The 72089-nt window shown below is 35.9% G+C and overlaps 2 pseudogenes; one reads left to right on the top strand and one right to left on the bottom strand.

Moving 5' to 3' along the window:
• Positions 1-8291: 8291 nt before the first annotated feature.
• Positions 8292-8638, bottom strand: LOC119512625 (annotated as a pseudogene).
• A 32112-nt stretch (positions 8639-40750) lies between these two features.
• LOC119512093 lies at positions 40751-65890 on the top strand (annotated as a pseudogene).
• Positions 65891-72089: the final 6199 nt, after the last annotated feature.

Here is a 72089-nt window from a genome sequence, read left to right as displayed (position 1 = left end):
TTATTTTCAGTGAAGTTTAATAATGCACCTAAAGTAGCAATATTATTGGGACTAAAGTTAAAATGGAAATTAGACTGTCTTGTATTTGATGATCATATGTAAAAAATTATGGCATGGGAAAATGCTTTAGTCTAAATTAGCAGATTGTAGGCAAGCTAATTTTTGAAACTAACTTATGATTTGTTTTTGCTCTGTTTTGCTTTGTTTTTAACAAAATTTCTATAAATTGAATCATATTCTGACAAAATTTCAGAGAAGAAAATTAAAATAAAGTTCACTTTAAGTCATTTCAAATTTATTAGGAGATAAATTTTTTCAAGCTTAACCTTAAAAGTTGGATTGTAGAAGATCTAAATGGAATGTTTTGGCCTCAGCCATCAAAAAAATCATGAGCTAAATGGATAGTGATACAGTTTGACTTTTTAAAAAATGCAGATGTATAGTCATTATTTATGATTCAACAACCTAGGTAATTCAACTATAAAATCCCATCATACTTCACATTTATTGACAGCTAGTTAAATGTGATCTTAATAGAGGAGACTTGGTATTTATTCTACTTAAAATGAATAATAGGGAAAATACTTGAGGGAAAATATTAAAAATTTCAATGGCAGTCATCTTGTCTCCTTGGATTCATTAATTTAAAGCCTCAGCATATTTAAGGCTAATAAGATGCTCAACAGAAGTTTTCCACCCAGATCCTACCATTTCACATGCTCAATTGAAAATGAAAATTTCTAATTTTTTTGCTTAGTATTTTAATAATAACAAAGATTATAAAAGTTTCAATAAATTTCATGTTATTCAGAACATAACAAACACTTGTTGTTGTTTTTTCCCATACAAAAAAAGTTAGAGACCGTGATTAAAACTCCAATTGATTTTACTGCAAAAGGAATTCAGAACTGTGGTAGTTTCCAACTCCAAGTGACTCAAAGTGCTACTAGTTCCATATGGACATCCTACTGTAATAGTGATGGTTGTGTGAGTTATTCAGAACTCCCAAACTGATAGATTCTATCCCACTTTGAGATTCATTTATCTCAACTGAGTTTAAGGAGCTTGTGGAGCACTGTAAAAAAAGAATGAAATATTTGTGAAGCATCAGAGATACTCAAAGAGTAGCACCTTATAATAAACTGAGGGCTATGTTGGAGGAAATGGGCTAATAAGACTCTTCAGATGACTTGCATCATCTTTATCCAGACCAAGGAGAGGCATTAAAGGGAAAACAAGGCTCTTTTGTAATGACATAAAAGAAATATTTTGTGCCCTGTCATTTTTGCTCAGTCATAAATTCCCCTTGGAGTGACCACTCCAGTTAGCCCTGCCAAGGGTGTAAGCATAACTAGCAAGGCATGCACCTCTACACGATTTGGATGGTAAGAGCCACCCTTAGCTTCTACCAATGGCCCCTGCTGCTTCTGCTATTTCACACCACATAATTTGCTAGCAATGCATGTATCTTCACATGGCTTGGATGATAAGAACTGCCCTCAACTTCTCCAATTGGCCCTTGCCACTTATGCTTTTTGCACTGTGTAGTTTAAAACTGCCAATCCCCAGTATCTCTGGGAAAGCCCTGCCCCTCCTCTCTGGGTCACAATAAAGGCAACAGCCTGGAACCCACATGTATTCTCTTCTTCCTTCCTCTGCCGACCCTCACAGGATCCCTCTGCCACCACTCATTTTCCGCTCTTATCCTCCAGGTCTCTGATCTAATAAAACTCTCAATTTATGCATTGTTAATCTGTGTTTGTGCTGCATCACTTGAAGAACTTCCATGTAATATCCAAAACAGCTCTCTGCTAGGAACCGTGATATATCATCAAGGTAAGATTCTTGTCAAAATCATTAGAATCTTGTAAAATCCAGGACATAAAGGAGCCAATGTAAAATTACCAATTTGATCAATTGTACCTATATGCCTTCAGGGACAACAAGAGAGTAAAAAACAAAACAAAACAAAAAAAAACAAAAACCTGTTAGGCCTAATCCCTTGAGATTTAGTTGTATATTATTAATGTTACAATGATTTTTAGCTAGATAAGGCAGTGAAGGGTGTCATGTAAAACACACAAGCCATGCAATACTTTTGGCTTTGTTGCTTTACAGTTGTAAAATTTACCACAGTGACTTTATTCAGAAGCATTTTTACATCAAAAATAATTTGTGTAAAGGCTGTCATGTCATATTCATTATAAATTCAATGTGATACCTACATCTGTGGTTCTCAAAGTATAGTGTGTGTCAGAATCACTTTCTGATTCATTAGGTCTAGAATAGGGCCAAGAATTTGCATTTATAAGAAGTTTGCAAGTGATTATGATGCAGCTTCCATACCACTCTAAGAATCACTAACAAAGTTTATCAATAAGCAAAAAATAGCCCATTTAATTTTACTTATTAAGATAAACCTTACAATTGATTTTATTTCTGAGTGTGGATCAACTAGGGTCTTAAAAATCGGATTTAATCTTGATTCTGCGAGACTGAACATACAGATGAACAATAGTCCAATGAAATATGAAAACAGAACTCTGATCCACAAACTCTGCAACAACCAGACCAGGTTTCTAAACCACAATCTCTTCAGAATTGACCCAGAATGGTCCGGATTTGGTCAATGACTGCCACCTTTCCTATTTTTTGACTCCACCTCCAACTTGGGACTGACCGGAGAAAGCCAGATATGTTCCCAAACCAATCCTATAAGGAGACCTACTTCTAGTTATTCCTCCTCCAGCTTCCCCATGCCAGCAATGTCCAATCAAAACTAACCCAAAGCCTCCCTTTCTTTCTACTATAAAACTTTCCCACTTTTCTGTGTGGTTTTGAGTCTCTGCCACATGCAAGTGATGGTGGCTGACACCCTTGTTATAAAAAGCTCTGAATAAACAACCTCTATTTATTCTCCATTTATTTCCAAAGACCCACCAGTTACTAGCTGTTAGTTCTTGGGTAACTGGTTATATTCTCTTTGCCTCAGTTTCTTCATGTGTAAAATTAAGGTAATAATATAATTCATAGCTGATTGCACTTTTATTATTATTTTTAATTGTATTAAATTTGTCAGCTTTGGAGAGGATCACTAAAAACAATTATATGATATAGTAATTATCTGTATATTTGCAAGTTTGTATTGAAAATAGAAAATCTATGCAGAAACATTGAACCTGCACGTAAATTCTCCCTCAAAATCTATTCCAGAAAAAGCATTTAATGAACTTGTATGCATTCTTTAACAAAATAAATATAACACATCAGAGTTATTTCTATTTTTGTAATAGCTACTGAGAAACTCAGCACTACTACTATTTCTATGAATCCTTCCAGCAGATGTTTTTCTTTCAGTTGTTTGTCAGGATCATTATTTACTAAGCTACCTCAAATTAAAAGCATGGATATATACATATGCACACATACACACATACACAAATGTTTTTAAGAAGAGTTTCAATTATACAAGAAATGCATGTTAAAAAAAGCAAACCACATAGATAAGAATAAAACCACTTTTGCACACCATCTCAAATATCCATTACTTTCCAGAAGTGCCCACCAGTATTGGTTTGGCATAAAAACTTCCTACAACTTTTCCATAAATTTACAAGTATACTTGTAGTGTTGATGTCTTCTTACCAAAACATCTCATTTGCTCATTGGAAATATATGCTTGCCTTGATATTTTGTTCTATTCTGTTTACTATTGTTAGTGTCTTAGTTTGCCAGTGCTGCTATGACAATACCACACAATGGGTTGGTTTAAGCAACAGGAATTTACTGGCTCATGGGTTTCGGAGGCTAAAAGTCCAAAATCAAGGCACTGGTGAAGCTATACTTTCTCCCTGTAGGCTGTGGCATTTTGTGCTGGCTTGCTGCAATCCTTGAGATTCCTTGGCTTGTATCTCTGCCTCCAGTCACATGGCAATCTCTCTCCTTAAGTCCATTCTTCCGTTCTCTGCCGAATTCTGGTTTCTTCCTGCAGCCTTCTCTGATTCAATGTATCTGATTTTCTTCTGCTTCTAATGGATTCTAGGAATAGGGATTAAGACCCACCCTGATTCAGTTGGGTCACACCTTAACTATTAATCAGTTTTCAAAGAGTACTATTTGCAAATAGGTTCACACCCACAAGAATGTGAATTAAGATTAAGAACACGTCTTTTGTTGGGGTACATAATTCAATCTACAACAATCAGTAAGTACATTACTCACTGTAATTTTTAACTTGGATGTGTGAATTATTTAGATCTGTGCTACTTTAATTATTACAAAATTATTTGAAAAGTCTGGGTAGGAAATATCACTGATCTAGACTGCTGTGAAATTTCTCTTCCACAGAGAAGTTTAGGCCCAATCTGAATGATTTTTTTTTTCTAAGGGAATAAAAGACGTTATAAGGATCGACTCTTTGCTCTATAGGGATACTAGATAAATCACTTTGAAAGGAGGATCCACTACTAGGGAAATATAGGAGACCACAAATGGTCTTTAGTACAAATTGTCTTGACTCAATCACTCAGTGAATTATAGGCATAACATATATAAAAATAAGAGCTAGCATTTACAAGAGGTTATTACTTCCTTTCTAGGTGTGGGTGTTTGGAATGGTATGTACTCCAGAAAGTCATATTCTTAAAGCTAATCCCTTCCTGTCAGTGTAAATCTATTGTAAGTAGGACCTTTTGATGAGGTTGCTCCATTCAATTAAGGCATGGCCCAGGGTGGGTCTTAGTTTTCTTACAGGAGTCCTTTATAAGAGCATGTAATTCAGAACGAGAGAGAGGTGGCCACAGAAGCAAGAAGCTGAAATCAATGAAACCCAGAAGAGAAAGGAGAGACGGCAGCCAGTCTTCGGAAAGAAAGCATTGCCTTGCTTTGGACATTTTTCTCAGCCTCAAAACTGTAAGCTTTGTAAGCTAATAAACTGTCATTGCTAAATTCAATGCATCTCATGGTATCTGCTTTGAGTAGCCTAGGAAACTAAAATTAGATATTTATTAACTTAATTTTTATCAACTTCATCTTATGGAGGAAGGAACTGAAATCCAGAGAAACTGAGTAAACTCCCCCAGCTTACACAGCTAGGCAGGATGGGAACACACACAGCTAGGTGGGATGGGAACACACGTATCCAAACACTACACTCTACTTCTTCTCAAGGTGAATATAGATTCTTCCCAAAAATGAGTACCAGCAAGAAAAATTGAAAGCCATATATAAATAATGCAACCTTGAGAAAAGCAGTGAGACATTTCCCCCTGTCCCCAAGAAACCACCATTCTTATGTGGCTAGGCAATGATATACCCTTGGTTCTCAGTAGCTTTGCAATGGATTTTAGGTCATATTTCCATACTTAGCAGGACAGCAGTTTCCTCCTTTTCTCTCCTGAATGTATTATACAGACTGGCAGCTGTAGGGTTTCATAAAAAGCATTCTTTAAAAAATTTGATTCATAAAATACATGTTAATCTGCATGAAAATGAGCAGGGCTGAATATGGAATGCTCTCAGGCAAAAGATGGTAGGCATAAATTTTAAAAAAGCCCTCTCAATGCAGTCTGAATTTAACATTTAATTTTCTTATTAGCTCCAAAAAGGCAGGCTGCTTTCCACAGGTGTAAGCAAAACATATAATTAATGCCACACCTCAGGCCTCCCAAAAAGATCACTGGCCAGCATTAACTGAATACACACTAGGCTGAAATCAGATCATACCTGATGTCAGTTTTGAAGTTATAATTATGAATGATGTAATTCATATATGCATTTGAAAGATGTTATCATTTTCTTTCGCTTTTACATACAGCTTTAGAAAGCCAACAAAACATTCTCTTGGGGAAAAATCAAAAGCTCTCATTAATCCATGAACAGAAATTGTGTAGAATGTTAAAGCTGAAGTGAATATGCATAAAATCAGACTAAGTAATGACATTTAAAGTAAAACAGAAAGATCTACAATTTATATGCAGTTGCTGAGCATTGAATGCACAGTTAAATTGCAGTTATTTGGACACGGGATGTTTTCAAAAACAATTGGTTGGCATCAAAACCATTTCCAGACTTGAATTACATGCATCAAAGATATTTTCTAACAATTTCTTGGCACCAAGAATGGATTTAAGCCACAGTTTTTCTGAAGGCAAAAGGGCTCCTAAGTACCAAGTTCAATTTCCAACATCATGATAAATGGAATAAAAGAGACCTAACTTGAATTTTACCTGGGTTTTAGTGACCTTACATCAGACCTTTCCAGCTTTGAACATTATATGATCTCTCTCTCCTTATTACTTTCCTCATATTATTTCATTAACCCCTGACTTCTGCAGGCAGCTGATAAACCAAAATTCAGTTGAAAGAAACTTGACTGACTCGAGTGGTTAATCTGAAATCAGAAGAGACTCAAGTGGTTTCTCTCTGCGTTGTCTTCAAGGAGATAACCCTTGCTTAAATGGGATTCTAAAAGTAGCCATTGTGATTGACTAGGTCAATGCTAATGGGAAACCTTCTCCCTTGGAATCTTTCTTATTCTTGATAACTGTATTTTACAGGCAAGGATTTGATGATGCTATTACTTCCCAACCAATAGAATATAGTTTTCTATTACTGGGTTAGATTAGTATTGTTCCAACTAAATTGTGAACTAGCAAAAATAATTACAAAATGGCTGAAAGGGACAAGATAAATTCTGTGACTACAAAACTAGGTAAAAGCTAATTGAACTGCAGAAAGATCAAAGCTATGCCTTTGATCTCATGCAGGTCACTCTCTAAGTTATCTGGATTATAAATAATCACTAATAATGATAATTTACATTTATCTAAGGCCTTTATTTCAATAATGTTATTTATACAGTCTCTATTTTTTTCCACTTACTTGTAATAATTACCACATGGTGTTACTCCTATTTTATTAGTGAAATTCTTTCTTTATTGTGGTACCATATATATACAATAAGAAATTTCCCATTTTAATGACTTTCAAGTATACAGAGGTATTAATTACATTCATAATATTGTGCTACGATCACCAGCATCCATTATGAAAACTTTTCCCATCACCCCAAACAGAAACTCTGTACCTATTAAATATTAATTCCCCGTTCTACCTACCCCTACCCTTGGTAACGTGGTAGTCTATTTTCTATCTCTATGAATCTTCATATTACAGTTATTTCATGTAAGTGAAATCATACAATATCTGTCCAATTGTAGCTGACTTATTTCACTCAAAATGATGTTTTCATGGCTTATCCATGTTGTAGCATATATCAGAACCTCATTCCTTTTTACAGCTGAATAATATTCCATTGTACGTATATACCACCTTGAGTTTATACATTCATCTGCTGATGGACACATTGGTATATACTTATGTGTATACCTATGTTTACATGTGTGTAAACCTAGAAGAGGGATTGCTAGGTCATACAGTATTGCTATAGTTAACTTTCTGAGGAACTGCTAAACTGTTTTCCACAGTGGCTGCACCATTTTGTCATCCCACCAATAATGTACAAGGGTTCCTTCCATTTTTCATCCTTGCCAACACTTGTTATTTTCCATTTTTAAATAATATCCATTCAAGTGGGTGTGAGGTGGTATCTCATTGTGGTTTTGAATTGCATTTCCCTAACGGCTAATGATGTTGAATATCTTTTCATCTTTGTGGTGTCTTGGAGCTATGTACCCCAGAAAAGCATATTCTTAAACATGATCCTTTCCTGAGAGTGTGAACTCATTGTAAATAGGACCTTTTGATGAAGTTATTTCCGTTAGGTGTGGCCCTGAATCAGAATGGGTCTTAATCCTATAACCAAAGGCTTTATAGGGAAGACCACAAACAGTTAGATAGAGAAAGTCAAGGGAAGCAACCACAAGCTGAAAGTCAACAGAACCTGGAAGAGAAGGGAGAAGCTGGAAGAAGCCACCTAGTGCCTTGCCACATGGCAGAAAAGCCAAGGACCGGGGCTTGCCAGCAACCAGCCCCAGAACGCCACAGTTGCAATGCCTTGATGATACCTTGATTTTGGACTTCTCCTAGCCTCAAAACCATGAGCCAACAAATTCCTGTTGTTTAAGCCAACCCATTGCATGGTATTTTCTTTAGCGGTCAGGAAACGAAAACATGTGCTTATTGGCTATTTGTACGTTTTCTTTGGAAAATGTATATTGAAGTCCTTGGCCTGTTTTTTTTTTTTTTTTTTTTTTTTTAATAAAGTTGAATCTCCATTTTATTTTTTTTCCAGGGACTCATTTATCTTCAGTCTTTATGGACACAGCTCCTTACATGGGCTTTGGTGGAGGTCGTGGGGCAGCACCCATAGGTCTAAATTGGGGAGGGGGAGTCCTATCCTTTCAGGCCTCACAAGATTGGTTTCTGACCACCTTACTGTGAATGGCACAACTTACACAGTAATGTAGTTTCACATACAGCTTAGGAAGCACATAGGTGTCAAAGACGCTTGCTTTGGAAATGTCCTGACGGCTGGGGCCCCCACTGTGTTTCGAATGGTGAATTTCTTAACGGTCTTATCCTTGGGCATACAGAGGGTGCAGTTCGTGCAGTGAATAGGCTGCACATGGCTGCAGCTGTTTTTGGCATGACAATTGTTCCTTCTTTTATTTGTCATCTTAGAAGAGAACAGCCAACAGAGGTTCCAGCGAAAATTCCCCTTGGCCTATTTTTAATTGGGTTGTTTGTCATTTTGGTGTTGAGTTTTAGAATTTCTTTATATACTGTTTCTATTAAACCCTTATCAGATATATGGCTTCCAAATATTTTATACCATTCTGTAGGTTGTCTTTCACTTTCTTAATAATGTCTTTTAATATAAAGTTTTTTTTATTTAGGTGAAGTGCAATTTATTTTTTCTTTCATTGTTTGTGATTTTGGTTTAAAATCTAAGAATATATTAGTTAATTCAAGGTCCTAAAGATATTTCCCTATGTTTTCTTCTAAATTTTTTGGAGCTTTAGCGCTTATATTTAGATCACTGATCCACTTTAATTTTGTATATTGTGTGAGGTAGTTAATCCTATTTTAAGAGATTCATTCGTTCATGTGTTCATTTGAAATATTAAGACAATTCCTGTGTTCCAGGAACTGTTGTACATACTGGCAATAGAGAGATAAGCATGATATTAATAAGTGTTGAAAAGATAATGAACAAAGTAGTGGAAGTAAAGAGCAATGGGGGCAGGGCTATTTTAGGTTAGTGGCAGAGAAGTCTTCTCTGAAGAGGTGACATGGATAATATGACCCTTCAAAAGGAAAAATATTCCAGAGAGGATTAAAAGTGAATTTGAAGACCCTGGCCTATATACAAGCATGTGTGCTTCAGGGAATTAAAAGGACAAAGTGCCAAGGACGCAGTGGCAAGGGCTAGATAGAGGGGCAGGAGTTGAGGTAATATAGGTTTTCCAGGGCAAGATCTTGTGTGGTCTTGTAAATCTTAGGGAAAAGTATGTGCAATGGGAAGGCACTTAGCAGAGTGCCGTGATCTGATTTATATGTTTAAAAATCACTTTGGTTGGTGTTTGTAGAATAGACTTTGAGTGGGGAGAGGCAAGGGTAAAAGCAGGGATAACAGGAAGCAAATAAAGACATTCACAAGTTCTCTTCTGATTGCTTCTATTTTTCCATGAAATAAAAGCAACATATTGGGTACTAGTGGGAAGAGAGGGGATTGTTGTGTGTGTGAGGAGAGAGGAGGAATGAAATAGTCATTTTGGAGAGTGGGAGTGAGTTGAAGGAGGTGTTGTAGATCTACTATCCATGCTGCTGGGACTGAAGAACAGAGGTTATAGATTTAAAGGGATTGGAATCATTTCTTTGAAAACATTATGTAGGGAAAAAAACTGAGGAAAACAAACAAATGACAGCAATAGAAGAGTGGGTCTAAGTTAATAAACTAGCTTGTTTCAATAATTTAAATAGTTATTTAAAAAAATCTCTTTTAAATCACTAACCCTTTCATATTTTCACTCTTCTCCTCTATTCCTTTCTAAAGAGGCATCAGAGTGTGGATTTGAGGCTTACCTGACCAGGTGGAGGAAGGAAAAGGTGTATGCTCAGATTTATTTGCTTTATTTGTGGCCACTGATATCCCATCAGTTCCTTCAGTATTTTGATGGTACTCACTTTCAAAAGTGTAGACCCCACCAGCGGGCCTTGGTAACAAGAATCCTCATTCTCAGTGGTCTATTTGCCTCCATGCTTGGCATCTACTGGTCCACCAATCTCAGCAACTAGGAGCCTCTCACTAGGGTACATGGGAACCCAGGGAGAACCTATCCACTAGTTTCAGGCTGTAGTAAGCTAAAAATACTGCCTCAAGCTCAAATATGGAGGTGCCTCACACAACAACTTCAATTCCATTGCTTCTGAGATTTTTTTTTTTTTTTTCTTTTTCTATCATGGTGAATGTCCAAAATCTGGAGTGTCCAAGAAGGTAGTCTTCCCCATGCTATGCCTGAAAAATCAGGCAACTACCACACTAACTTTGTCTCTCCTAAATATATGTATATATTTCTAAGCACCTCTCTCCTAAGGTGCAGTCTGATGGAAGGGCCATGTGGAGATAGGTTAGTAATGGTGGCAAGGACACTGGCATTTATCTCATAACTCCTTTCTTCTTCTCCTTCTCCATTTTCCTCCTCCCCCCTCCCTTGCTGCTGCTGATTCTTCTCTTTCCCCTTCCCTCCTCTTCCTCCTAATCCCACACAATTTAAGGATGTAAGAAGTAGGCTTTACACTTAGATGGCAAGCTCTTTATACAAACCCAAAGTAACCCTCAATTACTTAGTCTGCTAGATTAGTCTCTTGAAATGTTAATGGAGATAAAAGAATTAGCAACCTTTTTTTTTTTCTCTTTAAATAAATAAACAGTGGATTTCAAGACCACTGTCTTATTAAAGATATTTAGAAAATCTGCTTTGAACTCTGAGCTGGACAGTGACCTTTGTTCCATGGTGCATAAGCTTTGGATATGGAACTATCCAAAGAATCATGATTGCATGTGAAATGAAAATGTCTTTGTTTTTTTAATCACAAAAATGTTATTCCCTTTACAAGGATATAAAAATGAGAATTCTTTTCCACCTAAGTGGTGAAATGAGAAGGAAACTGGGAAAGAACTCTTGTTTGTCACACTAGTATTTACTTGTTTAGTTAATTTGTTGGGCAAAGAAAGTTTATATAATTATTTCCAGGTGCTGAATGAGAAAGTATTTTAAATTTGTATGCTTGTAACCAAAAAAGAAAAAAGGGAAGAATTGGGTCTTTTGTGAATCAGACACACAGTTTTAAAATATGAAAAGAAGTATATTGCAGTATTAATAAAAGAGACCATCTAGCACAGCAGCCCATGCCTTGGAATCAGTCAACTTCTTTTCAAACTCCAGCCCTATCAAATGTTAATTCTGTAAATTTGAGCAACTTGCTTTGCTTTATTAGACATCAGTTTGTACAGCTCTGAGAATTCATAGTGGTGTTGTGAAGATTAAACGAAATAACAGAAGCTGCTGCTGCTGTTATTATGCTATTATTAACTTATTTTAATTTAAGGAATCCAATCTGCTATCTAAGAATTTGCAGTTTAATAATGTAAACAAGAAAAACATTTAATTGACACATTAGTGTTGAGTGAAATATCTACTCTATGAAAAATTAAGAGAATAATACATGGGGAAGAGTTTAACAATGTATCATAGATATGTTAAGATACATTCTGAACAAAAACACAAACATGATAAGCAATCTTCAACACAGAGCTAGTGAAAACCTTTCACAGGAGCCTATGCTAATTTCAAACCCATAAAGTTGTCAAGACATATGCTTCCTGAAACCTAGAAGAATAGAGAAGGCAGAAGCTTTTCTTCCCTGAAAACGTCTAGACTCTGTGTTTCACAGGCAGTCTATTCTTTCCTTGAAATAGAAAGTTAGGGAGATATTATCCTCAGGGAACTGCTCCTTGACCAGGATTTTTTCAGCATAATTGTCATTGTTGTGTGGGATAATTTTATGGGTCAACTTGCTTAAGTTATGGTGTCCAGCTGTTTGGTCAAGTAAGCTCTGGCTTAATGTTACTGTGGGGGGTATTTCATAGATGGATACAGAGCATTAGTCAGTTGATTGTGTCTATGGCTGGCTTATCACATCTACAATCAACAATTAGAGAAGTTTTCTCATCCAATAAGTTGGAGATCTTAAAGTACAACTGAGGATTTCAGCAGTCAGAAAGAAGAATTTCTATCTTGACTTCAGTCTGCCTGATTCTCCTGGGGAATTCAACATCAAAGAAGTTTCCAACTTGTGGTATGCTCTACAGAATTCAAATTTGCCAATCCCTACGGTCAAGTGAATCAATTCTTACAATAAATCTCTTAACATTTATTGATATATGATTGATAGATTCATATAAAATTAGTTCTGTTTCTCTGGGAGACCCTGGTTAACATGATTGTCTATCAGGGCTGCAATTATGAGGCATACCCTTAATGACCCTTTTTCCTCATTACTACTGATCCCAATCCTCTGTAACTTGGACCTTCATCAACAAGTCCCACCTGTATCAGAAAGCCTTTCTAACAAAATTCCCCTTAATGAATTACATGGCATCCAATTTGATATTCAGCCATATATCAGAACATATTTTCTGTTCCATGGATGTGTGCTGTTATTCCACTTACAAAATAAATGTTCTTTTAGTGATCTCTGTCTTTCAGAGTATATGAATGTCGAAGAGCTGAGTACCTGAAATAATTTAAGTATATTTTATTGAATAGCCCTTATTGAAACATTAATTTCTTTACAACCCACATATGATCTAATTATTCTCTGAATTAGTATTTTACTTCTGATTTTTCACTGAAGAAGACGGCATGCTGCAGAGTGACTCAGTTTTGTTCTGTTTTGGTTAAGTTCCTTCTTTGCCTTCTATAAGAGTTCCAAAGATAATTAATTTATGAGCACTTGGCTTGGGGGTTGATTATTTTGAAGCAGATCAGCAATATGTCTGTACTGAATCCACAGCTGCTGTAGCTGTGCATTTGCATCTGGACTCATCTCATCCAAACCGAATTTGCTACACCATAAGGCTCATTTGAAATCTCAGTTCTGTGGGTGGTTGTACTCATATACAAGCCACTTGAATAATCTAAACATAAGTAAAAAAAACAAAAACAAAAAAATAAAAAATAAAATTCTTTACATATCTCTATGTGTATCCCACAATAATGAAAATACATAATTTAAACATAGCATTCTATGATAAGTTTAAATATGCTATCGTTCATTTCTTCAAGTTAAATACCCAGTTACCAATATGATTAATTCTCTTTTCCATGGTATCACTATGATATTATGTTTCAAAGAACACTAGGTTTCAGTTGCTTACATTTTGATTGGGCTACTTTATTTTTATATTTACATTTAACATATTGAGTTAAAACTCTAAAAATCAAATTTTCAGATTGTGAAGTTTCAATGCCCTAGCAGGTGATCTTTAACTATATGGGATAAAGTGATATGGATTAAAGAAAAGTCACACACACATACATAAAAAGACACACACACACATGTGCACTATACATATTCTCCCATTATTAAATGGCTGAAGTGAATAAATTTTGATATCTCTTAAATATGCCCAAGGTTATCCATCCCACTCTTCAACTTAACAGCAAAAAGCAAAGTAAGACTATCCTTTTTCAACCAAAAAATCAGGTAGTAATATTGGCTTTCTATCTGCATACCACATTTTAATAGAAAGATTGACATGGGGACAATAGTGACACATTGGGGCACAAGAAGAGACCAGGAAGAGATGGAACTGATGGAACCCACCAAGACCTGAGCACTATTTTCTAGGAAAGAGAAGACTCAAATATAGAAGTCTTCCTATATTTGAAAGGTTGTCAAGTGAAAAAGTAATTCATCTTGTTTTATGTGAACTCTAAATAAAATATAGAACAAAGAGGTAAGTGCTAGAATAAGACAGGTTTGGGGTAAAAATAATCACTTTCATAAATATTTAGAGCTCTCTAATAATGCAATGTATGGAAAGGTGATTTGCATTTGTAAAATTTAAGAGTTTAGGAGATGTTATGGAGTATAACCAAACATCTAAAAGAGGAATAAGCCAAGATGATCTTTAATGTCTCATGTGACTCTGAAATGTGTTTATGTAGAACAGAGCCAATGAGCCTGTTTTGTAATAGTCTATGATGCACTGAATCTGGAACTAAAATCAATATTTTAATCCAAACATTGTATTTACATACAAATTATCCCATTTTGACTGGAATGGATGAAGTTTACATGTATTCATCTGGCATAATTTTTGATAGCACTTCTTTCTTCAGTTTAAATATTGTCATAGTTTGAACAAAAAAACCACCTGGTTACACAAAATATACTGGTCATTCTTCCAAAGGGTTTAAAACACTAGGAACATGGTAGATACTTCATTTATATCCCCTAGGGAATAACATGTTTGTAAACTTCTAGATATACTGAGCAAAAGAAACTAATTAATAATTAAATTATTATAAAATAATACACCTGTTTTAGTTTGCTAGAGTTGCTAGAATGCCATATACCAGAAATGGGCTGGCTTTTAACAATGGGAATTAATTAGTGTACAAGCTTACAGTCTTGAGGCCATGAAATGTCCAAATCAAGGTATCATCAAGATGATACCTGGACTCCTCTGTGAGATGGCAAGGCACGTGGTGGCACCTGCTGGTCTCTCTGTTCTCTTCCAGGATTCGCTGCTTCCGGCTTCTGGCTTCAGTGGCTTCCTCCATGTTTCTGGAGCTTTCTCTCTCAGCTTCTGTGTCTCTCTCTCTTTTTTTTTCTCTGAATTTCATCCTCTTATTAAGGACTCCAGTAAGAGGATTAAGATCCACCAGGGGCATTTCTTAACTGAAATAACCTAATCAAAAATTCCCACCTGCAATAGATTTACCCCCACAGAATGGATTAGCTTTAAAAACATGACTTTTGGGGTCATAAAGCCTCAAAACCATCACAATAGCCTATATTTTCATCCTACTACTTATAGAAAATGATAATATTGAAGAAGGTTATTTTAAAATCTCAAGGTATCCCTCTTATTTCTTCAAAAAAAAAAAAAACTAATGTACATAAACTTCTCTGGAAAATGTTCAAGAAAAGAAAGGAAAAAATGGGCAATATTTTTACTTTAAAAATGTGAAAATTTAGAGAACATGTTGGGGGATGCAATGTAAAACATTCTATTTATAAACAGATTTTGGAAGGATGTACAGAGTTGTTCAAGAGTTTCCATTTTTATCATACTGCTCTAGGGTTTAAGATTTACTTGTGTTTTTTTAAATGCCACTTTTAAATAGCTGACTAAACAATCTTTACTTCTACTGTAAGATCTTTATTTTCCATTGATACAATTTCAGCATTAATAATACAGAGGAAAGCTGAAGCTAAATTTGCAAAGCATGCCTGATTCAAGTATCAGTTGCCCAAAGACTTAAAAGCTAAGGGAACTGTGGGATCATCTGAAGATATTAAAAGTAGAACTGGCTTAATTAACTGGTTGAATGAAATTTATAGAGGCATTCTTTTAACAAAAGTAAATAATGATTTTTTTCTATACAGGATTTCTAATAACAAAAAGTAATTGAAGTTTTTTTTTTTTTTTTTTACAATATCTGTGATAAACACTTTCAAATATTATATTTCTCTTTACCAAAATCAATAGAGTAAAGACAAACAAGAGAGACCTATCTTCTTTAAGGAGACTCTGTAGAATCATCACCATCATTTCTGCCCACTCTTTGATTTATTCATTCAGCAATGTTTAGTGAGTATCCATATATGTCTGGTGGTGCTCTAGATGCTGGAGTAATAGCTGAATATTCTGTGTCATGCAATGTCATAAGTAATTTTACATACATTAACTCTTCTAATCTGCATAACAACTCTGTTGAATAAATTCAGAGTTGCCTCTAGATCCTATACTCTTAACCACTTCTTCATATACATAGGTTCTTAGAGATTAAGCACATTTTGAGCACTTGCTTAGGTCCTCTTACTGTTTCATATATGTCTACATCTCTTCCTCAAATATTATTTTATCTTTCTGAAGGGCAACAGCTAAGGTTGTTTTGTGGTTCTTATTGCTTGTTTTTGGTTTTCCTATATAACTTGGTGATATTTGATTTTACTTCATAATGGAAAAATAGAAATGCTATGTTGAAATATCTGTAGGTTTAATATAATGGGAAAAATATTGTGAGTACAAAATAGATAAGGAGGAACTCTCTTTCAAAGGGAAGAGAAATCAAGCATTAGCATGGGCCACAGAACTCATGAAAGAGGGAAAAAAAATCAACTGGAATTATAAGCACAGCTGATTCTTATTCATGGTAGTTATGTCCTATAAAATCACCACAAACACTGATCTAGTGAATACAGAGCCATTGTTCTTGAGGAAGTTCAGGGTTAGATTCATACTAGAATCGAACATAAGACTTTGAACTGATCAATACATAACCTTGTATTTTGCATGTCTCCATTTAAAGACACCTTATTATATATATATATATAATTCATTGACATTGAACTATGGCCAACAGTGCTATAGCGCATGCCTGAATGAAGCTTATCTAGCATGTGCATTTTCTCCATAAGGCACATCACACTCGTCTTACACTTGGGAACACTAGACAGCATTTCAGCACTATGCTTAGAGCCCATTTTAAGCAACAGTGCTATCCATAAGGAGCCCCAAACTGTGAACAATGTGGAAGTAAATTTACAATGAGAAGGATACATTTACAGTATGAGAGCTGAAACAAATGGCAGAGCATGATTCTCGACCTCAGCTGGGAATGTACACATTGGATTACTCAGATTTTTTGCCATGCTGCACATATCTGTCCAAATGATCATGGAAATTCCATTAGTATTGATTTAGAGGTTATAAATACATTCTAGTGAGTAGGCAAATTCACAAATAAGGACTCTGTAAATAATAAGGATCGACTCTATTATGATGGGTTATGTAAACAAAACATTAGCATGTACTTGTCGTACAATACTTTTTTTTTTACCACGCCCAATTATGATAAAATCTTGCTGAGTAACCATATCTAATTATAATCCACTTGCTGGAGAACACGAGTCAGATTATGGTGAAATTAGCTTTAAAAGAGAATATGTTAGCCATAGAATCTATTTTATTTAAGATTATTCTACTGCATATGGAAGAACTGACTGAACTCTTAATAAAAATGTGACCAACTGAACACTCAGGGAAAGAACAAATCACAGTCTGAGATATTCAATGGAGAACCTTTCTTGACTGTGATAACTGGAATTTCTAGTGATGTTCTAGGTAGCAGAAGTATAACCAGACAGTCCCAACCTGGATTATTAAATTCCATTACAGTTATCCCATTTTAAGAGGAACAGATAGAAAGCTAAATGTGTTCAAAGGCAAAGGACCAGGGCAGGGAGAAAATATAAACCACAGCATAGAAGGATTGGTTAAAATACCATTATTTAAAAATATCCAGAGGCATTATAATTGCATTCATATGTTGTGATGGTACATACATATAAAAATTACAAGGAGAAGGATTTTAATGCCACTCAAAAAACTTCTTAATCGTTCAAAGTGTCTGAAATTGTGATTGTTCGCTTCAAAATTTAGTGGATTCCCAATCCAAAAGATATCTAAACTTAGTTTAATGACCACTTCTTTGGATGCTGTGAAGATGATTCAAGCATTAAATGAATGGCTGAACCATATGAACAGGAGGTTCTCTTCTATCAATTAAATTCCATGGTGGTTAAGGCCTTAAAAATGGAGGAGTTCTCAAGTAGGAGGTGATTGGTAGAGAAAAGGAGAGCCCAGCGCTATCCTTAAACAACAACCACCACCACCTCAGTTTAAAGGCATAAATGAGGAAAAGAAACCTGTTAGGGAGATTAAGAGAAATAAATACATAGAAACAAAATCAGGAAAATATAGCTCTTCAGAAGTCAAGGTACAAGAGAATTTTGAGAAGGGTATCATCAAAAGCCTTAAGTTCTGAAATTAAATAATTTAATCCTATAGTTCATTCAACAAAGAAGTATAAAACTCTTACTGTCTGCAAGAAACTACAAATCATTGAACATTTAGCATTAAACAAGACAGACACAGTGGCTGCTCTTTTGGACCTTTTGTTTTGCCAGGAAGGTAAACATTATAGAACTAATTATACAATTTACTTTTTAACCACAATAGTAATAAATAATAAAATGGATTAATTGAAGCTGTTTGGAAAAATGCACGGTATTATGAAATAACGGGAGAGTATCTAACCAATATGGTTTATCATTTTAGGCTTCTTTCAACATTTAACAATTAAACCAAACATTGAGGCATGACAGGGAACCAGTTAAGAAAATAAAAGAGAGGAGAAAGTTGTTAAAGAAAATGAAATGAACCAGTGTGGTTGCAGTGCAAAGAAGGAGAAGTGAAGTATGCAATGAGTTGGTAAAATGGGATTTTAGCTTTAATCTAACGAAAAGTTATGTTTAAACAGGAGGGTAAAGAACTTACATCTCATCATGGGATTGAGGACATCTTCTTGACCAAAAGGGGGATGCAAAATGAAACGGAATAAAGTTTCAATGGCTGAGAGATTCCAAATGGAGCCAAGAGGTCACTCTGGTGGGCATTCCTATGCACTATATAGAACACCCTTTTTAGGTTTTAATGCATTTGAATAGCTAGAAGTAAACCTGAAACTATCAAACTGCAGTCCAGTAGCCTGGACTCTTGAAGACGATTGTATAACAATGCAGCTTACAAGGGGTGACAGTGTGAATGTCAAAGCCTTCTGGACCACACTCTCTTTATCCAGTGTATGGATGGATGAGTAGAAAAATGGGGACAAAAAAATAAATGAAAAATAGAGTGGGGGGGTTGGGGTGTTCTTTTTTTATTTTAATTTTTTATTCTTATTTTTACTTTTTCTGGTACAAGGAAAATGTTCAAAAAATAGATTGGGGTGATGAATTCACAACTATATGATGATACTGTAAACGACTGTACACTTTGGATGACTGTATGGTATGTGAATATATCTCAATAAAATTGAATAAGAAAAAAGTACTTACATTTGCATTTATAATAATCATTCTGATGGCATGCAATTTGGGAAATAGATGCAGGTGAGAGAGAAGATGAGGGAATGAGTGGATGCAGAAAGACCAGCTAAGAAATCATTGTAGTATCACAGGTAAGGGATTGTGGTAATTTTGCCAAAGAAAGTAGCACCGGAAATGGAGTGAATCTATCAGATTTTAGAGATATATAAGAAGGAGTTTCAAGAGAAAAAAAAAAGAGAAGAGAAGAAATTATAATTGCTGGAAAGAAAAGTGATAGGACTGGAAATGAGGTTTCTGGAAAGGAAGCGAGAGATGGGATGTAGAGCTCACAAATTTACAAGCAAGAAAAATAGGTGGGTAGTTAAATGTTTTATAAAATAATTGCTCACTTCACAAAGTGGATTACAATATGCTTTCTTTTCTAGATGCTGCTTTTTTATTATGCTCCCAAGAGGACAGAGTTTACAAACATTCTCTCTGTGCACAATGAAGGCCAAGCGAGGAACACAAGCTGCCTTATTCTGTGTTTTCACTCTGGGTTGCCCGAGATGTGGAGGGCAGGGTATGACCTATTGAAAGCCTGGCACTATTTCTTGTAACAAGAATTATCACTGTAGGGCTCCTACTCAAATGCTGACCTGGAATTGCTCTGGCTTTTGAGTCCCAACTCGATTATATCTTTAAATGATATGATTCTAGGACCAGTACTTAGAAAAGGAAATTGAACACATATTTGAAAGAAGGTAGTGCAGAGAGGGAGTGAAACATGCTTTATGGGAGAAATATAAATAACAGGGATAATAACAAATAAAGACATCATCAGTTACACAAACTACAATTTAAGGAGTAGCTTTTCCATCCCCAAGTCTAATAGAGAAAGTTTAAAGGGAAATATAAAAAGCTTGCCTCAACTCTAGCTGTTGAAATTGACCAAGTATTAAGAAATAAAATAGATCCAAACAAACAAAAAATCCTAATAAAAATATAATTACAGATATCTTACACTGCCATTTCATTCATGTCCTAACGATATCTACAATTATTTATCTTGGAAAAGGGAAAATTGACCTTAAATTAAAGACAATGAATATTCCTTGTTTAAATGATTCAGTTTCAGATAAAACAGCAGAAATAGAGTATTTAAAAATTTCCAGTCATCATATAGCCAGTGCTGTCCATGACAAGCTGAGTTCTATCAGACCTATCAAGTCATAAGCTTGGTCAGCCTCAGTAAGAACAACTCCTCATTAGATGGAAAAGGTACATTTAGGGTCAGATATGAAGGCAAACTGAACTGCACAAGCAGATAGCCTACTAGTCTATCATGTTTTCTACCACAGTTACCTCCTTTTCCTCAGCTCACAGCTACTGCTATGTGGGTGATACCTCATGATTAGTAAAAGAGAAGGACAAAGGACACATTTGGATTATGGATGGAACATCTCGATATGGTAGTCTGAGCTGTAAAGGGACTACTGTTACATTAGCGTCTGTGCTGGTTTGGATATATTATGTCTCCCAAAAAGAGCCAAGCTCTTTTAACCCAAACTTGTTGTTTGGAAGCTTTTGATTGAGAGTTTCCATGGAGATGTGACTCATCCAACTGTGGGTAATAGCTTTGATTAGATTATTTCTATGGAAATGTTACCCTGGCCATTCATTGTGGGTCTTATTTAAATCACTGGAGTCCTATAAGAGTTCACAGGCAAAAGGAGCTCAGTGCCACAGTTGAGAGAGACTTTTGGAGAGCTGCTTGGGAGCTGACGCTTAGAGATGCCTGGAGACATTTGGAGATGTTAGCCCAGTGTTTGCTCTGGAGAAGCTAAGAGCTAAGAAGCTAATACAAACCAAGAGATGTTTTGGAGAAAGCCATTTTGAAACCAGAACCCAGGAGCAAGGGAAAGCAGACACCAGCCATGTGCCTTCCCAGCTGACAGAGGTGTTCCGGCACCACTTGCCGTTCTTCGTTGAAGGTATCATCTTGTTGATGCCTTAGTTTGGACACTTTTATGGCTGGTAGAACTCTAAAATTGTAATTTAATAAATCCCCTTTATAAAAGCCATTTCTGGTCTTTTGCATAACGTCAGCATTAGCAAACCAGAACAGTGTCCTCAAAAGGAATTGCCCTAAAGGTCAACAGTGAGGGAATAATTTCTCAATGGGCAGAGTTATGTAATCCACTTTGTGGTAAAAGAGAAATGGCCTGAGGTAAGACTTAACATAGAATAGTAAGACGGGGTCAACTGTAGGTGTGACGGACACACCCTGGGATCATCCCCAATAAGATAGTCCTCATATAATCCCCTGCCCTTGAATGTGGGCAAGACCATACTTGTAAATATACAGGATGTTACCATGAAGTACTCTGATCAGTTGACTTTAACTTACTCAAAGGAGAGCTTATCCTGGCTGTGCCTAACTAAATCAGGTAAGTAATTTAAATGAGGATATAGATGTTATAGACGCTCTCTCTTTGTATTAGTGACTGCAAAAAAGCAAGCTGCCATGAATTTTATAGCTGCTGAAAGGACATAAACCCTGCCAACAACCTGAGGGAATTTGGAAGGAGATCTTCCTTTGTGAAGCCTCTAGATGATAAGGCAGTATGGCCAACATCTTGATTTCAGCCTTGTAAGAACCTGAAGAAAATAAATGTAAATCAGTGCCCAGATTTCTGACCTATACAAACTGTGAGAGAATCGATAGGCGCTGTTTTGCTGTACTTGGACTGTCCCCTACCATAATAAATAATACAAAGGGGCTGGTTGGTCAGAAGCTCTGAAGGAGAAAGATCAGAAGACAACCAGGTATTTTGAGGAGAGGCATGCAAACTGTAGGTGTGACAGACACACCCTGGGGTCATCCCCGATAAGACAGTCCTCGTATAATCCCCTGCCCTTGAGTGTGGGCAAGACCACACTCATGAATATACAGGATGTTACCATGAAGTACTGTGATCAGTTGACTTTAACTTACTCAAAGAAGAGCTTATCCTGGCTGTGCCTAACTAAATCAGGTAAGTAATCTAAATGAGAATATAGAAGAAGGACTTATTGAAATGGGCTGGGAATAAAATGTAAATGTCTTGTATCACCTGTTAATGCCCACCAGAGTGCACTTAACCGAACAGAAAACAAAATTACTTGGCCCACTGCCATGAGACAGTCACTACTGTTGACCACTTCAGTTCTGATACAACGTGCAAATGAATTAAGCAGCCATGTTATCAGAGATGGAGACATGGAATCTCTCTCACCAAGGCTGATCTAGCTATTGATAAAACCTCATATCTATCTTGCCAGTGACAGGGGCAAGTACAAATCCCCTATGTGGTCTCCAGGAGACCAACCAGACACTTGGTGGCAAGTTAAATACAGTAGACCCATTCTATCCTAGAAGGGGTGGCAGTTCATCTAATGAATCAACACATATTCCAGATATGGGTTTACTTTTCTGCCATCATGCTTCAGATCTGAGGGTTTAAAACATATCTGAGCCACCAACGTGAAATTCTGTACAAACCACGTTGGAATAAGGGACTCCTTTAAAGCAAGGGATGTGGCAGTGGTGAGCTAGAGCAGTTGAATGAACTCGCCTTTAGTGCCACCTTGGAGATGATTCCCTAAAAGGAAGAGAGTCCATCTTCCTGGATATAGAATACAACTTATATCAATAACCAGCATATGGTTCTGTGTTCCCAATAAATAGAAAAATTTGTCTGGAAAAGCATAGAATAGATGTAGCATGGCTTCCTTTACCATTTCGTAAAATGTGTGCTTCCTATCACTGCAACTTTAGGCTCTGAAAGTCTTAAGTTCTGTTTCCCCAGAGGTATTACTTCTCCTGAGAACACAGTGTAAAAGCCACATTGAACTATAAGCTATGTCTGCTGTCTAGTCACTTCAGATCCTTGTGCTTAGAGAACAATCAGGGAAATAAAGGAGTCACCATATTGTCAGGGGTAATTGACCCTGATGCTAAGGGTTAAGCAGAGTTCCTACATAATAGGAGCAGTGAAGGATATATACATCATGCTCAGGTGATCCATTGGGGCATCAGTTGTGCTCCTATATCCAGTTTTAATAGTGAATTGATTAACAAATTTGTCGCTGCATTAGAGGACCTGGTAACCAGGAGCTGGGTCACCAAACCAGGTAAACTATTCAATCCAGTAGAGATTCTAGCTGAGGATAAAGGAATCTCAAATGAGTAGTAGAAAAGGTGGATGACAAGTATCAGTTACAAGTTCAAAATCAATTATAACATGGGGGGGGGTTGCATTTTATTGCACTATTCTCTCTTTTTTTAAGTTCCCCAGGAAAACAGATGAGCCATATCCTATAGAGCTGTTTCCTGGTTGGGTGAATTCAATATAAAAGGCCGTGGATCCGAATGGTTCAAGAGGTGGACTGTAGTATATTATCACGTGTTCGACTCGGATGCTCCCATGGTAAGCAGAACACCCCCCCCCCCCAAAAAAAAAATCCACATCCTGTAAATATATCAGGTTTTATAGAAAGGAGAAATAAAAGTTGAAAATGGAATTAAGATTGCTTAATTAAGCCTGACTTTGAGATAGAGAAAATGGAATTGAGGTTGCTTAATTAAGCCTGATTTGAGATAGAGAAATTATCCTGGATTACCTGGATGGGCCCAATTTAATCACAAGAGTCCTTATGAGTAGAAGAAACAGGCAGAAGGCTCCATTCCAGAGTAACGCAGTATGAGAAACACTCTACTGGTCATTGATGACTTTGAAGCTAGAAGGGGGCCATAAATCAAGGAAGGCAGATGACCTCTAGAAGCTGGAAAAGAAAGAAAATACATTCTCCCTTAGAGTCTCCCGAAAGGAACACAGCCCTAATGGCATCTTTATTTTAGTTCAGGGAGACTCGTTTGCAACTTTGGAACTCCAGAAGTGTAAGATAATACTTTTGGGTTGTTTCAAACCACTATCTGTTGTAATTTGTACAGCAGCAATAGAAAACTAATATAGCACCCTTCCCCCAGCTGTTAGGAAGGTTGGCTACCGGTAATTCATGTATATGTGCCTCAGAAGGAGTTGCTATCAACTGCAGAGAATTGTTGAGCTAAAGGTTTTACTTCCTTTGGCTTAGTGTGGGGTTACAAAGACTTTAGCTGCAGACACATTGCAGTTCAGCTTCTCACTCCTCTCAATTCTATCTTCATTTTCTTAAAGTTGTATATCCTGAAATAATTTCCCAATAAACTTTCTGCATGAAACTCTTCATCTTAGAGTCTATTTCCTGGAATGTAACCCCATTTACATGGACACAGCATAAAGAATCTGAACTCTTTCTTCATCAACAGCTTGATAGAAATCAGTGTGTCTCAAATTTCAGGATTTTTAGAAACTAACTCATTAAGGTTTTTTCCATAATCTTTCTATTTTCAGTTTTTACTCAAGATTACACACTTTGAGTTATACCTACATTCCCAATGACTACAATGTTTGAAACACACGCTGATTTTGCTATATTAGGCTTTAAAAAAAGAAAATGTTTGATTTGTCTATTCAAGACAGTATTTTAGGTAGGTGAGGTTGCAAATCAACATGTGTGTAGGAAAACAATTTAAAGCAAAACACTCCATTGACAATTGAATGTCCTTGCTACAACACATTATAAAAAGCCTGTGCTTTAAAAATTAACTCCATGGTTACTTAGACTACATAGAGCCATGCTTAATGGAGGCATAACTTTTTTTGCTTTAAAAACATTATTGCATATTGACAGTTGAATATTAAGGCTATGCGGGAGGTTTCTATAGAATTGACTAATCATTGTTATGCATTAGGTCCTACTCCTTTTTGATTGACACCAGACTAATTGCTGTTCATGACTCATAGCTAGCAGATACCGGGTTTTATATGAGTCAACAGTTAATAAAATTTATAAGTCTTGCACAGAGGTTAGGAATCTGAGAAGCTATATTATTTTTGCTTAATTTTCTGCCTTTGTGAAATATGGATGACTTGAAAGTTGCTTATATTCATCTTTCTACTTTTTTTCATTTAATGAACTTTTATTGAGAGTAATCAGAGGTTCTTGTTATTTATTTGGTAAAAAGTACATATTACTGAACACCTTATTAAGATGATTCAAAATTAAAATTTAAAGAGACCCTAGAGTGATTCCCGTGTGTCAGGAATCTGTTGAGAGAAAAAAATTTGATTTCAGTGTGCTCATTCTACACCAAAGGAAATGTAGTCTTGAAAGTATATGTGATTCTCAAGGTTACACAGCTAGTGATTACAAAGGTAGGGTGAGAATTCAAGTCTGATTTCCACCAAAAGAACCCTTACCAGCACAGAGGAAGGCAGAAGTCAGAGAGATATAGCAGAGCAGGCAGGCAGGGAGATTATAATTTATTTAATGTAGGTTGGATTGATGACTTTGCTACAACGGATGCTGTACATCTATACTGTTTCTATATTTTGTTTCAATAAAAATGACAGTAGAGAAACCAGTCCCAAGGAGGTTTGTGGATGGGAATGGAGTAAGAGATTTTAAAACTATTTCAGCAAGCTCAAGTTTTCATTTCCAACATTTACTCAAAATACAAGGGTTGCCGTATTCACAAAAATATATTCAATTCTACATCAGTAGCCAGTTCCAAAACTTTAAATTGTCAAAGAAATGGATTCCCAGTTAATATACTTTTAGGTTAAAGCTGATAAACAAATCATTAACTGCCATGCTGTTATGTGTGTGCATGACTAGTACCTAGTTTGCTTGAAGTACAATTCGAATGATCTAGTTCCTGTTCAGTGAGGTGAGTCCAATGATCACAATGGATGAATAGCAATGTCAAATTTCTATACACGTTTCTAAATAATCAGAATTTGTCCTTATTTCATTGTTGACTGGTAACAATCACTGCATGGACTGGCCCCAAACTAGGGTCCACATCTTTTACTCCAGCACTGCTTTCTTCCATGGTTTTGCAAGATGCTTTTGTTGTAGATGGTAAAGATTACAAGCAGTATAACCATAAATTCTTATCTATTCTTGTATTAATACTTCCAGGAATTTCCTAGGTTTTAGTTAGCACATTTGCTTCCCAAGAGGGTATGTCACTGGTTTAATGTCCCGGGTTTTTCTGGAAGAGTATATTATATCACCAGTCTGTGACTTGTTGAATATCTGATTAATCTGTGCTATACTGAGGGACTCCTTAAAATTATGTAAAATCAAGGAACATAAGATGACCTGGTATCATTATTAGATGTTTCAAGTTTTGGTAACATTTTTTTCATGTCACTTTTAGATTTAAATTAAATCAAAGCTGCATATTAAATTGATTTCTTTTTTTTTGTCCACATACAATACTTATTTAATTCCTATTGCCAGGTTCTCAGCAAAATGTATTAGGTGACATGAAAACTAAAATTACCAGATACTGGTTTATGTGAAGAATCTAAGGCCTGTGCTATTTGAATCCTGAATAATGAATAATTGAGGACTTGAAATGACTTCAAATTTACATATGCTAAAGATAGGATATTTAAACATTAAATTTGAAGTGGATGATACCCATTACAAAAATCTCAATCACACTATATTTAGGAGAGGGTATGGTAGATAGTATTATTGACCCCAATTCTTTTTCTCACCCTGTATGCACACACCCTTTGCCATGCGATTTTGCACAAAACAGTGGAATATATTTACCTGCCCTTTGACTTTGGGGTTGGCCACCTAATTTTAGGCTAATAGAATGAGACAGACATGAACCAGTTCTGAATCTAGGCCTGCACTATAATCTGCAAGGTTTCAGAGCCTTGTATATTTCTGTTTGTTCTTCTATGTTTCAGTCAGACCAATGAGAAGAATGTGTCTGGGCCCAAAGGAGAATCATGTGGAGGTGAGCTGCCTGGTGGGGCCTGGCCTCGGTCAGCAAGCTCCCAGCCAACAGGGAGACTAAGAGCAATGACAAACAGCCATTGTTTTAAGCCAAGGCATTTCAGTGTATGTTTTTACAGAGCAACCATTTACCAATACAATGAGGGAATATTTCTCTTTTCAATAATGAAATATTGGTTAGGCATTCTTTCAAGTTAATAATTTATATCTAATTTCCTATTAAAAGGAGTTTTCTAACTGGATAGAAGAAAACTGACAAAAAGAAGTGTAAGCTGCTCTCTATGCAGCAGGTCTCTGGGTGTAGGACCATGCTATTCTTTTCAAATTAAAATGAATTGGGTTGTGACATTTTTAGTACATATCTCATATATGTTTATGTAAATACATAGCAATGTCTCATGCCCCCCAAAAATGTACATCTGGTCACATCACTCCCTTCCTCTAAATATTTCAGTGAGTAAAGGTAAATGGGTAAATTCTAAGCTCCCTAACAGGGTACAAGGCCCTTCCTAGTCTGATATCTGCTTACTTACCTACAGCAGAAATCTCTGTCCTCCACATCAGATCCACTTATCTCATCTCTGATTTCAGATGCAGCTGCTGGGGGGCAGTTTTATACAAATTTCAATTCATCTTGTCATGACAGCATCCCTTCTCAAGGGTATGCAGCAAGTCTTTCACATGCCTTCCAGCCCAGTACATTCTCCTCCTGGGGTAGAAGGTGCTGCCAGGTTGGCAGTACTTCTAAGTGCATCCAGGATATGAGGAAAATTTAAAGCCCTAGTGACTGCTTCTGTTCATGGATGTTGAGTGTATATGAATAAACGCTGCAGCTTCCCTTACTTTAGGAGGAAAATTCTTGGAAATATTATTTTCCCCCCTTGGAGGCCATTATACAAAGGAGTGACTTTGATAATTTACTTTTAAATTAGCTTTCCTTCTTGTATGAATTACCCTTTTTGTCCTTTCATTCCTGCATCTTAGGATCATCTCCTAAATAACATATATACATCTAAGCCCTTATCTCAGTCTTTGCTTTTGAGAGAATCTAAACAAGACCAATATCCAATATCATCTCTCACTTTTTGCCTTCCCCCCACCCCTGACACACATTTTTAGCCATACTGAGCATAGCACTTATAGTTTCCAGCAAGCTCTCTCAGAAATACATTTCAGTTTGCATATCCTACCTGGAACACTCTACCCCAAGACCTCATTTTCTACCCATCTCTTCGTTTCACTAAGTTTTACTTGCTTTTCAAGTAATAGCTTAGACACTGCCTCTTCTTGATGTTCCTCTAAAGAAAACAAGTATTCTTCCTTAAGTGCTACCACATATAAATTCATATATCATTGTACTATCACCCTAAATGATAAGAAATTACTTACTTGCCTCTCCCACTCCTTTAGTCCCTACCAGCTGTTATACCTTGCTTTATTGTAAGAAAGGGTAGGGAAATTTTTTCCCAAGTGCATCAATATGTACGAACACCATATGTGTGATGTTAACAAGCTCCTCCTGTTGAACAAACACTCCCAGATATTTACCATCACTGTCTTCAGATACTACATTTGTTACACAAAACCATGTCTACTGACAGGTTTGTTTTTAACTGCATTTTCTATAAAAGTTACTTAGGTGTAAGGTTATGTTTCTGGGTCAAACATATCAACATTGGAAAAGTCATCATTTCTTTCTTTCTTTCTTTCTTCCTTTCATTCATTCAATCATTCTTCGTTCAAAAAGTAACGTTCCTTTTGTGTGCCAGGAACTAAATAAGCATTGGAGATATGCAATCACATAGGATGATGGCTATGTCCTCAGAAACACAGGAGGGCAGTTCAGATGATACAGTAAGCCCAAGGATCTGTCTGAATAAATGTTCTTTCTAAGATAAAGGTGGGGCCTTTTAGTCTCAATATCTCAAATGCTCACATGAACCCTTTGAGTTAAATACAATTATTATCCCAAATGTACTGAACAGAAATGTGCAGCAAAGCAAAATTAAGCAAAGTATCCTAAGTAAAGCAAAAAATAAAAATTGAAGAATTTAACCCACGATTTCTAGAACTGAAGTGTATGTGCTTGGACACCACACTTCTGGTATCTTATATTCTATACAAAATCACCAAAGTGTTCAGAGGAATGAGTTTAATTAAGGGAATATTTTTAAGGGGGTTTTAATTGTTGATAATTGATAATATTGTGCCCATATTTAACTGCCAAAGCTAAACTAGAACTATTATTTTTGCTTTTAAAGTGGATTTTTTTCAAAATAAGTGAAAAAACTTACAGTACCAATTTTCTTTGAGTTTATTCACACATGCAGTCTACAATTTTAATAATAGTGTTTGACCTCAGAAGAGTATTTTTTTAATTTCACAAATGCCATTGAATGACACTAAAGAAATATAAGTATTTCCTAAGGAAATTCACGGTTTGGTCGGAAGCCAGTCATTTGATATTTCTGATTTGTAGTTGTCATTGATGCTGACATGCACTGCCAGATTACCCCTCTGCTACCCCCAACTGTATTTGCTTTCAGACAGAGTTCCACCTTACCCAAGACCATGTTTCTTTCCTGGGAGCTGCCCATGTGCAAAGATCTGTGATAGGGGGATACAGAGGCCAAGATTGATTGCCTCAATCTGGAGCATCCTTTTCAGAGGCATCTCAGATCTCATTTTCTTTGCCCAGGCTGAGGCTGTTGTGACTGCATCACAGCTCAACTTCTCTCTCTACCTATTTTTTTTTCTCTTATAATTCCCCACAAAGAGCACTCCTCAACAAATTTTTTTTTGCATATAAATCTCTGTATCAAGATCTAGGATTTGATTTTACCCTATTAACAAGCTACCAAGTTAGCCTGCTACAGTTTCATGGATGCAGGCAAAAGATACAAGACTCCTGGTTCAAGCACAAAGGGTGTTATTTCATGGTTCAGCAGTAGCATGACGATGAAAATTGAATCACTTCTCCCATGTCTCCCACGTCCAACAGGGGCAATGTGAAGGACCTGCACACACAGTGTATTGCTCTGCAGAAAAGGAAGACTGAGCCTGGGAAACTCTCCATTTAGAACAGGCGATGAGCTAATTACCTGTCCTTCATGGAAAGATTCTGTGTTATCACTCAAGCTTACTTGCGGCACACACAACCCTGAGAAATGGCTTGTTTATTGAGTCACAAGGGCCTCACATTCTTGGCACATCCACCAGGAACCTACAGTTTGCTCAGGGTCCATGATGGATTTCCTTTCCCAACACAGTGTCAGGATTTGCTTCTCAGGGAAACCAAGCTATGATACCAAAATTCACTGTAAAATGGACACTTCCATGTATCTGTAAATAGTTCTTCAGCTCAAACTTTATTTGATATTCTCATCATCTTCTAATGTATAGCTTGTATAATAGATCAGATGTCTTAATATTTGTATTATGGACTGTTGAGAAGTGTCTTAATGTTCATTCCATGCATTAATTTTATATATTACATATATAATTTTTATATATAATTAGTATATATATAATTTTAATGTGTGGCATTGTACTATATATTTTCTAATCTAATTTAATCTAATATATATTATCTGGAAAAGAGAAGTAACAACAAATTGCAACTAATTATCAAGAATGACTGAGAAAATATTGTATAAGATACTGTTATGAATACTGTAGGATTTTAAAAAAATTTGGATGTAAAAGGAAAAGAATATCAATTTTTCCTTTGCTGTACCAATTGATTTCTCAAACTTTAGGTATAAACTTTGATTCTTGTGACAATGTGTTTGTTATGGAACTTTTTAAAATATAATTTGAGGTAGGAAGAAAATATAAAATATATTGTAAAGGGAATATAAGAAGAATGAGAGAAGGGTACAAGGTGAATAAAGAAAAAAGGTAATGCTTTATGAATTATTTTAAAACATTCTGAAGAGGTGAAAAGTCATTAAGGTCATTGAAGTTACTTTGTATCTTCTTAATAATAAATGCTTTCTCTAAGTCCTAAATACTTTCTATAAATTAAAGAAATTCTGTTTTTTTAGTCTTGAAAAGGCATTATCACCTATGATAATTTCTGTGGTGAAAAAGGAGAAGAAAAAATTGCAAACTTTGTTTTTGTCTGGAAATATTAATTCCTATCCCCCAAAACACATACAAAAATGAACACGTCCTGGATGATACCTAGATACTATCTTTATAAATAATGCAAAAAGTTTCCTTGAAAATTTATGTCTCAAAATTTAAAAAAAGTTTTTGTAGGAGAATGATTGTTTATACTAAATACATATTTTCCGGTGTAAGGAAGAAGCAGTCTGTGATATTATAAAGGAGTCAAAGAATTAAGAGAAAATATTTTTTGTAGTAGACCAGTGGTTAGGATTTCTCAGTGGAAGAAAAAGTGTTCATGAAAAAATACCTTGATTTGACAGAGAGAATGAAGAATAGAGGTAATGCAGCTGTATTACATATATATCTCCACATTTATTATTGGTTAATTTTCTTTTTATCTAAACAGTCAGACCAGCTACTCAATAAATCCTTTGTAGGAAAAAAAAAGACACCATAATTTTACACTTTGGTTTTAATACAATTTAAGTTTACAAAAAATAATTTGGGTTGAGAAAACGCCTTCTAATTGTTAACGACTTAGAATTGAGACCAGGATTCATTCATGTTATTGTGAATTTACAATGTTAAATATCAGGGTCAGATTTAGGTACAGCTAGAAGAAAATGAACTCCAGTTGCTGTGATCAAATTCCTGCCATTATTCCTAGAATTACATTGCAGTGCAATAAACATTTTCTGTTGCCAGCACTAGCTGGCAGGGTCCAGATCTGGGATCAAAGAGACCCTGACATTTCACAGAGACACGGCAACAATGGGGCCCACACACTTCTTCTGAGTCCTCTTAGAGATGGAAGATCCAGTCCTACCACTTCTAAATAACACCCTATTCTCAGAAGCCTGGGGTCATGGAGTTTCATATCTATCAGCATAGTAAGAGGCACAGGACTGTCTCTATCCTACTCCATGAAGCCAAAAAAGGGACCGTCCATGAGAATCTATTTTAAAGCTTGGTGGTACCTGCAAGAAGGGAAGAGCATTTCCTCTAGGTGAACAGCAGCTAAGAAAGAAAGCTTGTCTATCCGACTTAGGCCTTCTTGGACTTAGGAAGAGAAAATTGAAGACAAATGGCAGAGTGGAGTGGGTGACAGAGTTGAAATGTTTTGGTGTGGCAAAGAAGCATGAGTTTTCTGCAGCTCAAACACACGTCCCAGAAGGCTGCCTTCAATCCTATTTCATGTATCCCAGGAAAAAGGACTGTGCACCTGCAGAAGAATGACCAAGAACCAAAAACTCTGTGTCTCCTCTCTGTGTCTCTCCCGCTCTCTCTTGTCCTCTCTCTCTCACTCTCTCTCTCTCACACACACACCCCCAACCCACTGTGCAGTGTGAGAGTCCTCCAGTTGGGTACTCTGAAAAATTCATGCATACAACCCATTTGAAGCCATACTGAACAGGCTGCAACACAGAGGGCATCTCTGAACAGACAACAGATAGTAAAGCAGCGCCAGCCCCCTCCTCCCCACTTCAGGTCCCCCAGGCCATGATGTAGGCTAGTTGTTTTGATGGAGTTTAGCACTGACAAATGTCGAAAATATTAAAACACTGATTATTTTGAATAACAAGATAAGGATTCTAGACTTCATTTGGTTGGTAATGGAAAGCCTATGAAAGTTTTAGGGGAAGACAGTAATGTAGGAAATCATGTGAAAGTAATATAGGGCAGCATTGTGCAGGATGACTGTGAGGGGGCTTGGAAATGAATATAAGGGTGTCTCTAGTAATTCATGGCTGATACAAAAAGTTCCAGAATGAAAATGGCTAACAGACTGATGAATGTGGTGTGAGTGTTTGCAAAAGAGGATGGTAGAAAACATAGGGAACTGGTGATTGCTTGGATATGGGGCATTAAAAAATACAGAAAATAAGGGGCCAGAGAGGAGACAATTACTTGTTATGGTGCATTATTGGATGTTTAGTGGGGGCATTAACTGAAAACAAATCAGAGGAGAAATAAATTTTGATTTAGCAACAGCAGTTTTTTTTTTTTTTAAACAATGCCTTAAATTTGTGTGGTATATCCATTTTATGTGCCATATTCATGCATTTTGTCCCTTGATATTCATGATATCCTATGAGCTAGGTGGAAGTTTCTTAATTTTCAAAAGAAGAGGTCCAGAGAGTTTAGTAAATTACTTAAGTCTTAAGAAGCAGACTTTAACTCTGACTTGTACCCAGATCTTCTGCTCATCTCCAAAGCTCTTTCCACTTTAAGTACATACCAGTTAGGGCAGTGACATTTTAGTGTTTAAAATGTAGGAGAGGTCTAGGAAAAAGCCAGAAATCTGGGACCAGGGAAGAGTATTTGTAGCAGTACTGTGCACTTAGTAGTTGTAATGCAAATTCAGTACTTATTAACCTGAGCTGAGACATAGATTTGAGTATTACTTTCATAGAGATAAAAGTTAAAGTGGTGAAAGTAAATGTGATTGCCTAGAAGAACATTTATTGGCTTTTCTTGATTCTTTGAATTTCCATATGAATTTTAGGGTCAGAATTTCACTTTCTGAAAAAAGAAATCTGATGAATTCTGACAGGGACTGTACCAAATTTGTAGAACAATTTGGGGAGTGTTGCCATCTTCACAATATGAAGTCTTCTGATTCATGAACATTGGATATCTAATCATTTGGTTCTTTCCATTTATTGAGGTATTCTTTAATTCCTTTCAATATTGTGTAGTTTTCAGAGTACAAATTTTGTACTTTTTGTAAAATTTATTCTGAGGTCTTTTATTCTTTTCTATGATATTATAATTGGAATTGTTTTATTAATTTCAATTTTGGGTTGCTCATTGCTAATGTATAGAAATAAAATTGATTTTTGTATATTGAGTTCATATCTTGCTACACTACTAAATTCCTTTATTAATTATGCTTTTTTTACTGAATTCCTTTGGACTTTCTACCTACAGATCAAGACATCTACAAATAGAGATAGTTTTACTTCTTCCTTTCCAATACTGAAGAATTTTTATTTCTTTTATTTGCCTAACTGCCCTGACTAATTCTGAATACAAATGGTAAGAGTGGATCTCCTTGTCTTGTTCTTGATTTTATGGGGAAATCTTTTTTTTGTTGTTGTTTACCCATATGCTGTTAGTTGTGGATTTTTTGTAGATGGTCTTTGTCAGAATGAGGAAGTTCCTTTCTATTCTTAGTTTGTTGAGAGAGTTTATCATGAAGGAATGTTAAATTTTGTCAAAAGCTATTTCTCTAACTATTGGTTATGATCATGTGCTTTTTACTTGTTCAAATGTATAATCATTTGAATATGTTGTTGCATGTTTCTGGTCCCTGCTGTTTTGATAAGAATTTTCGCACCTATATACTTAAGTAATATTGTTCTGCAGTTTTATTTTCTTGTGATATTTTCATCTGGCCTTGGTATGAGAGTGTTAGTGGCCTCACAGAACAAGTTTAAAGTGTTCCCCCTTATCTATTTTTATGGGAAGAATTTGTGAAGAATTTGTAATAATTCTTTAAATTTTTGGTAAAATTGACAACTGATGCCATTTGGGCCTGAGATTTCTTTGTAGGTTGTTTTCTTTTTTGCTTTATTATTATTATTAATTCAATCTCTTAGTTATGTATCTTTAGATTTTTCTATTTCCTTTTTATTCAGTTTCAGTACTTTTTATCTCTCTAGGAATTTGTCCATTTCATCCAAGTTGCTTAATTTGATAGCATCTCATGTAGAAAGCATGTAGTAGGATCTTGTTTCTTTATCCAGTCTGACAATCTCTGGCTTTTGATTAAATTTTTAATCCACAAACATTTAATATTTTGATCCATGGAGTTGTATTTCGGTATACCATTTTACATTTTGTTTTCTATATGTCTCATGTCTTTATCATTTCTTTATTTCACCTTGACTTTCTAGTGTACTATTTTAATATTTTTAATGATTTTTTCACTTTTTACTTTTAAGCTATTTTCCTAGTGTTTGTTCAAGGACTTGTAATATACATTTTGAGGCAAGTATTTAAGGTTTGTTCTGATCCAGGAGGGCACTTTTTAACTGTCTCTTTTCCTTACTGTCTCTGTCAAACTATCTAGTTTAGCTTGTTCAAATGGAGCTACCAACCTCCTCTTAATTGCTTACTACCAAAATCCTCCCTGTTTTTGAGAATTACCTTAGGCTTGAAATTTCCCACTCTGTATTTCAAATAAAGTCAGATTAGGGGAAAGCTTTGGTGCTCTCTCTTCTTACTGACTGCCTCTCCCATTGTATGGAATTTCTGAGTCCCTGCTCTAGAGCTGGGGAAAGGACAGTGTCCAAATTCTTTTAGAGTGGCACCCTCCTTTATGAGCAGGACACTGAATATGTGTGATATCCTCTGATTTTCTTGGCTTGCCTTTTCCCAAATCAAACTATTCCCTGTGAATGAGCTTGGGTAAGGAAGTTCAGGGCTCCAATATTCTCAGCCTGTATGATCATAGAGCAACTTTGAGAGACCATATATGGTTATTTTTTATAATTTTTACCAGGTATGGTTGTTTCCTTGGGAGCAGGTCCTCAGAACTCCTACACTGTCATTGAAAAAGTCTCAGATTGCTAAAATAATTCTTAATAAGGTAATTGGAGCAAACTCCAATTTTAAGGGATAGTTGAGATATTACCTGTATCAATCAACAAGAATTGAGCCAATCAACTCAAAACAAAAAAGCAGAATTTTTATAGTGTCTCAAAAACTTTAAAAAATCATCCTTACTGGTTTGATGGGTTGAGCCCTCTACCACGGAATTTGCTCTTGGGAAGACTGTTGCTGCAAAGGAGAGGCTAGGCCTCCCTATAATTGTCCTTAAGAGCCTCCTCCCGAATGCCTCTTTGTTGCTCAGATGTGGCCCTCTCTCTCTAGCTAAGCCAACTTGAAAGGTGAAATCACTGCCCTCCCCTCTACGTGGGATCAGACACCCAGCGGAGTGAATCTCCCTGGCAACGTGGAATATGACTCCCGGGGAGGAATGTAGACCCGGCATCGTGGGACGGAGAACATCTTCTTGACCAAAAGGGGGATGTGAAAGGAAATGAAATAAGCTTCAGTGGCAGAGAGATTCCAAAAGGAGCCGAGAGGTCACTCTGGTGGGCACTCTTACGCGCAATATAGACAACGCTTTTTAGGTTCTAAAGAATTGGGGTAGCTGGTGGTGGATACCTGAAACTATCAAACTACAACCCAGAACCCACAAATCTTGAAGACAATTGTATAAAAATGTGGCTTATGAGGGGGGACAGTGGGATTGGGGGGGGGCATAGGGATCACACTCCCATTTGTCTAGTTTGTGGATGGATGACTAGAAAGGTGGGGGAAGGAAACAAACAAACAGACAAGGACGCCCAGTGTTCTTTTTTACTTTAGTTGCTCCTTTTCACTTTAATTATTATTCTTGTTATTTTTGTGTGTGTGGTAATGAGGGTGTCGGGGATTAATTTTGGTAATGAATGTACAACTATGTAATGGTACTGTGAACAATCAAATGTATGATTTGTTTTGTAGGACTGCGTGGTATGTGAATATATCGCAATAAAATAAATAATTAAAAGAAAAAAGAAAAAAAAATCATCCTTACTCAGTCCAACAGGTAATTTTTATGTTAGTCAGTTTGGGACATTGCCAAATATATGTGTGGCCTAAAATTGTAAATATTAATCTTGTACTTCCCAAAATGGTGATTTCCCTTAATATAAACTATGGTCTACAATTTATTAACTTAATCTAAACTTATCAAACACAATATATACTGAGAATCAGCATTGTTCAAGGTGGCACAAGAAGCAGTCTTAGTATATTACAAAATCTTTTGAGGACTGGTGAATACACAACTTCTGGCCTTGTCTTTCTCCTACCCCTATGATCTGAGTGACTTTGCATGTTTATTCTTTAGGGTCTTGTGCTTATCTAGAACTTAAAAAGATCTGACTAGATAATATCCAGTAGGGTAATAACATGACATCCAAATAAAAATGTTGAGCAGAGTTGGAGATAAGGGATTTTAGAAGGTGGCTGAGAGTTCAGAAGTAGAGATATGTGTTAAAGACTGTTTATTATTGATTTTATATTAAAAACAAAATAGATTAGCTTCTTGTAGAAAGACAAATGAAAGAAGAAAATCCCCAGAAAGAAAGACAGGAGAGATAGAATGAAAATAAGGATATTGTAAAATCTTTAATTTCAAAGATAGAGAATTTTAAGAAATCAATAATGCCAAGAGATAAAAATATCCACAACATATCTGAGAAAAAAAAAGACTTAATTTTGACCTAACAATTTTGTAAACTGTATGACAACAGTTTTGGAAAAGTGGTGAGGATAGTAAGAAGTCTGTAGTAAATAAAGGGAAAAGTAAATAAAGTAGAAATAAAATTTTGATTCTAAAAGAAAGGGAAGTGGTAAGACAGGATCTGTCATTGAATATACATTTGTAAAGAACTAGTAATTTCACCACTTGTAAACTGGTCTTTATTTTCTTTATGTAAATGAACTGATACTTGTTTATATAAATGAGTCATTATAGATGAATGTAGGTAGATTTAAAAGACTGTATGAAAAGTGCCTGGATATTGATTTGATTAATTTTTCCTTGATAGAAAGAAAATATCCAAAATATTGATATGATTTTAAAGGAATATACTATAGCCTGTAGGAATATACTACAGTTTAAACTTAGAAGTTTTTCAAATGTGTGCAGCTTTTATTATTTTTGCCCAATCTTCCATTCCTCACTTTGGAATTTACCACACCCCATCTGTTGGTAGGCTGTAACACTCCCACAGTTTTCATCAACCTTCTTCTTGGCAAGATTTCCATTAAATGCCTGTATTGATACAAGACTGCCAAATTACTTCACTGATTTTTCTTCTTTTCTTGTGAAACAACATCTTATTGATTCTTAGAACTTTCCTAGTTTAAGCTGCTTATCCAGAGGGAAATGTATTCTTTTTATGGCTACAATATTTATATCATTTTTAGCCTGGAGAAGAAATTATGCAAGAAAGATGCAAGCATTTGAAGGGCTATCAGGTGGACAAGAGAACATATATGTTCAAAGAGCAGAACTTGTAAAAGTGAACGTAAATTACAAAATTCTGGCTCAGCATAAAGAGCTTTATAACAATGGAATAAATGGCCTCCAGAGACAGAGAGAGCTCTCTCTGAGTGAGGCTGAAAAACCATCTGTCAAACATGTTCTAGAAGAAATTCTAGGACTAGGCAAGAAGTTGTATCAGAAACATAAAATCTGCAATTCAAAAGGCACTTTAGAAATCATCTAACCCAAATATCCGACAGCTACAGATCAGTTTAAACAACGTGCCTAGGATATCATTTAACTTAATGAGTCCCAGAGTTGATTTTTAGAATCTCCTAGGAAGTTGTGTGTGTCTGTTTTTATGTGTGTGTTTCCGGGGAAGGAGCAGTTAACAAATCACCAACCCACTCCACAGCTACTCAGTTGGAATTCTGCTGGTGCTATGGGAAATGCAAGTCCGATGAGCCACTAATTTTGTGAACCATTGATATTGTCAGGACAAGATCATCAGATACCCAATCATGTGTTCCTTTACCATACAGAGTTATTTAAGCCTTTCATTGCATAAAATCTATGATATTTTTCTTTAAAACAGTATTTCTTCAGTCAGTGAAATGCTATGTGCTCTATTCAATCTTATTTTAAAGTGGATCACGGTAGGTTGCCCATTTATGTTGTATCTGGTTTTAATTAGAGATTGTCCTGTGAAATACTGGAAATAAACATGAATCAGCCTAGTTTGGCACTAAAGAGTGAAGTCAACAAATTATATTGAAGGTAAATAAATGAATCAATGCAATCAATAAAATAAGATACAAGCATCTTCTGATTTAAGAGGTGTTAAAGGGACAGGATAGGCAATTACCAATTTATGTCAGTTTTCACCAGTTCCTACAATTTCAATTGATCTTCACTTTGACTTCAATAAATAGTTGCTGGTTACTGCTGATTTCTAATACTTGTTGTTTTTTTTTGTTTGTTTTGTTTTTGTTTTTTTCCCTCATAGTCGACCCTCCATTGCTAGTAGCACTTAGGCAGGATAAATAGGGCATTAGGGTTGTGGTCCCTGGTCCTCTATTCAGTTTCAAAAGAGTTAATACAGACCCGCAAACTTCTCATGGTACAAAATTTCCTCTAAAGCTCTGAAGTCTCCCCAAACCATGAAAGCTTATAAAATCATGGCCCCAAAGCAAACTCTTAGTTAATGACAAAAAGCATGGGGTCATAGTGTTAAACATCTGCCCATAGACCAATTTTGGATATGTGACGGCAAGCCACAGTTCTGACAGCTATCTCCTTCTAGAACAAAGAAGATACCTTGGTAATGCAAACCATGGTTAACACAAACCTTGTATCCTCTAGTGTTCAAAGGTTTCTATGGAAACCTGCCACCAGCAAAACTTCCCTGTACAAAAAGCCAACCCACTTCTACTCAGTGCGTGCTTCTCCCTTGAACATGTTCATGTTATCTCTTTAACGTGTATCTTTCTCTTTTTCTTTAATAAACTTTACTACTTATTCCTACTGGCCCCTCTCACCTCTGAATTCTTTCCGAGGTGAGAGTCCTGAACCTGGAACGGGGTCTACCTGGCACTGCTGCCAGTATGGCACCGGTTACAGTGCCTGCTTTTCTTTTATATCAGGGACTCCTGTGGAAAGGGATTCTAGTTTGCTTGAGGGGTCATGCTGGAAACTGGACAAATATAGTGCAATTGGCTTGACAGTGCTGAATTCAGAGGAAGGTTTATAAACTACATTCTAAATGCAGTTCATCTATTTGTATAAAATTTGTTTAGCTATTTGACATTCGTAATACTGGTTCTAATGGAACTTATCATCTGACACTACTAAGTCTTTCACATTTTTTTTCTTTTAAAACTGTATCTGATCAGTTCTCTTTTTGTTCAGTTGGTTTACTTAATCAAGTATAAATGCTTATGTTCAATATCTTAATTGCTGAGTAACCTTAGAAATTTAGAGTGTTCCTTTAAATTTTTGTTACCTCATCTACAAAATTATTGAATTTCCCTCTCCTTGTCTGGGAAAACCTCACCGTCACTAATAAGGCATCCTGTTCAAAGACCTTGTTCAAGCAGAAGTGTCAGTTTATAGTTTTAATACAGTAATTGGCAAGCACCTTGGCAGGAATATATAACATATGTTCTCCCAAGTTCCCTAGAAAACAAAACCTTAACTAACATGTTCTATTTTCATTTGTTCACAGTGCTACACTTACTTAGTCATACCTATTTGCCACGTGCATTATTTGTTTTAAAAATTCCTTTAGTGCTTTAGGACGATGGTATATTTAGATATATATGGACTTTCTGTTCATCTGACTATAGTAAACCAGTCATCTGGCCAAGACAGGGCTGCTGTCTTATTTTGTTACTGAAAATTTCAAATTATCTAGATTCTCTGTAATTCTTTGGTTCAGAATCAATGGTGGTCAATTTTTTTAGTACTTTTAAAAACTTATCTCTAGCTTTGTATACTACTGCTGCACCCCACAAACCTTAACAACTTGTTCTCTGATTGTCAGTTTTCATAATGAATCAAAGCGAGTCATTCACACATTCTACAAAGACTGTCAGTCCCTATGAATCTGTAAACAGTGTGGAAGATGCCAATGTTCACCAGGTAACTCGAAATAGCAGCTGTCAACATTTTCAGGTTTTTTTTTTTTTTGTTTAGCAAAAATAGCCAAGAGACAGGTTTGGATAACATACATACCTGTATGTTTGATGTATTTTTACTTATTTTACTTAAGAAAAACAATATTTTAAAATTTCTCTTGTCAGTTTATATGTGTGAGATCATTGAAAAATATTAAAAATAAGGGAATAAGTGCCCTGTTAAGAATTAAAATGTAAAAATCAACCTATAAGAAAATAGAACAGACATGCAAAGTAAACTGAAGAAACAGAATAGCTACAGTGTTGGTTTGAACATACAAACTTATTCAAATAAAAAAGTCAGTCTGGGGGAAATGTGTGAGTTGTGATCCTTTTTCATCTATGCATGGGTTAAGAAAAGGATATTCTTAGTTATATTAATTGTGGCCTCAGCCAATGGACAGTGAGTTTTTTGGTCTTAAGGCAAAGCATTCATATTGTGAGATGGCTGTGGACAAGCCTGGTTCTCAAATGTGGTCTGATTTCTAAATAGCTATGTCTAGAATGAGACACTCATCTGATGATTCAAAAAGTTATCTTCCTTTGGTGGTGAGCATTCTTAGAGAAAAATAATACATTGATATTAAAAATGAGATTGTCAAGTGGGTGTGAATATTATGATTTTTATGGGAGTTATGTGTATAATTTAATAATTTGGCAATGTGAATTTATACATTAGTCTTGTGATCTTGATAAATATGAAATCCCCCTGGGAGAAGAGTCTCTTGTCTTTTCACTGGCAAAAATTAGGCTTATAAGTATTTGGGACTGACTTGGTGGGTGGAAAATTCCTCAGAGTCTGTGAGACTTCCTGGGGTATCATTTAATGTTCTTTGTTCTTTGGAATGAAATCTTACCTACATACATTGGATTGTAACTCTTAATTTCCATATTTCTACATCAACATAAGTACGATCCAATTCACAAACACTCTGAAGCAATACCTTCAGAATTTGTCTGTTGTTTTCTCTTCTTTCCTTACCTATGTAGGCAGTGACCTTCCTGTGCAAAATTGGATTATTCATAGCATTCAGCAGGGGACCTTCATGTTAGGTCCTCTGTATATGAAAGAATCAATCGAGGAATGAGCAGCAAGTTTAAAAATGAGAACTAAGGAAGGACTATTTACTGAATTATAAAATTAATTGACATACAGTCACTGAAAATTTTTTTTACAAAACTAGGAAAAATAACACCAATAATTTCATGCACCAAAAGAAAGTCTGATTAACAGTCTCATTTTTTCAGCCTCTTTCAACTTGTATTTTATGAAGTCGTTAACATAATATATATATTTGATTTTTCTTTAAAAATAATGATATATGCATTTCTAAATGTTTTATACTTTTTAAATTGCTTACTATTAGTATATTTTTTAATGACTGAACAATTCTATCATATGAATGAATTTTATTACTCCTATATTTTGAGATTTAGGTTCCGGTAAGTGTTCACTATTATAAATAAAAATATGATATAAATGTATATGCATAGAGAGAATTTTTGTTAGACAGGACTTTCCAAAGAGCAAATACTAAATAAAATTATGCGTAAACAGATAGACATTAATGTCCTTCATGCATATTGAAATTTTTTGCCAAATAATTTTAACAAATTTTCACTTTCAACAAACAATGTATGAGAGGAAGCATGGTTTCACTTTCTAAAACCATTATTATTCTGATAAATAAAAATGTTATATAACTCTTGCTTTCATTTGAATTTCCTTGAATATTATGAAAATATTAATTCGATAGGAAAATTTATGCCATCCCATTATTTAACAAATTATGATCTTTTTAAGATACCCAAAATGTTATCAAGAATATATGACTCTTGACCCCAGCTTAAAAAAAAAAGCATTACTCATACAGTTCAAGATATGTGTGTATATCTCGCTGATCACAAATCTCCACCAACCCTCTATTTTTTTATTTATGCTTCTATCATATATGTCTGTGTCTCGAAGATATATAATATATATGCACACATATATAGACATGCATATATGTATATATACACATGTGTATAAATAAGTAGTTTTATAATTTTAAAAAATGTGTATAAATGATATTATATATGTTTTACTAGTGGTTTTTTTAATCAGCATATTTTTGAGAAACTTGCATGTTGATAGATATGGCTTTATCTTCTTTTTAATTCTATATGAATATAAATTACATCCTTTTTTTCATTGTTAAATATTTCTTGCTATTTCAAAGAATATTGCCAAGAATATGTATATGTATCCTTGAATACATGTGTGAGCAATTTTCTAGTATATATACCTAGAAGTGAAATTTCTGGGGTGTAAGATATATGCATCTTTTACTTTATAAATGTTGCGAAGTCGTTTTCCAAAGTGGTTGTACTAATTTATTTCCCAAATAGCAACATAGAATAGTTGTATTTGCTCCATATCCTTGCCAACTTAGGTATTTGAAACTTTCTAATTTTTGCTAATTATATATTTGATATTTCAAATGTTTTAACTTTGCATACACATAAACCCTCACCTAAGATATATTTAGGTTAATTGCTATAACAACTTACAAATCTCACTGATGTGACAAAATTAATTTTTTTTCTTGCTATTGGTGCTTATCAATGCAGGTTAGTAGTATATGGGACAGGAATTCCTCCATGAAGGAACACAGTTTTCTTCTACCTTGTGGTTCTGCACAAGCAAACAGAAGAGAAGGGAGAGAGTGTGTGGAGAATGATGCTTGAGAGGTTGGGTGTGGGCAGTCCTTGAAGTGGTGTGTATCATTTCCACCCACATTCCACTGTTCAGAACCCATTTTTATGGTACATTTAATGGCAAATGTAGCTGATAAATTTAGTCACTGTATGCCCAAAAGGTAAAAGGACACAATCTGGTGAACAAATAGCACATTTCTGCCAGAAGAATTATCTTAAGCATTATCCCTTTATAGGTTATATTTATTTTTTCAAATTATTAATTTTTCTAAATTCAAATATATATATATATATATATATACACACACACACACACAATTTGTGTTTCCTCTTCTGTGAATTGCATGTTTATCTCTTGCCTATTTTTTCCAAAGATAAGGGTTGCTTATCTTTCTATTATTAAATTTAAGGAGTTCTTTATATATTCTGGGTAGTAATCTTTTGTTACTATGTGTCGATCATAATTTATCCCATTCTGTGATTTGTCATTTCATTTTTATGCTGTTGTTTAAGGAATAGAAGTTTAAAAATTTTAATGAATTTGAAATTTTCAATGTTTTTCTTTGTGATTTATGATTATTTCTGCAATAAAAAATCCTTCCTTACAGTAAGGTCCTTTTATGTTTATTTTCTCTTTATATTTTCCCCACTCTGTGTTGCATTTTATTGCCTCTGCTGCCTACATTGAAATAACTAACTTTACTTTTTAATTTCCTCTATGAGTTTGATAGTTATATATTCTGCTGTTATTCTTTAAGTCTCCTAGACATTATAACATGAATGCTTTATATATTATCATCTAATATAAGTAATATATTTACCTTTTCCAGTTAATGCAATGATTTTATAAGTATTTATCTCCATTTGTGTGCCCCCCACAACTTGAATGCTATTGATGTATATATTTTAATTACTTGTGTTTTTTAACTATATAAGATATTTTTATTCTTATTGTTTATGCAGTCAATATTCACTTTAATTTCTTGGTCATTCTGTCCTTACACCTGAGGAATACTCTTTATCATTTCTTTAAGTGCAGATTTGATTAGGATAAATTCTATCAATTTTTGTTTATCTAAAATATTTGTCTTTTATCTTCACTTCTGAGGAAAATTTGAATTATATAATGAATTCGAGGAGGGCAATCTCCCATATCACTCCCATACTTTGAAAACTTCATGCCATTGCTCGTCTTCCACTGCTTCATTGAGAAGTCAGTTGTCATTCATTCTCTCTTTTTTAAAAAATAAAGCTATTTTTAAAATTTTCTGTTTGCATCTGTTGTTTCAGCACTCTTATGATATTGTTCTAGCCTGTGGGTTTCTACATGTTTGTAGGATTTCTTGAATATATGACTAGATATCTTTCATCAGTTTTAGGAAATTACCACCTATCATGTCTTTCAATTTTTCTTCTGGTGGCATCCTCTACAATCCTCACTTACTATTCTGTTTAAAAATAATATAGAATACTTAACTCAATTATCTATGTCTATAAAGAGGTAAATTCTTTTTCCCTTATATATTATTCTTTTGTCTTTCTAAACTTTATCCTCTTCTGATCTATCATCCAGTTTACTTACTCTCTCTCTTTAGTTACCTATCATCTTCTGCTAAACCCATCCACTAAGTACTTAATTAGAGACAGTATATTTTAAGCTCTGTCTGCATTTCCATTTGCTTCTTCTCTTTTAGGAGTTTCCAGTTTTCTGCTGAAATTCTCAAGCATTCATTTTATTTCCTAGGACAGGGGTTAACAATACTTTTTCTGCAAAGGGCCAGATAATAAATATTTTAGACTTTGGGGCTTCATAGGTCCCTGTTTCATAATTTTCTTGGTGTTATCATTGTTATTGTTTTCTTGCTTGCTTGTTTGTTTGTATAACCCTTTGAATATGTAAAAATATTTTTTAAGTCATGGGCCATAAACTTCAGACTGTGAGCTAGATTTGGTCCGTAGCCTGAACCCTATAACAATCCTTGTCCTAAATATTTTAGGCATGGTTATTTTAAAGTTAGTGTTCAATATGTCCATAATCTGGATATTTTAAGAGTCTGTGTTACATTCTACATTTTTTTTAATTTTAAATCACATTTTCTTGTCCTTTTAGATGCTGGGTATTTTTTATTAATGACAACATTACTTTAAAAAATATATAGATAACTTGAAGAATGGAATGATATACTTTTACTCCAGATTCAAAATTTCCCTTGCTTCTGGTAAGTGGCTATGAGCAAGTAACCCTGAATTATCAAAATTTAATCAGTAGTTGAGATTATTTAAAACCCGGCTTTGGTCTCTGTGTGAGAAGATTATTTCCGATTCACACTCATACCTAAGGTATAATACTTTGTGGTTCTGTATAAAAGCCTGGGGTATTTAACTGTTCTCCTTCTCTTCTTGGTGAGCTCTGAACTCCAATCTTAGTCCTCCAACCCATTAGTTTCTCAGAACTATTCAGCTTCTCAGTCTCAATTACATCCACAGCTCAGAAGTACTGCAGGTTCGGTTCCAGACCACCACAATAAAGCAAATGTTGCTATAAAATGAGTCACATGAATTTGTATTATTTCCCAGTGCACATAAAATATATGTTTATACTATACTGCAGTCTATAAAATGTGAAATAGCATTATGTCTAAACAATGTATATATCTTAATTAAAATGTGACACAGAGACACAAAGTAAGAACATGCTGTTGAAAAATGGTGCCAATAGACTTGGTCGACACAGGGTGCCTCAAATCTTCAATTTGTAAAAAAATATAATACCTGCAAAACACAATAAAGTGAAGTGCAATAAAATGAAGAATGTCTGCACATCTCTCGGGATTGGCAGATATCTCTAGAGGAATAATGGCCCTAAAAAATGGGCTCTTCTCTTTGGAATTTTTTATTTTCTCTAGAATTACCCAGTAATTCCTCAATGCTTTTGTAATCTGATAATTTCAGATTTTTAAAGAAATATTTTGCCCAGATTTTCTAAATCACCAGCAGATTTAGTCTGAGTTGCTATGTATTGCTATTGTATTTTTTAGGTGATTCTAATATACAGCCAGGACTTTATATTACTGGTACCCATTTACTCCCGAGGTGGACCACCATAATCAAAATTAAAATTATCTATCTGATATTGCCAAATTTATGCCTCCACACATGATCTCTCTCCCAAATACTCAATTGATCTATAAACCTATCTACATAATTATATCATTTGGCTATTTCAGAGGTATATTCAATATAATAAAACTAAATATGAACTCTCATTCCTGCTCCATTACATACACACACAACCCTCTCCTGTTTCTCATCCCAATTTACTACCTCAACAAATGATACCTTCAATTCCTTGATCCTTAACTCCACAACCTGTATTCATTCTTGACATCATCCTTTTGGTCACTTGCTACATTCAATCCACCCCTTTCCAGTTTATTTCACTTACTGAATGTATGTTAAATCTAGCCAGTTCTTTCAATTTAGTTTCCAATATATCTAGTCTAAACAATCTTTTCAGTCATATGTTAATATGATTATGTAATTTTAAAAAGTATTTCTCAACTTGATCAATATTTTAATAAAACTGCAACAGCATTACATTGTTCAAGAGTGTCAGTGCTTTTAGAAAGCAATTATATATCTCTAGAGACCTTTGTCTCTCTCAAGGTAATCTTTATGTCCTACCCACCAAACCTCAGTTTTCTATCTGAGGATTACACTGGAAATTAGGAAGTTTATCAGGTGGAAAGATATCCTAAGCATAGACACAGATATGATGCAAATTCCTGAGAAGGGGAACCTACATATTTTCTAAAGTGGAAATGATGGGGAAAATGGATGAGAATGCTGTTTGCTTTACTAAGGGTCCTTACGTTCAAAGATCTTAAAACACACTCAAATACACTCACATAAAATGAGTGATGTATTACAAAGTTGCAGACATCTCATGTAAATGTAATATTGAAGTTACTGTACAGCTGGACTTAAAGGAAATTGGCATTAGAAATATTGGAGCCAGAGTTATCTCTGCATTTCTGAGAGACTATTTGATCTCTGATCTCTGCCTTTTTTTTTCTCTCTCTCTCTGTGTCCTTTCTTCTTCCTATCTCTCTTCCAGCTGCTTACCTGCAGCTCTTGCTTTCCCTTATATTCAGCTTTTCTCTGAAACTGGAATGTCCTTACATCAACTCAAGTCCGAACTCTACACTGTCATTCTTCTCAAATGCTTATAAAAGATCAAGTTTTGTCTCTGCATCTGTCCAAATTTACAAAGCAGAGAAAATGATTGGGTCCTGTATCAGATCAGTCAGTGTTCTTCAGAGAAACAGAACCAACAGGATATATGTGTATGTCTCTCTCTCTGTGTATGTGTGTGTATTTATGTAAGTATGTATGTATGTATGTATTTATGTATTTAAAGGAATTGGCTCCTATGATTTTGGGGCTTGGCAATCCAAGATCTATAGAGCAGGTTGGCAGGGTAGAAATCTTGGTGAGAGTGATGTTGGAGTCTCTAGGCTAAAACCTACAGAGGTGGCCAGCAGCCTGGAAATTCCAAGGAGAGTTGAAGTATTGAGGCAGAATATCTTTTTCTCTCTGCCATGCTCAGTTCTTTGCTCTTAAGACCTCCAAGTGATTGGCGAGGCCTACACACATTTTGAAGACTAGTCTTTACCTAAAGAAAACTGATTATTGATGCTAATCCTATAACAAAAGACCTGCATAGCAACATGAAGGTGTCACCAAAAAACTTGACACCATAACTTAGCCAATTTGACACAAAAAATTAACCCTCACATATCCCACATAGGATAATTACTGTGTGGTCTTAAGTTAGCTGTTACTTTTGTCCCATCACTCTTGCTTGAGAGATGCTGATCATTGGGAAACAAAGGAAGTATGACTAAATACCAGAGGTTACAGACATTTTTATTGTCACCTACCTGCACCAGATGGGGTTAACTTTTAGGATGAAAGAGATAAGAGTATAGCTCTCTTATTCTGGATTCTATCTAGCCTGAGTTAACTGGGACCCTGACTGCTTTTGAGCGAGTACGTCAAGTTCTCAAACTGTTGGCCTTCAGCGCATGTTTTTTCGTTTGTTTGTTTGAACAGCTGGATGTTTAGTTTTGTTTTTAATTGAATGCCTGTACCTGTGGCATGCGCTTTCCAATGCTCCACAAGTCCCACTAGCAGGCAGCTGTTTCTGCTCTAGCCCTTAGAGCCCCTAAAATGTATAAACCCAAGGTAAAAGAATTTAAGTAAAAATTTATCATATGTATGATATCTGCAAGGATTATTGTTTTAAACTGTTGAAACACTTGACCTACTGAAATATCTTTGAAACTAGGTAAAAAGGATCTTTTCTTTTAACATTTAATGTGAAATGAATGTTGTGATGTACAGTTTTAATACACTATCTCATTTGAGAATCACGGAAACCCTATAAGATATTTATTTTTATCTGCATTTTGAGATTAGGGATAGCAATTCTTGGCTTGAATCCAAGCCAAATTGCTCACCAGCCATGTTTCTTTGAAAAGTTACTTAAACTCTATTATTCTTAATTTCCTTCTCTGTGAAATAGTGGCAATAACACCTATAATATAGGTTTAATGTCAAAATTAAATGATGAACATATTTTAAAATTAGTTATATATAACACACATTTAATAAATACAGTCCTTAGCCTTTTGCTGAATAATTTCAGACAATATAAATTTATGTATTTAATGAGTCATCTATCATCATCTTTACTATTGTCTGTGTGGTTACTACTTTAGCTGGGAAAATATTTTTGTAATTTTTTTATATGTGTCTATATTTTCAGGACCAGTGTTATAAATTTCATTATTAATTGTAGCAACTTGCTTGCTGTATTAAAGAAGCTATTTCAAGGGAGTAGTCTAGTCAATTACAACTACTTTTTGTTCAATGTGTAAAGGGATTGTGATTCTACATCATTTTTCCAACTTTTTATTTTCCGTAATGGTTGGCATTATTGTCTTTAAATTTACCATTAGCACTAGCAGTCTCCGCATTGATCACACTCTAAGTGAATTATTGTGATGTTTTTGATCCGTGATAATTCATGTACATTTAAATAATTTAAAACTTCATTGTTAAAATTATTCTGATGGAGCAGAAGACATATCACCTCATTCTCATATTATGACAAGTGCAAATCTGATTACTAGAAGCCATGTGTCCTAACTGGTGATTTGTTTTCTTCAGAATACATCATCTTCTTTGGGAAATTCATTCTGATTTATCTTTGTGTTGGAAACAGTTTCTTGCTTTAGGCTTTGCTACTGTCTTAAAATCTTCTCATATCCCCACCTAATGATCTTTAAAAACAGTGCATATTCCCTCATGCATTTGAGATAGAGACATGGGAGCACTGGCTCCTTTGGGAAAAATCAGATTTGCTTGGTCTGAAGCATGAAGTGGTAATAGATGTGTCAGGAGAAAAAACTGCCAGGGCCAAATGTCTCAGATATGTATCTAAAATTTTATCCAGAAGGTGATAGGAGGGCATTGAAGGACTTTAAGAAGGCTAATGACCTGACTTTTTCAATATCCCGTACTTCCTGAGTTCCTATGGAGTGAATTGCTATATACCAATCATGGAAACATAGTTTAGGCACAACAAAGACTTTCAGCAAATGACTGCTTAATAGTTACACAGCACAAAGGGTGCAAAAGAGCAGGGGAAGAGACCCCATCATGGTTGGTCTTCCAAAGAGGCAACTGCTTGGGTCAGGGTCTGTGGATGGTAGCGCCACATGTTGAGATAAGGCATAATTCTGTACTGCCCAAGGCTAGGGTGTTTATGCAACCCAGGCGGAGGGGACCCTGCCACTGAGTGTTCCCACCTTGATAAGAACCTGGAACTGTTTGTTCCCTTCTGGGTTTAAGATAAGGTCAGGCAGTTCCATTAAACCTAACATCTTCCCTGGGCTGAAGAATGGAAACACATTGAAACTTCTGCATGCAATAGAAAAGTGGGGAGTGGGCCAGGGGTAGGAGATGACTATAGTAATGTCCATGACTTCCCCACGAGTGCCCACCACAGAGTGTGCTTTTGAAAAGGATACCCAATCATAATATAAAGGATAGAGTAGAGCAAGGAAAGTTTTGAATCTATTACTATGACTACACTGGGTCTTGGTTAAGATTTGAATAAGACCATAACAGAGGGAATACCAAGAAATGGAGAATTTAAAGAAGGTGAAAGAAAGAAAAGGGGAGAGATTCAGCTTGTGTTTTCAAAGTCAGCTTCTTACCATAAAATTAATAGTTTCAGTTTTAAGAAACAGAGGTTCCTCTTTTCATCTGATCTCCAGCCCAATTTCTTGATCTCTTTTATTTTCTAAAGCAGCTGTAAGTATCTGGCAAACATCTGATCTCAGAATTACATATAAAACACTTAAAATGTAAATACCTGGAAAAGGTCACAAACCTATATGAATAAGCCTTAATTGATATATACACTTCTATATCACAGACTTTGCAGAGTGTGTGCCAGCATGGGTGAGGGGTGGAAACTGGGATTAGAAAGCTCAGGGAGTGAGAAGAATAAATACTCATCCCCAAAGGGAAGAGAGCTGGAAATATGGAGTGAAGAAAGTAGACAGGGGAGGCTCAAATGCTCTGGTTCATTCACTTGCATCACACATAGGTAATGGAAGATACTTGTCCACCATCTGGCACTGATATAGATTTAAGGATTCTGATGAAAGCTTCCTTGTCAAAAGCTTTTCCTCCCCAACCTACTATATTTATTAGCATTCTAGGAAACTAAAATGGTTGCACAGCAGCAAACAGATTTATATCTTCACAATCTTGCCTATCCTAGTATAATGTTTTATATATATAGTTCCAGGTCTATTCTTTGGGTCTGGAAAATGGGCAATTCCCCTGGTCTCCACTCTTGCTTTGGGGGATGGGGCACAAACAGGGTATTACATTTTTGTTGTCTTTTATGAAAAAAAATCTAAATAATATCTTAAAATATTATTCTCTTAATGATATCCCAGAGACTCTTTGAGAGATTTTAACAATACGGCTTCCATTCAAATGAAATTGTTTTAAGCAGCCCTCACTGATTTGCATTGCTTAGGCATACAATCATCTGGGGACTGTCCTAGGGTCTCCCAATTGGAGCAAAGTTTTTCCATGCCCTCACTTGCTCATAAGTCTCTCTGAAATGAGGCAGCTGGAAAGTAAACACTCTGAACCCTATGCATCTGCCCCCTTTCCCTCAGGGTCCAGAAAGAGAAAGATCAGGTATCAACTCAGGTATTGACAACCACAGCTTAAAAAGACAAATATCTGACTAGATATCTGGAAGCCAATATTGTTATAACCCAGAAAGAAATAAATTATTGTAAGCAGTTCTTATTTGGGAAGGGAGTAAAGTTTAAAATCCAAATGCCCACCCAAATAGTTATTTAAATAGTTTGCAACAATAGTGTACAGATATATTTATTACATATTGTCAAGGGTCTAAAAGAAGGCCCAGAGCAGGTAAGTTTTGATGCTAGAGGATAAAGAGAGAGGAGAAATTATTAATAAATGGAAATTACTCTAAATTAAATCTACTTGTAAAGTATAGGAAGACATTCGAGGCATGAAGTGAGGAAGAACTTTCAGATATACAATAACAGTAGAGAGGAAAAGGAAGAAGAACAATAAATTTGGAGTACTAAATACAGATTTACCACACAATTTTAAGGTGCTGGTATCCAGGCTGAGGTTGAACTTAAATACAGGAAGCCATCACAGTTATTACTGTTTAATACAATTGACATTTAAGGATGAAGAAACTAAGATTCAAAGATTGTATGCCATTCAGAGAAGGCAGGACAGGATGGTGGGGTAGAGAGGTGTGGAACTTCTTTCAACCTCTAGGGCAGCTAGTAAATAGCCAGGAACTGTCTGGAACAACTGCTTGGGGGGCTTCTGTGACCAGAAACACATTATACACCAGTGTGGAATGGGCAGAAGGGCCAAGACCACAGTGCAGAACTGTAAGTAAAGTCTCACAATCTATGGGGCCTGGAACCCCTACCCCACTAGCATGGCAGGCTGGTTTGGAATCACTTCCCCATGAAAAAAAGAAGCAGTCTCTACTAGGGCCAAGAGAAGGTAGCTGAACTAAGTTTCAATTGTGGATTTAATTAACAAATTTGGACTGCTGAATACAAACTCTGAGCATAGATAAACCTGGAGAAAGCATGAAAGGAACCCAGAGGTCTCTCTCCAGCAGAGGAGTGGGGGCTGATGGAAAAAAAAAAGAGAGAGAGGCATTTGGAGTTGGCTGAGTGCAGAATACTAGAAATGGGCTGTGCCCCAAGAAAAGGGGCACATGGGGCCAGGTACCAAATTTGGCTTTTTATTGGCGAAGCCAGTTCTGAAAAGTATTTTTTTGTTTTTACTTTTTAGCATAAAGAAAGCAGCTGGTATTTTTAGTTGTCAGCACTGCCCAGGCAAGGTCAGAGTTGAGGAATGTCTGAGAGAGAAAATAACTAGCCAGGTGAAGCAGATAATTCCCTGAAGGTCATATCTTCCCCAAGAAAGGGGGTTGGGGGTCAGGGCCCAGCAAAAGTGACAGCACTCATTCAGAGTATTTAGACACCAGGGGCTGGAAAACAGAAACAGTTTAAACTCTCCCTCTGCCTCAGTCTCTGTTTCAATCATGCTCCTGGCAGGGACAGGGTCTGCTGAGAATTAAAGGCACTGTACCACTTTACAACAGTGGGGGGTGGCAGGCTGACAAGTGCTACCTGCTGGGCAGGATATAAAAGCACAGAATTAAGAAGCTTCACAGAAAAGACAAGCACCCTGCTGGGACTCAACCACAGGAAACCCTGATATTGATTACACCCTTTTCTTGAGTCCTGTGTCTGTCTTGTCTGGGAAAATCTGATTGGGGTTGAGCTATCTGGAGACACCATCCTCAAATGAAATTTCATATAGACAGGCAAGAATTAGAAAAACAAGAGATTTAAAATTCTGATCAATTAAACAGAAGCTATACTAGAGGTCTAGAATGTTGAACTAAATGTCAAAGAACAGATAGAGAACAAAGCCAGCCAACAAGAAAACCTAGATAAAAGAGAGAAAACAACTTCCAGAATAAATAAATCTAAGAAATCAGATGCCTAGACACCAGCAAAAAATCACGAATCATACCAGGAAGCATGAAGATATGGCTCAGTTCAAAGAACAAATGAATACTCCAAATGAGATACAGGAGTTGAAACAACTAATTAAAAATGTTCAAAGAAATCTTCTAAATTAAAACAATGAGTTGAAGGAAAATGTGACAAAAGAGATGAAAGATATAAAGAAGAAACTGGGAATGAAAGGCACAATAGAAGAGATGAAAACACAATGAAGAAATACAACAGCAAATATGAAGAGGCAGAGGAAACGGTTAGTGAAGTAGAGGATATGACATCTGAAATCCTACAATAAAGTACAGATAGGGAAAAGAATGGAAAAATATGAACAGGGTCTCAAGAAATTGAATTACAACATGGCACACAAATATATGTGTTATAGCTGTTCCAGAAGGAAAAGAAAAGGGAAAGGGGGCAGAAAGAATAATGGAGGAAATAATCACTGAAAATTTCCCAACAGTTATGAAAGACATAAAATTACAGATCCAAGAAGCACAGCATACTCCAAACAGAATAGATCAGAGTAAACCTACACCAAGGCACTTACTAATTAGATTGGTCAAATGTCAAGACAAAGAGAGAATTCTGAAAGCAAAAAGAGAAAAGCCACCCACCACAAAACAAGTGAAGCTTGTTTAGACCATATGTGGATTTCTCAGCAGAAACCATGGAGGTGGGAAGGCAGTGGCATGACATATTTAAGATACTAAAAGAGAAAAACTGCCAACCAAGAATTCTATATCCAGCAAAACTGTCATTCAAAAAGGAGGGAAATTGAAAATGCACACTTGACTAAAAGGGGGAAAAAAGAAAGGTCACAAACTGAGGTCACAGTGGCTGAGAGATCCCAAATAGAGTTGAGAGGCTATCCTGGAGGTTCCTGTTATGCACGCTCAAGCCAGACATAACAAATGGCCACATTATACCATGCTCTTACCAAAAGAATTCCCCAAATACCTAGGCCACTACCTGAGATTCTATAAAATATTCACTTACAATGTTTTATCTCTTGGAAACTTAAATCCATCAGAATGTTCCTATGCCAGACAAGTCCTAAAATACAGAGGCAACAACCTCTTTAAGAACAACAATAACATGCAGCCCCCTATATCATACTGTTGACACCCCCTTTCAATATGAACAAGCTAGGGTGCTCACTGCCTAGAAACCCTTGAAGATGGAGAAAGAGATTAAGTGAGAGGAAGGGGTAGCAACAAACTAGATAAGATTTAACAAAGGTCTAGGAATACTGAAACTTTATATAAATACATATATTTTTTAGATATTGGAGTATTGGAATAGCTGGAAAGAGGTAAATGACATAGTGGAACTGTAACCTATAACATCCTTTGAAGTTTGCTCTATAGCTATCATTGAATTGTGCTTTGAAAGTATTCACCTTTCTCTACATACCCTTTATTGCAGAATAAGGAAAGAACTGAAACTATGGAAGTGCAACCCATAAAATTTTTGAAATTACCTACATAACTGCTTGTTGAGCTGTACATTAAAAGTTAATACCTTTCTGTATGTATGTTATATTTCACAATAATGGAAATAGCTGAAGTTCTGGAACTGTGACCCATGAAATTCTTTGAAATTTGTTCTCTAACTACTTGGTAAGTCATACTTTAAAAGTTATCACTGTTATGTATATATGTTAACATTCACAATAAAAAATGCATTTGAAAATGAGGGAGAGTTTAAAATAGTTTCAGACAAACAGACACCAAGTTTGTGAACAAGAGACTAGCTCTACAAGAAATTCTAAAGGGAGCACTACAGACAGGTAGAAAAAGAAAGGAGAGAGAGGTCTGGAGTAAAGTATAGAAATGAAGATTAACAGTAAGGGTAGAAGACACACAAAAATATAATATGTGACATATAAAATCCAAAAGACAAAATGGTAGAAGAAAGTACTGCCCTTACAGTAATAATACTAAATGTTAATGGATTAAACTCCCCAGTAAAAATACACAGACTGGCAGAATGGATAAAAGAAACAGGACTCATTGATATGCTGTCTACAAGAGACAAACTTTAGACCCAAGGACTGAAATAGTTTGAAAGTGAAAGGCTGGAAAAAGATATTTCACTCAAACAACAAGCAGAAAAGAGAAGAGGCAGCTATAGTGATATCAGATAAATTGGGCTTCAAATGTAAAACAATTAAAAGAGACAAAGAAGGACACTGTGTATTAATAAAAGGGACAATTCATCAAGAAGACATAACAATCACAAATATCTATGCATCAAGCCAGAGCACCCCAAAATGCATGAGGCAAATACTGACAACACTGAAGAAGAAGTAGACACCTCCACAATAATATATGGAGACTTAAATAGCCACTCTCATCAATAGAATATGTAGTCAGAGGATCAATAAGGAAACAGATTTTCAATGGTATGAGAAATAAACTAGACTTAACAGACATTTACAGAACATTGCACCCCAAAATAGCGGTGCTCATGGATCATTCTCCAAGTTAGACCACACTTTGGGTCAAATAGCAAGTCTCAATAAATTTTAAAAGATTGAAATTATACAAAACACTTTCTCAGCTCCAACTGGAATTAAGTTGGAAATAAATAATAGGTGGAAGGCTGGGAAATACACAAATATATGGCAGCTAAACATCCCACTCTTTAGAAAACCACTGGGTCAAGAAGAAATTAAAAGAGAAATCAGTAAATAGCTCAAGGCAAATGAAAATGAGAACACAACATACCTAAACTTATGGGATGCAGCAAAGGCAGTGTTGAGAGGGAAATTTATTGCCCTAAAGGTCTATATTAAAAAAGAAGAAAGAGCAAAAATAGAGGAGTCAACTGCTCACCTGGTGGAACTAGAGAAAGAACAGCAAACAGATAGAAAGAAGTAACAAAGATTAGAGCAGAAATAAATGAATTTGAGAACATGAAAACAATAGAGAATCAACAAAACCAGAAGTTGGTCCTTTGAGAAAATCAATAAAATCAATGGACACTTAGGTAGGCTGACAAGGAAAGAAGAGAAAAGATGCAAATAAATAAAATCAGAAATGGGAATGTGGACATAACTACTGATCCTTAAGAGAGAAAGGAGATAGTGAGATGGTAATATGAGTAACTATATGGTAACAAGCCAGACAACTTAGATGAAATAGACAACTTCCTAGAAAAGCAAAAACAACCAACACTGACTCGAGAAGAAATAGAAGACCTCAGCAAACAAATCACAAGTAAATAGATTTGAAATAGTTATCAAAAACTTCTTCAAAAAGAAATGTTCAGGACCAAATGAATTCTACCAAGCATTCAAGAAAGAATTGGTGTCAACCCTGCTCAAACTCTTCAAAAAAACTGAAGAGGAGGAAAACCTACCTAATTCATTCTATGAAGTCACCATCACCCTAATACAAAAGCCAGACAAAGATACTACAAGAAAAGAAAACTACAGACCGATCTCTCTAATGAATATAGATGCAAAAATCCTCAAAAAATATCTGCTAATTGAATTCAGCAGCACATTAAAAGAATTGTACAGCATGACCAAGTGGGTTTTATTCCAGGTATGCAAGGGTGGTTCAACACAAGAAAATCAAATAATATGATACACCACATCAATAAATCAAGGGGGATATCCACATGATCATCACGATTGATATAGAAAAGGCATTTGACAAAATTCAGCATACTTTTTTAACAAAAACATTTTAAAAGATAGGAATATAAGGAAATTTCCTCAACACGATAAAGGCAATATAAGAAAAACCCACAGCTAACATCATACTCAATGAGGAAAAACTGAAAGCTTTCCCTGTAAGATCAGGAACAAGAGAAGGATGCCCACTGTTACCATTGTTTTTCATCATTTTGCTGGAAGTTCTAGCTAAAGAAATTAGGCAAGAAAAAGAAATAAAAGGCATTCAAATTGAAAAGGAAGAAGTAAAATTTTGCTGTTTGCAGATGGCATGATCCCGAAGGTATGAGATAGGGGTCCTCTTATATTCTTCTGGATATGGATATCCAGGTCTTCAAGTACCATTTGTTGAAGAGATCGCTCTATCCCAGTTGAGTCAATTTGACTGCCTAATCAAAGGTCAATTGTCCATAGATGAGAGGGTCTATTTCTGAACACTCAATTTGATTCCATTGATCAATATACCACTCTTAATGCCAATACAATGCTGTTTTGACCAGTGTAGCTTTGTAATATGCTTTAAAATCAGGTAATGTGAAGTCTACCACTTCAGTTTTCTTTCTCAGTGTATTTTTAGCTATTCAGGACACACTGCCCTTCCAATAAAAATGTTTATTGGTTTTTCTATTTCTGCAAATAAATTGTTGGGATTTTAATTGGTATTGCATTTAATCTATAAATCAATTTGGGTAGAATTGACATCTTAACTATATTTAGTCTTCCAATCTGTGGGGGCATGGAAGTTTCCCTGGCTTGGCAAGTTAGTCAGTGAGGCCGCTCCCTAAGCATTGGATGCCTGAAGGCAGGCAACAGGCTGGGAAAAGGCCAAAGCATTGTGTGCCTGAAGGCAGGCACCAGGTTAGGAGAAGGCCAAAACTTTGTGTGCCTGAAGGCAGGCACCAAGGCATTGTGGGCCTGGGGGCAGGTGCCAAGGCATTGTGTGCCTGAAGGCAAGTGCTGAGGTGTCGTGCACCTGACGGCAGGCAACTAAGTTAGAGAATGATGCCAGGCTCCTTCCGTGCCCCTGCTTTCACACCTGGTTCAGAAGAGATCATTCCCTGAGATTAATATTGTCCTCAAGCTTGCACCTGAAGACTGTAAACATGCTAGTCTTGTGATTTTAGAACAAACGTGGTTGCCCGGAGAAACGGGAAAAACAATTACATAGCCCAAAGAATGCTTATGCTATATAATCCTGTGCTAAAAAGCCAATAAAGAATTTCTTGCAGGAACAGAGTGACGGAGTTAGCTCCCTTCTTTCACACCAATCCATGAACACGGTATGTCCTTCCATTTATTTAGGCCTTCCTTGATTTTTTTTAGCGATTTTTTTGTGTTTTCTGGGTATAGGTCTTTTATATTCTTGGTCAAATTTATTCCTAAATATTTGATTCTTTTAGTTGTTGATGCCTTAGTCTGGACACTTCTATGGCCTTAGAACTAAAAATTTGTGTGACATAATGAATCCCCTTTAAAAAAGCTGATCCTTTTCTAGTATTTTGCATAAGAGCAGCTCAAGCAAACCAGAACACCACATATCAGACAAGGGTTTAATAGCCAGAATATATAAAGAGATTCTGTAATCAACAACAAAAAGACAAACAATCCAAATAAAAAATGGGTAAAAGTCATGGACAGGCATTTTTCCAAAGAGTAAATACAAATGAAAAGATACAAAAACATATGAAAAGATGCACGACTTCACTAGCTATTAGGGAAATGAAAATCAAAACCACAATGAGCTATCATCTCATCCTACCAGAATGACCATTATCAAAAAACCAGAAAGCTACAAATGTTGGAGAGGATGTGGAGAAAGAGGTATACTTATTTACTGTTGGTGGGAATGTAGATGGTGCAACTGCTTTGGAAGACAATTTGGTGGTTTCTCAGGAAGCTAAGTATAGAATTGCCATACGATCCAGCAATCCCATTACTAGGTATATATTTGGAGGAATTGAAGGCTCGGTCATGAACGGATATTTGTACACCAATGTTTATAGAGGCATTATTCATGATTGCCAAGAGATGGAAACAGCCCAAATGTTCATCAATGGATGAGTGGATAAACAAACTGTGGTATATACATACAATGAAATACCATGCAGCTGTAAGATGGAATAAAATCATGACACATGCAACAATGTGAATGAACCTTGAGGTTATTACGTTGGGCAAAAGTAGACAGAAACAAAAGGACAAACACTGTATGGTCTCACTAATATGCACTAACAATAATGAGCAACTCTGAGAGTTAAAGTCAAGAACACAGGTAGAGATTGGGTATTTGACACTGAAGTAGTACAGAATGTTCAACAGGATTTATGTAAAGATCCAGAAATGGGAAGCACAAAACTATGTGATGGTAGCACAATATTTTAAGTATAATGAACAAAACTGAGTGTAAGTATTGTTGAAAGAAGAAGGCTAGGGCATGTATGACACCAGAAGGAAAGAAGGAGGATAAAAACTGGGACTGTAACCTAGCAAAATCTAGAGTTGACAATGATGGTGATTAAATGTACAACTATAAGGAAGTTTTTACATGAGGGAGAACAAATGAATGTAAAGATTGCAGTTTTGAAAATGGGATGGCATATGGGAAAATGGAATCAATGCAAACTAGGGTTAACAGTAAAATTGCAATATTCTTCCATTAACTGTAAGAAGGGCAATATACCAAAACTAAAAGTAAATAGAGGGAGATACTGGGGGTGGTAGTGTGGTGGTGGTGGGGTGGGGGTAGTGGTGGTTAGGATTCTTGTTGTTGTTTCTCCTTTTTACCTTTTTATTTCTTTTTAATTCTTTGTTCTTTAATTTTTTCCCTCTTCTTTCTTTGCAGAAGAAATGGAAATGTTCTCATATAGATTGTGGTGGTGAATGCATAACTATGTGATTATATTGGGAGCTACTGATTGTTCACTTAGGATGAATTGTATGGTGTTTAAAAAATAAACAGAAAGATGCAAGTGCTGAAGAAGATGTGGAAAGAGAGATATATCTTTTCACTGTTAGTTGGGAAGTAGAAGAGTACAACCCCTCTGGAAGCACTGCGGTGATTCCACAGGAGGTTAAGTATGGGGTTGCCATATGATTCTGCAAGCCTGTTATTTGGTATATACTTGGAAGAACTGAAAGCAGGGAAGTGAATAGGCATTTGCAAACTGGTGTTTATGGTGGCAGTATTTATGATTTGCAATGTATGGAGGTGGCCTAAGTGTACATCGATGGGTAAACAGAAGGTCGAACTATGGTATATATACATACATCAGAATATTGAGTGGCTGCAAGAAGGATTGAAGTTGTGAGGCATGCAACTAGGTGAGCAAATTTTGAAGACATTATGTTGACTGAAATAAGCCAGAAATGAAAGAAGAAATATTGTAAGGTCTCACTAATATAATCTCCAATGAGCAAATGCTGAAAATTGAATTTGAGAGCACAAGTTATCAGGGGATAGAATGTGGGCAGAGATTGGGCAATTGACGATGAAGAGTATAGAATGTTCAATAAGGCTGTTTGTAAAGGTTCCTAGTTTGTAAGCTCTTACGGCAGTCACATCTGTTCCTAAGTTTTAACTTACTTAAGATATGTTTATTTGGTACAAAATTTATATTCTCTGCATCACACTTTCCAATTTAATCTGTATGGTCAGTTTATTTAAATAACATAATTACATGGAACCTAGAATAGGGAATGAGATCTTGTTATTGTGTATGGGTTAACGTAATACCCTGATACATCCCAGAGTATTTTGGGCTGAAAATAAAAAGGTATTTACAAAGCCGTGTTTCAGGACTGAGGAAAAATGTGGAAATATTAAACTTCCCCACTTGGGGAATTCCTGATATTCTTGCAAGCATTAGGGACTCCCAACATAATAAGTCAAGCCCTTGATCTTGGAGCTTGCCTTATGAAACTTATCCCTGCAAAGGAGAAGCTAAGTCTACTTATAATTATGTCTACCAGTTACCCCCAGAGAACCTCTTTTGTTGCTCAGATGAGGCCTCTTTCAGCCAACTCTGCAAAAAAAAACAAAAAAAAAACCTACTATCCTCTCCCCTATTGGTGGGACATGATTCCCAGGGCTGTACGTCTCCCTGGCAACGTGGGGTGTGACTCCCAGGGCTGAGCCTGGCCCTGTCATCATGAGATTGAGAAAGCTGTCTCAACCAAAAAGGGGGAAAGAAATGAAAGAAAATAGTTTCAGTGCCTATGAGATTTCAAATCGAGTTGAGAAGTCATTTTGGAGGTTATTCTTGGGCATTAAAAAGACAGTCCTTTTTAGTTTCTAGTGTATTAGAATAGATAGAAGGAAATACCTGAATCTGTTGAACTGTAATACAGTAGACTTGATTCATGATGATGATTGTATAGCTATAAAGCTTTTATTGTGTGACCTTGTGATTGTAAAAACCTGGTAACTGACACTCCTTTTATCCCATGTATGGGCAGATGAGTAATAAAATAAGGACAAAAATATACAAATAATAAGGGGGATAAGTATGGGGTGTTTTGGATGTTCTTTTCTATTTTTATCCTTATTTTGGAGTAATGAAAATGTTCAAAAATGGATTCTGGTGATGAAATGCACAACTATATCCTGATACTGTAAGCCATTGATTGTATACTTTGGATGGATTATATGATGTGTGACTATATCTCAATAAAATTGCATTTAAAAAAAATTAAAGAAAGATAATATACCATTCAAAAATAGTCTGCAAATCACAATTTGCTCACTCATTCTAAGACATTATGCTCTGGTTGAATAATTAGAATTTGGAAGGAACAAAAACTATTAATTACCAAGTTCTGTGTGGGAGGAGGGGGTTATAGTATGAAATGGCTACTACCTAGTATTTAGTTCCCAAATAGCCATGAGCTTTGCTAAGTCATATTTTCCTAATGGTAGCTCACAGAAGTTGCTGGGAAAAAAATAAGGAGAAATCCAAATTGATGGCTTCATAAAGCCATTATTTTTTTTTTAAATGCATAACTAAGTTAAGGAAACTCAGGAGGATACCCAGATTTTGTAACTTGTATAAACAACAATCCAGTTGCTAATTAGGTTGATGGGAACCCTGGACTGAGAAACATAAAACTACTTCAAAGATTAGCAACAAAAAGAATAAAGACAAAACTGGTTAGTGATGTCTGTATGGATAGAGGAGTAAGAAATAGCATCATCCATTCCATTTATTTAAGTGAACTATTAGAGATTTTAAGTAAAAGGGTAGCAGCTATATTTGATGAGATTTATAAAACTCCACCTATAAGAAACAGTTAAGAAGGTATTTGATAACTTATATTAGGATTGCATATGGAATATTAAAAGTAAATAGTAATAAGAGTAACATGCTGTATGCTGCTTACTCTCATTCAAAAAGAAAAATTGGAGAGAAGAAAAAAAAAACGACAGGGAATAAAGGAGAACCCAGCAATCTCTGAGTAATCTCAAATTTTCTCTATTTAGAGTCTGCTTCAGTCAATTTCAAGACTAGCATTTCAAAACTTTAGCATTATAACGTCTGTCTGTTCCCAAAATGGGATTCTCATAATATGAGCCAAAATATAATTTTATGGAATTAGGCAGATACATACATACATACATACGTACATACATATATATACACACATACATAAATATATATATTAGATTATATAGATATACATAGATGATTAGATAGATAGATGGATGGATGGATGACAGATAGGAGCTAGTATGTTGTCAACTGTTTTTCTAAACAAATATTTATTGTGAGCCTACTATTCTCTAAGCATTGGAATAATGGAAACATCACAAGGAGCAAACGAACAAAAACTAGATCTTACTTTCAAGAGCTTGAGATATATTTTAGGGATATTGAGAGCAAATAAATCACCATGTTGACAATATGGATGACTTTTCTTTTCCTCAATAACAATCATTCAACCATCTTTTATTTAAACTCATCATAAACAAGGTACTTTTGCAGGTAATGGGACTATAGAAGTGAAGAGGAAAGACAAGATTTCAGTTATCACTAATTAACTAAACAAGACAATATTAGATAGGGCTAACTGATAGAACATTAAGATCAAGAGGGAGTTGGGATAGTGAAGAGGAGTTCCTTAATATTAGGACTTTGGGGAAGGCCTCTCTGGGAATGATACCTCAGTTGAGACCTGAGTTACATGAGGCAGGGAGCCAGGGCAATATTTGGATAAAATCATTCCAGGAAGAGGGAATAGTTAGTTTAGAGACCTAAACTTGGGATAAGCATGGTATCAGGCTGCTGTAACAAGAACATAGGAAACAGACAGCATTTTGGTATAAGAAGAGACCAGAAGGTAGACAGGGACCAGATCACATAGAGCCCCATAGGATATGACAAAGAATTTAGATTTAATTCTAAGCTCAAAACAAAGGCACTCAAGGGTTTTAAGCAAAGAAGAGAAACGATTTGAATAATACTTTAAAGAGACCTCTGTATTGCATAAAGATTAGAGAAAAGAGTAGAAGAGAGAGACCACGAAGAGACTAGTGGAATTCCAAGGAACAGATAATGATAGTTATGACCAGGCAGATGTGGTACAGATGGAGAAAAGTACAGGGATTTGGGTTATATTGTGGAATTACAGTCCACAGGACTTTCAAAAGGCTTCAATGTATGGATTATTGGAAGGTATTAATTAGGAATAGCTTTCATTATCATTGAGGGCTTTAAAAAAACAGTTTCAGGAGAGTGGTCTAGACAGAAGCCCAGGACAAGAGGTTGTTGGGTGAACTGGAGATGGGAAATAGAGGCAGTGGGTAGAGGAAACACTGTGAGGAGTTCACTGTAAAAGCAACAGAGTGAAGTGATGGTTGCTATAAGAAATGAGGGGTCTTGGTATGAGTTAGGAGGTTTTACTTTGTTTTATATTTTTAAAATTTGACAGCTATTATTTGAATACTCATGGAAGGAATCTGGTATAGAGGGATGACATTGGGAAAGGATGGGAGAATTACAGGCTAGGTAGGAAGAAATTCTTGAAAAAGTGAAGAAACTTTGTGTTTGGATTTTAATTCTATTGACAGATTTTATAATATTCTAAAATTATTATGGTAAATGTAAATTCTTTTGTGATGAAGTCAAGCTTGCCTTTAAAATCAACAGTAGAGCAGGTTTTTAAAATGCCCTATTATAAATTTTTCTACAAAGTGGAAGGTCATTTGCCAATCAAGTCCTTCTATTCCCTACTATCTCCCACTTGCCGGAAAAGTTTTGTGGCCAACCATGCCCTTCTTGTCTATCTGTCATTTTCATATTCATAATTTTAGAGCTTGTATATTTAACTACAAAACTAGTGGTTGGGCTTTTTGCTCCTCCCCATTGGACAGACAGCCACATCTGCTCATGCAGTGCCAAGCACATCCTTAGACGCTACGGTGAAGGTCAGTGTAAATGGATTTGGCTGTATTGGGCGCCTAGTTACTAGGGCTGCTTTTAACTCAGGAAAAGTGGTGGCTGTTGCCATCAGTGACCCCTTCATTGACTTCTACTACATGGTCTACATGTTTCCAAGTGATTCTACCCATGGGAAGTTCAAAGGCACAGTCGAGCCAGAGAATGGAAGCTTATCAACAGTGGGAAGGCCATTTTTATCTTCCAGATGCCAGATCCCGTTAATATCCAATGGGGTGATGCTAGTACTGACTACGTGGAGTCCACTGGTATTTTCACTAGTTTGGAGAAGACTGAGACTCATTTGAAGGATAGAGCCAAAAGAGTCATCACCTCTGCTCCTGCTGCTGATGCTACCGTGTTTATGAAGGGCATGAACTGTGACAAGTATGACAACTCCTTCCAGACTATCAGCAATGCTTCTTGCATTTCCAACTGCCTGGCCCTGCTGGCCAAGATCTTCTATGAGAACTCTGCCATCATGGAGGGGCACATGACCACAGTCCAAGCAGTCACTGCAAACCAGAAGACTCTGATGGCCTTCTGGGAAACTGTGGCATGATGGCTACGAAGCTGCCCAGAACATCATTCCTGCATATTCTACATCTACTGACACAGCCAAAGCTCTGAACAAGGTCATCCCTGAGCTGAATGGGAAACTCACTGGCATGGCCTTCCACTTCCCCAACCTCCAACATGTGTATTATGGATCTCACCTGCCATCTGGAGAAAGTAGCCAAACATGATGACATCAAGAAGGTGGTGAAGCAGGCATCAGAGGGCCTCGCTAAAGGTACATCCCAGGCTACACTAAGGACCAATTTGTCTCCTGTGACTTTGAGTGACACGCACTCTTCTACAATTGATGCTGGAGCTAGTATTTCCCTTAACAACCATTTGCCAAGTTCAAGTTCGTTTCCTGGTATGACAATGGATTTAACTACAGCAATAGAGTGGTGGACCTTATGGTCCCCAGTACTCCAAGGAGTAAGAATCCTATGGACTACCAACCCTAGCAATAGCACTAGAGGAAGAGAGAGGCAGTCAGCGGCTGGAGAGTCCCTGCACTATCAATTCTCTGACACTGAGAATTTCCCATCCATGACACAGTTTCCATCCCAGACCCCCTACAGAAAGGGAGGGTCTTAGAGACCCTATCTTGTCATGTACTATCAGTAAAATACACTGTACCCAGCCAAAAAATGAAAGAAAATTATTGGTTGATCATTTTATGGTATCTATGAAAAAAGTTAAGGGAAAATTCACTGTTGCAAACCAACTATTGGTAATCTTTTTTTTTCAACTATTAGAGTCTGGAAAGGGGAAATTGACCCAGTACACCTGAGGATCATAGCTCTCTAGGGAGCAGTAATGTTCCAGAACTAACCACAGGCAAAGAAATCATAGTATTTGCACTTAATAAGTTGGTATTCTTTGTAGTAGGTAATCACAGTGTTTGAATGGGATTGAGTTGAATTCATCATTTATGCTTTAAGCAGTGATAGAGACTTGCCTGAAGGGATATGTGCAGCTGGTTTCAAGAGCAGTGTGAGCTCTGGAAATGCCTTCTATTTCCATAAATAGAGCTTGAAGTTCTCAATATTGGGATATTTTTGTTGTGTTGAAATCTAGATGATAAATGCAGCCTGGGTTACCCATCTTTCATCATTAGTCAGTGAGGATTTCTCCTGGGTGTGTTTATGGTAAAATTCCTTGATGCAAGTGCTTGTGGTAGAATAGGGTCATCGTCAGCTGCTGCTGCTAGATAGAACTGTGCACACGCACTGTACATTTAAAATGTGCTTGCCTTAAATTTGTAATTCTGCATGCTTTGTGACTCTAAGACAGTTTTAGCTTTTAAATCCAGGCTCCAGATCTGTGTATTTAACCTGTGTGTTTAATTAGAAGTTTTACTTGACCTGCTAATTTCACTGCGTTTGATGTTGGATGGATGGAATACACGGTGTTACAAAAGGGCTCTTATTGAATTGAAGAGTATGTTCATGGCATGGAGATGAAGCTAGTGATAAATCTGATTTCTTTTTTGGCTGTAAACTAAGATAAAAAAAAGTTTCCTTTTTTTGTAAACAGTTTTGCAAATAACATAAATAATATAATTCCCAATCAAAAATAAGTAATTAAATAAAATTGATGGTATTTTTTAGTATTGAGCCTAGCAGATATTTTACCTTCATTAGCCAAGACCCTAGCTTGCCCATGATCTTGATCACAATTGTAAGGTAGTGAAAACACTTTACATTTCATCTCCTTCTGCAATATGCAACTTGATCCCAAGAAATGTCTTTCCAAGTCCTAATCCCATTGGTGCAAATATTTGCTTGTCTATAAATAAAACATGAAGCCACTGAAAATATATACAAATATACATCATCTCTGTAATGTTATTGGTTTTCAGCCTGGTAAGGGTTAAGTTTTATGCTGACCAATTATCTACAATTTGTGTTACTCAGAGATTGTCAGAAGATGACTTTTGGGGAACATAGAAAAAGATGGCTAAGATCTTTCCTTTATAAATAACTGGAGGAGGCTAAATCTAGACTCTAGTCAAAGAGCCACAATATGATATTGAGCTGTCTGTGGAAAACCATTCCAGGACAGTAAAATGGCTGGGGTTTATTCATCCATTTACTCACTCAGTATACACACTCTTGATTCAGTGACTATTACGTTGGGTACACTTCTAAGCACGAGGGATACAGCAGTAAATAGGATAGCCAATTATCTTGCCATGTAGGAGATATAGGTATATCTATATATATATAATGGGGATATAAAAAATAAATAAATGTGCACTACTTTAAGTGGCATTATGGGTAATCTAAAGTACAGTAGAAAGAATAAATCATTGTGGAAGAGATGGTGTTGCTATTTTATAAGATTCATTAGGAAAAACTTGATTGATAAGGAAGGGAGAAATCCATTCAGCTATTTGGAAGAAAAACAGCTCATGGAAAAGCAAAATCAAATGGAAACACCCTTAATTTGCACCGGGTTCAATATATTTAAGAAATACAGAGAGGTCATTATGGCTGGAATGGGATGGGAAAGGAGGATAGAGGTAGGCCACTGTGGTAGCCTGATAATCTAGGTTTTACTAAAGATTTTAAGAATTCTGGTACTTATTATGAGTGAAAAGACAAACCATTGGATAGTTTTGAGCTGAGAAAGAACATGATATGACTTGTATTCAAAAAGAATCACTCTGGCTTCCATGTGAAGAACAAATGTATGAGAAGCAAAGAAAAAGGTTAAGAGGTTATAACAATAATGCAGAAGAGAGGTATTGTTGGCAATGGAGGCGAAAATAAGAGGTTAGATATTTTGCATCTATTGAGGACATAGGTAACAGATTTAAAGATGGATGGATGTGAACTATGAGAGAAAGAGGGGAGAAAAATGGCATGATAGGTTTTAATCTAAGTAGGTGAAAATATGGAGTTGCCATTTTGGAGATGGGAAATAAGAGAAGCAGCCTTTAAAAGAATACCAGGCATATGTTTTGGACATGTCAAGTCCGAGATGTTTATTACACATTTCAGTGGAGATGCTGAGTAGGTTACTGGAGATATGTGCATTTCACATTCAAAGCAGGCTTCTAAATGGTAGATAAAATTTTGGGAATTATAAGCATATAGAAAATATATTCTTGACAGTTTTTAATGCTTTGAGACTTGAAAACATTTTATGGGGTTATAGAAGAGAGATGGAGGATGCATCTGGGGTCACTTCAGTTTTTCGAAGTAGAGGAGATTTTTTTAAAAAACAACTTGCAAGGAGGAATGTAAAAAGTAGTGAGGGGAAGCAATTGTTTCAAATAGATACAAGTAATCAATCATGTTGAATTCATCTTAGAGGTCAATTAAGATGAATACTGAGAATTAAAGCTGGCAAAATTAGTCATTGGAGACTGGGGACTGAATTTTGTACCTCACAAAAAGACACATTCAAATCTTAAATCTTGTTCTTGTGGGTGTAAACTCACAGATAAGAAAATTTGAAAATATTATTATTAGTTAGAGTATGGCCAAATTGAATTAGGGTGGGTCTTAATTTGTATGACTAGAAGCCTTATAAAGAAAGGAAATTCAGCCTCAGTCAGCAAGCAGAAGCTAGAAGTTCTAAGAAGAGAAAAGTCAGCTGAAAGGCGGAGACACAGAGAGGTGCAAGCCAAGGAACCCCAAGGATTGCAGCAAGCAGCATCAGAATGCTACAGTCTCCAGCAGAAAGCATGGCCTGTTGAGACTTCAGTTTTGGACTTCTGTTCTCCAAAACTAGGAAAAATAAATTCCTGTTGCATAAGCCAACAAGTGTGTGGTATGTCACAGCAGCCCTGGCAAGCTAAGACAAAGACCTTGACAAAAAGGTAGCAGCAGTGCAAGAGGGATTCTAAGACAGAATCCTTCATTTCTTATGCTAGGGAGCCTGGCACTTTCAAATAAACTACTGGATAGATTTACATGCATTGATAGGGTAGAAAAACCTTATTCAACAATACTTTACTTAATAGTGAACTTATGACAATTTGGACAAAATAATTTATACATTGGGTTTCCAGGATACAATAGAGAGATTATTATTTTAATCTTACTAAGGTAGCTTTGAAACATTCATATAAAATCCTCTTCCAATCCTCCCCAATCCACCCATTTCCTAGTGAAGGTGTTACCATTGTTTAACTAAATTGGCAAGTAATATTTTGTGAAGATTTAAAAACAAAATAGTGCATTATTCTATACCCAACTTCACAGTGCTTGCTTGTATGGAGTCTTAAATCAGAACATAGGAGAATATCCTCCTCTCTCGTGCCCCCACCACCATACTAGCACAAGTTTAATAAAATTAACAGTATAATACATCCACACTATAAATACAAGGCATCACAAGTTGAAGGCTGTGGTGCACTGAAGGTAACCAGAGCAACAACAATCTTCCCACCCAGCCCTAATTCTTGATAGGTGAACACAAATCCTCACACTAAAGCCCTTAAAGAAGTAAAGGTGCACTCATTTCCAAATGTTCTTAAAACATGTCTAGTGTTTAAGAAATAATTGCAAAGCACACAAAAAGGCAAGAAAAACCACTCAAAAAAGAACCAAATAAATCTTCAAAACTAGATTCAGTTATGACACAAATATTAGAACTATTCGAGAATTTAAAATAACTATGATTAATACGTCAAAGGTATTCATGAAAATGGTAGACAACATGAAAGATCAGATAAGTAATTTCAGCAGAGAAATAGAAGCCATAAGAAAGAATAAACTGGAAATGCTAGAAATAAAAAACACAGTAAGAGAAACAAAGAATGCCTTTGACGAGCACATTAGGAGACAACACAGCTGAGTAATCAATCAGTAAGCTTGATAAAAAGACAATGGAAATGACTCAAACTGAACAGCAAAGGGAAATAAAAATCAGAACAGAGTATCCAAAGGCTGTGGGACAAAATCAAATATTCAAATATACATAAAACTAGAATCCAAGGTTATTTTAAATATGTTTATTGGAAACCTAGAGCAACTATTTATGGTATAAATAATTAAGTCAAGAAAGGAGATAAAATGGAAGCATGATAATGCTAAAGTAAACCAAGAGAAGACAGAGAAAGGAACAACAGAAATAGAAAAAATGGAACAAAGAGCAGATGGAACAAAAGAAAACAAATAAAAAGAGGTTAGATTTTAATTTAGCTGTATCAACAATCACTCTAAAATGTGAGTGGTCTACCCATACCAGTTGAAAGATAGAGATTATCAGATTGGACAAAAAAAAATCAAGACTCACCTATTTGGTATCTAGGAAACCCACTTTAAACATAAAGAGGTAGAAAGGCTAAAAGTACAAGAACGCTGAAAAAAGAAAATGATGAGGGCATACAAAGTGAAACAGGAGCAAATGTAAAGGAGTTCCCAATGGCCAAAGGTGGAACAATTTCAGCAACAAAATAAAAAAGCTATTGGGTTACAACTCAAAATATAAAATAAATATTCAGGAGGCCTTACTGATATAAATGAATGATTAAATGAATACATACATACATACTTATGGGAGAAGGGAACAAACCTTCCTCACAGAATTTCACATAATATACATTGATACTCCTCCCCTGTAGGAAGTGAGTTAAACCCATTCTGAGTCCCAACTTTGAGTGAAGACTGGACTTAGTGATTGTTCCTATTTATTAGAGCTGACATTGTGCAAAATACCAGAAATGGATTGGCTTTTATAAAGGGGATTTATTCAGTTACAAATTTACAGTTCTAAGGCCATAAAAGTGTCCAAACTAAAGCACATCAAGAGGATACCTTCACTGAAGGAGGGCCAGCGGCACCCAGAATACCTCTGTCAGTGGGGAAGGCACATGGCTGGTGTCTGCTGATCCTTTGTTCCTGGTTTCTTGTTTCAAAACGGCTTTCTCCAAAAATATTTCTGAGCTTGTCTCTCTTAGCTTCTTCAGCTCCCATACATCTAAGTGTCAGGGGGTCCTCTCTTAGCTTCTCTCTCTCAGCTCCTGTGCATTCTTGCTTGTTCTCCATGGCATTTCTCTCTAAGCATCTAGGGGTTCTCAGCTTCTCTGGAGCAAACTCTAGGCTAGCATCTCCAAACATCTTCAAGCATCTCTAAGCATCATCAGGCATCTGGGTCTGTGTTGGCTCTTAGCTTCTCTCTTAAATACTCCAGTGAACTAATCAAAACCCACCCTGAATTGGTGGGGTCATAACTCCATGGAAATAATCTAATCAAAAGTATCACCCACAGTTGGGTGAGTCACATCTCCATGGAACACACTCAATCAAAAGTTTCCACCCTAATCAAAAGACTAATAAATCTGCCCCCACAAGATTTCAATAAAGAACACTGCTTTTCTAGGCAGCATAATATATCCAGATCAGCACAGTAATTGTTTCCAAAGAAATGGAAAGAGGAAAAACAGTAATTTTGTAGTGGAGAAGCACCATCTTAGCCAAGTGATCAAAGTTAACACCACCTGTAATAAGTCATGTTGGTATCACTTGACCCCTGATAGGGGATAAGAAGAGCACTTAACTCTGCAGGTTTTCTCCCCAAATCCCATAATACTGGTCTAGTAACAAAGGAAACATCAAACAAAACCAATTAAGAGACATTCTACAAAACATCTCACCAGGGCTCCTCAAAACTGGCGAGGACGAGGGAAACAAGGAAGGACAGAAT

Source organism: Choloepus didactylus, chromosome 17 (genome assembly GCF_015220235.1).
Source record: "Choloepus didactylus isolate mChoDid1 chromosome 17, mChoDid1.pri, whole genome shotgun sequence".
NCBI lineage: Eukaryota > Metazoa > Chordata > Mammalia > Pilosa > Megalonychidae > Choloepus > Choloepus didactylus.
Note: the sequence above shows the minus strand (reverse complement) of the source record. Positions and strands in the feature narration are given on the sequence as shown.